Consider the following 72,089-nt stretch of genomic DNA (forward strand, 5'->3'; position numbering starts at 1 on the left):
TATAGGATATTATTTCTACAACCCAATCGAGCAAAAGGTATTCGTTGCTCGAAAGGCTGAGTTCTTGGAAACTAAGTTCCTTATGGAAGGTACTGGTAGAACGGTGGAACTCGAGGAGGATCGAGAACCACATGCCGATACGCGTTTGGTCGATACTAGCAATCAACAAGAGGTTGTTGAGAATGATCAAATGGTTGATCAAAACACACAAAACGTTCGCAAATCTGGTAGAATTAGTAATCCACATGAAAGATAAGGATTTTTCATGTATGGATGCTATGTGGTAGATTCGGATGAACCCACCAGATACCGTGATGCAATGTCACAATCTGATTGTGACAAATGGCTTGAAGCCATGAACTTTGAGATGCAATCCATGCATGACAACCAAGTATGGGATTTGGTTGTACCACCTCTTAATTCCAAACTGGTTGGAAGTAAGTGGGTTTTCAAGAAGAAACCCGATATGCATGGAAACTTGGATACTTATAAAGCTAGACTTGTCGCAAAAGGTTTCACTCAAACTTAAGGGGTTGACTATGATGAAACTTTTTCTCCCGTAGCAATGCTAAAGTCTATTAGGATATTGTTTGCCATAGCCGTACATTATGACAATGAGATATGGCAAATGGATGTCAAAACCGCTTTTCTAAATGGCCATCTTGAGGAAGATGTCTTTATGGTTCAACCCGAAGGTTTTGTCGATCCACAACATCCTAACAAAGTATGCAAGTTAAAGAAATCAATCTATGGATTGAAACAAGCATCTAGAAGTTGGAATTACCTTTTTGATGAAGAAGTTAAGAAATTAGGATTCATCAAGAATGGTGATGAAGCTTATGTGTATAAGAAAGCTAGAGGGATCGTTATCACTTTCTTAGTATTGTATGTTGATGACATACTACTATTTGGAAATGACATTCCAACCATGGAAAGTGTAAAAGCATGGCTTGGAAGTTGTTTTTCCATCATAGATCTTGGTGAAGCAGTCTATATTTTGGGAATAAAGATCTATAGGGATAGATCGAGGCGGTTGATAGGTTTAAACCAAAGTGCATACATTGACAAAATCTTGAAAAGGTTCAAGATGGAGAACTCTAACAGAGGTTTGGTACCTATTCAAAAAGGAACGATATTGAGTGCATCTCAATGTCCAAGCTCAAAGGATGTGCAAGAGAAAATGAATGGAATCCCATACGCATCGACTATTGGATCCATCATGTATGCAATGGTACGAACTAGACCGGATGTGTCATGCGCTTTAAGCATGACAAGTAGATTCCAAGATAATCTGGGAAGTAGCCATTGGATGGCGGTTAAGAGTATATTGAAATACCTTAGAAGGACTAAGGACATGTTTCTAATATATGGTTCGGGTGAGGAGGAACTCGTTGTAAAGGGTTATACGGATGCGAGTTTCCAAACCGATCGAGATGATTCTCGATCAAAATCGGGATATGTTTTCGTTATGAATGGTGGGGCAGTCTCTTGGAATAGCTCGAAACAAGACGTGGTAGCATTGTCCACCAAAGAATCGGAATACATCGCTGCCTCATTGGCAGCTCAAGAAGCTGCGTGGATAAGAAAATTCATTGCCGATCTAGGGTGGTCCGTACCATTAGGACCCTCTAGAAATCTTTTGTGACAATGAGGGTGCGATTGCTCAAATCAAGGAACCTCGTGCTCATCAAAAGATGAGGCAAATTGAGCAGAGGTTCAACTACATAAGGGATGTAGTTGAGAAAGGAAAGATATGTATTCGCAAAGTTCACACCGATCAAAACATTGCGGATCCACTCACAAAGCTCCTTGAAAGGCCAAAGCATGATGGTCACACTTGTGCCTTAGGACTTCGATATTCTAGTGATTGGATATGATCGAATTTTGTATTTGGATATCGGAACAATTGTTATTTTGACTCATTCATATGATTATGGTTTATGATTATCATATGTTCCATTTTAGCATGTTTAAATCCATGAATAAGTTACTTATTCTAAATGTCCGTAGTCATTCATATTTGTGGGAATAAACATGAAGGTAAGACTATTATGAACTTGGATTGGTGGATATTCATAAGATATGAATATAGAGCAAAAGGTTGCTGCCAAGGTTCATAGATATTTATAGGATATAAATATTGGACTGACTTGCTCTCAAATATTACTACATGGAATCTTTGTGATTGATCATAAGTAAAATTGAGAAAAGGCGAATATCATAGTATCCTCCGACCTGAGATACATATTGGGTCTTGATATTCACCAAATATTATACTTTGACTAAGTTCTTCGCTGCTCTGAAACCTGACAGTACATAAGCCTAAGATCAGGTATGGTACTAGGTGATTATGAAAGACGTATGTAGTCAAAAGGGGATTTGTCCCTCTTATTTGTTGAGAGTAAGATGTCTAAGGCCTGGTAAGTTAAATCAACAGAGAATGATCACTCTGTGTCTCTGGATTTGACATGACATCTGTGACAAAAGGATAAATGATAGATTCACCTAAATCATTTCAAGTAAGGGACTTGAAGGGGATGATGTTGTTGAATGGCACTTCGTCATGCTTTTTGGGGGGGTAGTAAACCGTAGTTAGGCGGTATTTGCTACTTGCATCAATCTTCTATGTATCTTGTGCAAGTGGGAGATTGTTGGACTCGGTCTGCCCAAGACACATATTGTAATTGATGTGGCTAGTACGTTATGATCCAAGTCAGGTCATACCCAATAACAAGCAAGACAAACACCAATAATATTTGTTTATATATGATATGATCATAAGTAAATAAATATTGACACTTATGTTATTTGGAAAGTGTTTCTAAATACAATGTACTTGTGAAATGAATAAATCATATGGATGAATTATACTTTGAGAGAGAGTATTCCATAGTGTTATTTAAGATGGTTAAGTAACAATATGTGAATAATGTTACCTAGCATGTTGCCCATATTGTGTTATCTTTATAACACAATGTAACAAGTTTTATAACATATGTATATATACATATTAATGGTAAGTTATAAAAAAATTAATAATAATAACAAAGGAGGAAAGCCCCCCCCCCCTTCTCCTTCTCCTTTATTATTTTATTATTATTTTCAAACTTAGTGGGTGCATGCAAGGGATCTCATTGGGGGACTTGGGTGGTGCATTTTTAATGACCATTTTTCCTCTCTTCTCACACACACAACATATCACAAGTAACAAAATCTCTCTCTTCTCTTTTTCTCTCTTGGAATTTCGGCCAAAGGAAGAAGAAACAAAAGAGGTGATTTTCAAGTATAAATCCTAGCTAATAGAGGTGTATTGTCGGGAGTTTGGGGTATGTAAACTTGAGGGACTACACTTTGAAGTTCTTGCCTTTCAACCATCCTCTACTTCATCCGGGTTTTACTACTTGAAAGGTAGTCTTTACATGCATGAACTTATAGTGACATGCATGTGTTTGATAGTATGTATTTCGTATATGGATCTGGGATTGGGTTTTGCATGTATAAATTTTATACACCTAAAACTAACAAGATTTAAAACATATATCCGCTGCGTTTTTGGTAAAAGTAAGGTGTAATCACTTTGATAATCTTGTTAAAACCCAGCAATAATGATAGATATACATACGATAATAATAAATATTGTTAAGAATTCAAACTAATGAAGCCGGTTCAATAATAAAAAAAGATTAAAGTATATTAAATTAATATGAAAGGTTAAAGAAGGTTACATGTCGGTTCAGTTAACTTAAAAGTTAACCCTGTTAACTTAAGAGATTAACTAACAAACAAATAAAGGGAATTAATATGTGTACATTATTAATAGTTAGTCGAGCTCAGTTGAAGAAAGGCATCACAATTAACTCCGAGCAGAACCGACTACAGGTGAGTTCTAGCCCCTTTTATGTGTTATGTTTTCGAGGCTGTGTGCATACTACGATGTGTTAATTGGTAAGTGTATATTAGATATATGTTTGCTTATGAGTGTGAATGGTATGGATTGATTAACTAGTGTGGACGTAGTTTGTTATATTAGTTATGATTGAAGGAAGTAAAAGGAAGTGTAACGTGGGTATGGTAGTATGGTAAGCTAGAGGGCAACGGGCCCTAATAATAACCGAGGTATGTAGGACACTGGATCCTTATAGTTTCCAAGGTATGTAGGACGCCGGATCTTATAAATCCCGAGGTATGTAGGGTGCCGGACCCTTATAATATCCGAGGTATGTAGAGAGCCGGACCTTTATAGTATCCAAGGTATGTAGACAGTACGAATGTATGAACGTATATATGTATGCATGTATGTATAAATGATAGAGGAATATGTAAGTATTTAATGTGTATCTTCGGACACGTATTAGCAAGTAAGTGAATGTAATATATGTTAATTAACTAGAACTGACTCAGTATAGCTGACTTTTAGTATGCACGCATGCGAATATGATGAGGCAAGTTGCTTGATGGGACACGTGGCAACAAGATGAAGACTGGCGTCGTCACAAAGAGGATTCACATGTTATTTACGTTTAATGTTTAGGACTTATGATATTTCTGTTAAGACAAAATATTATGTTTGAATGGTCGACTTTTATTTCTGCGAAATGTTTTAATTAACATTGATTTTCCGAATTATGTGAATTAGTAAATCCAACCAGCGAGAAAGTAGGGCACCCGGGTCAGGGGCCTTACAGGTTGGTATCAGAGCATAAGTTCGAGATAATGAGAATCCTACATGCTTAGACACGAATAGAGAATGGGACTTAAAGGAAGAGAGAAAGAAGATGCCAGTCAAAGAATGCCATGTGTCACTCAAGCAATCTTAATACGTGAATTCCCCTACGTATAAGGAAAGGATCAGTAAGAAAGTTACACGAATTGTTAGTGATAGAATTGCTTGTTTGTATTCGAAATGTTTGATGTTCTAACTGCTTTAAGTAGAACCACGCACAAGTAGACTCACGAAAGGAAGTGTATAGGACAGAGAAAGTAACGTGAGCAGCTAATCCCAGCTGGCCACTATTATTACTGCAGCCTTACTATCCTTGTACTACATAGTTCCTCACGTGACGATGTTGGTGTTTTTCCTTTAGAATTCCAATGGTTGGTGCTAAGTCTGCTGCTAGACAAGGAGGGCGCAAGGGGCAATGTGGTAGGCCTCGTATCAACCCAATACCCTCCGAAGAGCCGATTATTGAGCCTAGTGAAGGCAGAAGCCTGACTGTATGTGAAGAAGAGTATTAGCTCGATTATGCTATTCAAGCTGCGATTACTCAAGAAGTTGCTGCTGTAATTAAGAATCTTCAATCAGACAAGTCTACTGAAAGCCGTACTAAGACTGTTGAGAAGACTGGGGAGTGTAGGAAGAAGGACACTGAGACTAAGAAGGAGGTGTCAAGCGAGGTTCGTTTTTTGAAGATGAATGAGGGAAAGAGAGGCCAAGGTGGTTTCAACAAAAGAGCCTTCAAAGGTTGTGACCCACCTCAGTTAACTGGTACTAGTGACGCAATCGCTACTCTACAGTGGATAACTACAATGGATAAGGTTATCCACATTAGCGAGTGCCGTCCCGACCAAGCTGTGGGCTTCGCTACTCAATCATTTGGTGATGAAGTTATGTTCTGGTGGGAAACTATTGAACAAAGAAAGACTGCTGCTGAAATTAAGGCTATGAGGTGGGATGATCTGATAGAGTTGGTAATGAAGAAGTTATGTGCTGATGCTGAGGTTGAGAGAGCAGAGATGAGGTTTCTGAACTTGAAAGCGGGAAACATGACACATCGTGAGTACATTATTGAGTTTAACCGTATGTCGATACTTGTGGCCGAGATGGTGAATATCAAAGCAAAGAGAATCAAGTGTTATGTCAGAGGACTTCCACAGAATGTCCACACACTGGTCAAGGCGAATAGACATGCTACTTTTGATTCCGCTGTCGAACTTGCGGAATTGGTTTATGATGACCTGGCGGTGAATGAGGTGGTGGTAGAGGAGAAGAAAGAAAAGAAATGGTTTGCTCACACTAGCGGCTCAGTACTCAGATGTGGAATCCCAAGGATAAGAAACAGAATGTATGGGAGAGAAAATCAAGCAAGACTTGTGGGAAAATTCATGGTGGTGAATGTAAGTGGAGTGCTGGTACTGATGTGTGTCATAAGTGTGGGAAGCCTCATGGAGGAGAGTGCAGGCTTGGGCTAAATGCCTGTTTTAAGTGCGGGAAAGTGGGGCATTATGCTCATGAATGTAACGCAAAACACACCTGTTACAAATGTGGGAAGCCAGGTCATATGGCTCTAGAGTGCACTGAGGATGAAGCTGGAGGTAGTGGGAAGAGAGATGCTGAGAAGAGTAGGCCAAAGACCAGGGCTTACATGCTGACACAGGAGCAGGCCAAACAGATTCCAGTAAATGGTATTTCTGCTTCTGTTTTGTTCGATTCGGGTACTAATAGAAGTTTCGTAGATGTGGCATTCTTTAAGTTAGCTAAAATGACATGTAGTCGTGTGCCTAAAACATTTATGGTAGAAAAGGTTAGTGATACCTCGTTAGGATAATGAGAATGGTTAAGGACGGTTAGATAGAGTTAGAAGGACGCGAGTTTCCTGTTACACTTTATGTAATGACCTTAGGAGGGTTCGATGTGGTTTTGGGAATGGATTGGTTGTCTGAGTTTGAGGCTCAGATAGTGTGTAAGAGTAGGTTAATAATGTTAATGTCCTTGGATGGTGGTACGGTGACGGTTTATGGTGATAAGGAAAGCTCGGCGCTTAACGCCATTTCTATGATAAAAGCCGAGAAAATGTTAAAGCGAGGGTGCAGTGCCTACCTGACGTATGTTGTCGACGCTTCGGCGGAGAGGTATAATTTCAGATAGAGTACGTACCAGGAGCATAGCCCGTCACGAAGAACCTTACCGACTGGTGCCGTATGAGATGAGAGAATTGATGTCCCAACTGCAAGAACTCCTTCACAAAGATTTCATACGACCGAGTGTTTCCCCGTGGGGCGTGCCGGTGTTGTTCGTGAAGAAGAAAGACGGAAGTTTGAGAATGTGTGTTGACTATCACGAGCTAAATAAGCTTACAGTGAAGAATAGATATTCGTTGCCACGGATTGACGACTTGTTCGATCAAATACAAGGTGCTAGCTGCTTGTCGTGGATAGACCTTCGATCGGGCTATCATCAGTTGAAGTGAAAGAGGCAGACATCCCTAAGCGAGCGTTTCGGACGTGGTATGGACACTACAAGTTCCTCATTGTCATTCAGTCTAACGAATGCTCCCACGGCATTCATGGACATGATGAACAGGGTATGTCGGCCAATGTTAGACAAGTCGGTTATCGTTTTTATCGACGATATACTAATTTATACGAAAAGCGAGACTGATCAGCTAAGCATCTGAGAGAAGTATTGGATGTTTTGAAAGATGAGAAACTGTATGCCAAGTTCTCGAAATACACGTTCTGGTTGTACGAAGTGCAGTTTTTAGGTCACATAATCAATCCCGAGGGGATTACGGTGGACCCAGCAAAGATTGAGGCAATCAAGAATTGGAAGATGCTACGAAACCCGACTGAGATACGCAGTTTCTTAGGGTTAGCTAGTTATTATAGGAGATTCATCCAAGGTTTCTCCAAGATAGTAGCACCGTTGATCGGTATGACCCGAAAGACTGTGGTGTTCAATTGGGGTAAGTTCCAGGAAGAGGCGTTTGAGGAATTGAAGAAGAGGCTCACGCAGGCTCCAATCCTTATTCTGCCCGATGGTAACGAGGATTTAGTAGTTTTAGCTGATGCTTCGTATCAAGGGTTAGGTTGCGTGTTAATGCAGCGAGGAAAGGTCATAGGTTATGCGTCTAGGCAATTGAAAGTTCACGAATGTACATACCCGACGCATGACTTAGAGTTAGCAGCTGTAGTACATGCTCTTAAGATCTGGAGACATTACTTGTACGGTACTAAGTGTACTATCTATATGGATCACAAGAGTTTGAAATACTTCTTCGAACATAAGGAGTTGAATATGAGCAAAGAAGATGGCTAGAGTTGATTAAAAACTACGACTGTGAAACCAAGTATTACCCGGGAAAGGCTAATGTAGTTGCTGATGTGTCAAGCCGGAAAAACGAAGAAGTGATAGCGACAATGAAGTGCAAGTTGATTGTCAAGTCAGATCTCTTTATAGAAATCAGCAAGGTTCAGACAGAAGTGCTTGCAGATGTAGGGTTAATGAAGAAAGAGAGGATTTATGGACAACAGACTTAGTTGATAGATAATACGCAGGGTGTAAAGATCAGATTTGATCGGATGTGGATTCCGCGCCATAGGAATCTCAGAAGTCGAATTCTAGACGAGGCTCATAAATCTCGATATTCGATCCATCCAAGATCTAACAAGACGTATTATGACTTGAAAAAAGACTATTGGTGGCCGGGTATGAAGAATGAAGTAGTTGATTATGTCAGTAAGTGCTTGACTTGTTTACAAGTTAAAGCCGAACACCAGAAACCGTATGGGAAGATGCAGCACTTGGAAATACCCGAGTGGAAATGGGAACACATCACAATGGATTTCATAACGAAGCTACCGCGACCATCTGGGTGATTGTGGACTGTTTGACCAAGAGTGCTCACTTTCTGCCTATACGAGAGGCTATCTCATCAAAAACGTTAGTGAATGTGTTCATTAAAGAAGTGGTAACGAAGCATGGAGTGCCTTTGTTGATAGTATCCAACAAAGATAAACGTTTCAATTTCCGATTTTGGAAGAGGTTCCATGAAGCAATGGGAACTAGATTGAACATCAGCACCGCGCAACATCCTCAAACAGATGGGCAGTCTGAGCGGAATATCCAAACCCTTGAGGATATGTTACGTGCATACATGTTAGATTTTGGAGGAAGTTGGGATGATCATCTTCATTTAGCAGAATTCTCTTACAACAACAGCTACCATTCGAGTATTGGTATGCCTCCTTTGGAGATGTTGTATGGTAGATGTTGTAGAACTCCTGTGTGTTGAGGAGAGATTCGTTAGAAAGAGATGGGTAGTTTGGAAGTGGTGCAAGAAACCTCCTCAAGGTTTGATCAAATCATGGCAAGGATGAAAGCTGCCCAAGACCGTCAAAAGTCTTATACCGATAAGTGGCGGTAACTGATTGAGTTTAACGTTGGCGACAACGTGATGCTTAAGGTCTCGCCATGGAAAGGTATTATCCGTTTTAGGAAAAGAGTAAAGTTGAGTCCAAGGTATATTGGACCGTTTAAGATCATAGCTCGTGTAGGAGAAGTGGCGTATAAAATCGATCTACCTGCAGAACTGGAAGGGATTCACTCTACCTTTCATGTTTCTCACCTAAGGAAATGTCTCGTCGACGACAAGTCTCATGTGCCGTTAATGGACATAGAGTAGATGAGCGTTTGAATTACATCAAACAACCAGTTGAGATCGTTGACCGAATGGATAAGCAACTCCGTCACAAGGTCATTCCGTTACTAAAGGTGATTTGGAAACATCGTAAAGGAGCTGATGCTACATGGGAAACGAGGGAAGAAATGCATAAGTTCTACCCATAATTGTTTATGTAATAGATAGGTTTCGAGGACGAAACCTTTTTAAGGGGGAGAGACTTGTAACGCCCTTGTTTCGAAAATAAGTAAATAAAATATTTTGAGTTTATTATAGTTATCGTGTCGTGCGACGTCATTAAATTAATTGAAAATTTTAAGAAAATGGGTAAGGTTAAAAGAGATTAATGGACTTGAGAGTGATTATGGGCCTAAAAGCCTTTGAGCTTGCCTATTTAAACCCCTAAATGTTGAGTCGGATATATACAAAGGAAGATTGGAATTTTCTCAACCTGCTCGAGAAATCGGCTATGGAATATGAGCAAGCCTAGATCATCGAGCATGGTTTACTACCTCGAGCATGGTCTTTCAGCTTATTCTTCTAAGTATTGAAGGCTTCGAGCAAGCTACACTTCTCCGAACAAGAGTGTTCTTTTATCGAGTATGGATGGCCAATCGAGCTAACAGCTTGATCATTCAAGTTTTAGCCAAGTGATCCGAGCACAGGACGTCCGAGACAATGGCGAAGAGCATCGATGCAATAAGAAGATGTCATATGTTGCGAAGTATATACTTTGAGCATGGTTTAGTTTCGAGCAAGCTTCACATCCGAGCATGCTGAAGATTGCTAATAAGTTCAAGACATAATTGAAGACATCAAGAAGAATAGTCTTGCTCGAAGGACAAATTTGAGCAAATCAAGAATTAGTCAAGAAGGATGAAGCATGCTAGAGAAGAATAATTTCTATTAAAAATTATTCAAACTAAAGTATGCTCGAAGTAACTCATCGAGCATACACTTCGTAACAAGTCTGCTCGAGCAAGATAGATATCATGCTCGAAGACTACTACACTTGTATTTTATTTTGTCATTCATTATGTAATGATTAGGGAATTCTATAAGGAATGTCAGGGCTATAAATAGAGTACTAGGTTTCCTTTTAGGAAAAGACACGAGAGAGCGGATAAGAATGGAATACGAGGACAAAAACATTCGAACGAATATTCTCCCTACACGAAACCCTAGACATTCTTTTCACTGTTTCATTGAATGATATATTAAATGCAGTGAATCTTTGTCTTTGATTTTGTTCTTACTGATTATCTATTATTGTTTCGTGTCCGTTGTCTCATACCTTCGTTTCCATCCGTTGAATATTCTGATTCCGCCGGAAAATTCAATAGGCCTTTGGGTTATTAGATCTGTGTGTTCTTGTCAATCTACTCAAGGTTTGCACCAAATTTACGGTCCTAACAAGTGGTATCGGAGCTTTGAAAGCTCGCTGAAGGCCACGGGACTGAAGGTGTGTGATAAAGTTTGAAGCTTTACAAAGTTTCCATCTGTGAAAGGTCAGATCTGAGAAGATGGACGGTCAAGAGGTATCAACAAACAAGATTCCAAGACTATTAGGACAAGAAAACTTCTTCAAATGGAAAGTCCTATTTGAAGCTGCTGTCAACTATATGACCCTGAGCTGTAGAACTCAATCAGTGATGGATAGTACATCCCTTCTCTCGCACCAAACAACAATGCCACCATTGAAAGCAAGATGAAGAAAAGAGACGACAAGGCATTGTCAATGTTAAAACTAGGTCTATCTTATGAGATACTGACCAATGTCAACCATCATATAATCGCAAAGGAGATGTATGATGCTGTTATTGACATGCTTAAGGGTAACACGGAGCTCAGAGACATTAAAAAGGACAGGTTGAAACAACAGTTGGATCAATTCAAGTTCAAATAAGGTGAACGACTAAAGTCAGTGTTGCAGAGCTTCATGATCATTGTGAATGAAATCAGAACAACTGACTTACTGATTTCTGATTTTGAGTTGAATAAGAAACTGCTGTCCTCATTGTCTGGAGAATGGTACACAGCCAGCAAATTTATTAAAGAAAAGGCCAATTTTCCCAACTTCAAGTTGAATGATGTGATAGCTTTTCTAAAGGCTGCTGAGCATGAGATGATAGAAAACAAAATGATAAGAGAAGACAAGCCCAGCTTCCCAATGACAAATGCTCTAGTGGCAACTATGGGAAACCTCACTTTTAAGTCTAATCAACAGCCAATTATGGAGGAACCAACTGAAGCAAGCTCAGTGTGTGGAGGAAGTCAATCAAGATTTAATGTACAAATGATTAAAGATGACACTACTTCAGCAGCCAGTGGACACCCTCCCTACACACAAAACAATTCAAGTCATGGAACAGATTACCAAGCCTTATTTTCTATGCTCACTGATTTCTACCATGCCTTTGTGGCAAAGAATCTGATCAACACAAGTATAGTGCAAGAAGATCTTGAACAGACAGATGTGAATGATCTTGAAGACATGGATATAAAGTGGCAAGTTGCAATGTTGGCAGTCAGAAGCAAAAGACTATACAACAGGACTGGGAGATCATCTTTCTCAGAACCCAATGACCGGATTGGATTTGACAAGTCTAAGGCTATCTATTACAATTGCCAGCAACCAGGGCACTTTGCAAGGGAATGTAATCAACCTAAGAAGTTTGGAAATCAGATGAATCATAACCAGTTCTATCAGAACCAGCATCAGAATTACCAAGGAACTCAACAGAGAAATCAGTTGGTTAATCACAATCCCTACCATAATCAAAATAGACCCCAGCAACATCATGCTCAACCACAACAAAGAAAAAATCAGCCTCAAATTCAAGGCAACCAGAACAGAGTTAATGCCAATGTTGTGAATCAGGCAAGAGATCAAGGAATGTTGCAGTAACAATAGTACCACAAGATGGGGAGTTTGACTTGAGCAACAATGCTGCAGAGATGGAAAAAGCAAATGTTGCTTTTATGGCTAAAGTGAAGGATAAGGTAGAATCTTCAACATCACAGGTACAATCTGAACCCTCTATTTCTGATCTTCTTATTAAAATTGATGAACTCAACAAGGAGATTGGAATATGGAAATCTGAGTGTGGAAGGAAAGAGGTTTTTCTAAATGTCTATGAGACAAGCGAGGCCACATATGAAAATCAGATTAAAAGTTTAGAGGAATATTGTATGCAAGCCTACATGACTCAATCAAGAATGACTGTTGAGATTGAAGGTCTGAAGAAGATGTTCATAGAAGAAATTATCAAAAACTCTGAGTTGCTTATCCAAATTGAATTTCTGAAGAACCTTGTATCTACTGGAAACATAGTTGGATATGTAGATAAAATGACCCCTGAAGAGAAATACAAAAAGGTACCACCACCTTTTTGTGACAAATATCCACTGAAGGTAGACAAAGAGAGCATAAATGAATATTTGCAGCAGTTCAAGAGTGTATTTGAAGACAAACAAGAGTTTGTGAAGCAATATGAAGATGTAATTGTGAACAGTGAAGGAGAATTTGTCATGAAAGAGCATGTCAAGACAGATGAGAAAGAAGAAAAGCAGACTTAACTGAGAAAGAAGAAATGGAGTGAATACTCCAGTGAAGAAAGCAACTGTAGTTGCAGAAGTAACAGATCTTTAGTTGACAAGAAAAGGAATAAGAATACTTCAAAGAAAAAGAAGAACAGTGATCAAATACCAAGGCTGCCAAAAACAACCCCCTAAACTTCAGAAGCATTATGAAAAGATGAGGAGAGAACATAAAGTGTTTGATATTTGTGAAAGACCTCAATCAAAGAACAAGAATGATAGTTCAGAGAGCTACACATATGATCAGCACCCTCCCATTTATCCAGTGTTGTCTAACCATGAATTGTTTGACATTAGGGATGTTAATTATGTACCAATGAGAAGGTATGTAACTGATCAAGCTGCAAGTTTCTCAAGCTCTCCAACCAAACTGAAGAAGATCACTTTTGTCAAGGAAAGGTATCCGTAAATACCTGATATCAGCAAGCCAATCAAGATGGATTTCACCAATTCTTGATGTCCTAAAACCTCTTTAGGTTTTGACTTCCCAAATCCCTATGACAAGATTAAGGACAAGCAACTGCTTGAAGACATGGGAAGATTTGCAAAGGTGTGGTGCAAGAAGTGTGATGCCTATGGACATCACACTGACTCATGTTGGGTGGTAGAAGAGACATTTGAAATTCCTGATATTGTTAGTGGTTTTGACATGAAAGGATATAAGGAAATGTATCAGAAATATATGAATGGAGAAAGGAGTTCTTCTGATGGTGAGGATAATAGATTGACCTTGGAAAAGAGGCTAAAGTTTGTTATGAAAATCCATGATAATGCACAAAAATCAGACAAGCCTGTCAAGGGAAGAAGGTCAAGTGAAAAGGGTAAATCAAAGTTGAGACCTGGAGTATTGAATGGTGATGAGAAATTCCTACTGAAACAAGGCTATGAACCAAGAGGTTATCAATGGAAGACCAAGCAAGAGATGAACAGTTGGAAAGACAATGTGCTTGATAAGATAAAAGAAAGTATCAAGTCACCAGCTGAATATGATTCTGATTCTGATGAATCATGTGAAACTATTTATGAAGATCCAGTTCCAACTCCTGTTGAAGTTCAAATTGACTCTGACTTACAAACTGATCCAGTTTGTAGCTCAGACTGTAACTGATCTTTATATGTTTGTATATGCAGGAACAGTCCTTATATGGAAATGATATATGGTACATGGACAGTGGACGTTGCAGGCATATGACTTGTGATAGGGAAGCACTAATTAATTATGAAAGAAAGTTTGAAGGACCTGTTTCCTTTGGGAGTGATGAAAATGGAGGAAAGATTGTAGGAAGAGGCACTCTAACAAATGTCAAAGTATCTTTTGAGAATGTGCTGCATGTTGAAGGACTACAATATAATTTACTCAGCATCTCTCAAGTGTGTAACAAAGGATACAAGGTTTCCTTCAATGATGAACATTGCCTAATCCTCAAGCCTGAATTTGTCATTCCACCAGAAATGATCATGATGATGGCTCCAAGGAATGGGAACCTCTATGAGCTGAGAATGAAGAATGCAATCTCAAGAGGTGGTTCATGCTTTGTCTCTAAAGCTACTGAAAATGAAACCAGGCTATGGCATAGGAAGTTGTGCCATATCAATCTCAAAAACATGAACAAACTAGTAAAAGGTGAGCATGTTGTGGGACTTCCTACAAGAGAATTCAAACTGGTAGAAAAATGTTCCTCTTGTCTGAAAGGAAAACAACACAAGTCCTCACATAAGAGCAAAATGCTAAATTCAATTGATGAGGTGTTGGAATTACTTCACATGGATCTGTTTGGTCCTGTAAGTGTTCCAAGCATTGGAAAGAAGAGATTCTGTTTGGTTATAACTGATGATTTTTCAAGGTTTACATGGGTCTTCTTCATGGGAACCAAGGATGAAACTCCAGAGCTAATCAAGACTTATGTATTGAAGATGGAGAATCAACTTGAGAAGAGAGTGAAAGTTATTAGAAGTGATAATGGAACAAAGTTCAAGAATGGATTGATGGAATAATTCTACACTTCTAAAGGAATATTTCAATAGTACAGTGCTCCAAGTACTCCTGAGCAGAATGGTGTTGCAGAGAGAAGAAATAAAACACTGATTGAAGCTACAAGAACCATGATAGCTGATGCAAACTTACCAGTGACTTTCTGGACAGAGGCTATCAACACTGCATGTTATGTGCAAAACAGGGTTCTTTTGAACAAAACTCACAACAAGACTCCATATGAGATTATCTTTAAAAGAAAACCTTATGTGAATTTCTTGAAGCCTTTTGGTTGCAAATGTTCACTGCTGAACACAAGAGATTATCTAAACAAGTTTCAATCCAAATCTCTATAATGTTTCTTTGTGGGATACTCAACTCAATTAAAGGCTTATAGAGTATTTTTTTAAACAGCACATGGTGGTTATTGAGACCTCAGACATAATCTTCAATGAAAATCATTTTAACAATGTAGAAAGACCAACGTGGCTGTTTGATCTTGAAAGGATGATTAAATCCTTCAAAATCTATAATAAAGACATGGATGATGGCATGTTCCGAACAAGTGTTGAAGAAAAGGGAAAGCAAAAGCATATTGATATGGACAAGCTGTGGTCATCAGTGGCACATGAAGAAAAAGGATTCACCTTTGAAAGAAACATCCATGGACCAAATGAAATGGAGATCAATGGTCAAGAAGCTGCAGTTGAAGTATCAAATGATGGATCAAGTGACATGGAGAGTGAACTAGTGCAGAGTCAGCAAAGGTCAACCTGAAGAGACAGACATATTTGAAGATAGGTTCCAGTCATTGTTTGATTCTCTTCAAATTGGAACCAACGAAGCATCATCATCTGCAAATACTCTAAACCAAGTGACTACTAAATATGAAGAAGTACCTGAGAATGAAACTGCTGATATACAAATCTTGAATCAGTAGTACCAGCACATCAGATTGTTCAGACTACCTCTACTGAAAGAAATCATCCTGCTGAGAACATTATTGGTGGCCTGCATGAAAGAGTGACAAGAAGTTGTTCTGAAAAGGCAAACATCTGCCACTATGCCTGTTTTCTATCCCAAGTTGAACCAAAGAATATCAACCAAGCTTTAAAAGACAACAGCTGGGTAGAAGCCATGCAGGAGGAGTTGGCCCAATTCAGAGACTTACATGTTTGGGATCTAGTTGATAAACCCAAAAGAAAATATGCAATTGGCACCAAGTGGGTCTTCAGAAACAAAAAGGATGAAAGAGGTTTATTCATCAAGAACAAAGCAAGACTGGTGGCTCTAGGGTGCTTACAAGAAGAGGGAGTAGACTTTGAAGAAGTCTTTGCCCCTGTTGCAAGATTAGAGGCCATCAAAATCTTCCTAGCCTATGCAGAATCCATGAACATTAAAGTCTATCAGTTGGATGTCAAGTCTGCATTCTAAATGGGAAAATTGATGAAGAAGTGTATGTGACACAACCACCTGGATTTGAAGATCCATTCCATCCTATCAAGGTGTACAAGCTAAGCAAAGCATTGTATGGATTACATCAAGCTCCTAGAGCTTGGTATGATGAGCTGTCAAACCACCTGTTAGACAATGGTTTCTTCCGTGGTGCCATTGACAAGATCTTGTTTTACAAGAAATGGAAGAAAGATCTGCTGCTTGTACAAGTGTATGTTGATGACATCATCTTTGGTTCAACAAATGACCAAATGTATAAAGAGTTTGAACAAGTGATGAAGTCAAAATACAAGATGAGTTCTATGGGAGAAATGAACTTCTTCCTTGGACTACAAGTACAGTAGGAAGAAGATTGTATTTTCATCAATCAATCAAAATATGTTCAAGAGATACTCAACAAATTCAAGTGCCAGGATTACAAGATAGTGTCCACACCAATGGACACACATGAGAAGATGGTATCGGATGAAAAGAGGGAGCCAGTGGACCAGCATGAATATAGGGCCAAGATAGGATTATTGATGTATCTGACAGCATCAAGGCCAGATATTATGTTTGTTGTGTGTGTTTATGCAACATTTCAAGCTAATCCCAAGGTCTCCCACATGTTGGCAGTAAAGAGGATTTTCAGATATCTTAAAGGAAAACCAGACGTAGGAATTTGGTACCCAAAGAACCCCTCTTTTGACTTGATGGCCTATACAGACACTGACAATAATGGTTGCAACATGAGCAGGAAGTCAACTTCAGGAGGATGCCAGTTTCTTGGAAACGGGCTAGTGTCTTGGCAATGCAAGAAGCAGACTACAGTGTCCATCTCAACGGCTGAAGCTGAGTACATTGCTGCATCTGCTTGCTATGCACAGGTTCTATGGATCCAAAATCAGCTGCTGGACTATGGTCTGAATTTCTTACTCACTCCTATTTTGATTGATAATACTACTGCTATGTTCATTGTAAAAATCCTGTTCATCACTCTAAGACTAAGCACATTGAAATTAGGCATCACTTATTAGGGACTGTAGTGAAAAAGGCATTATAGAAATGAAAAGGGTAGATACATCTGACAATTTTGCTGACCTGTTCACCAAACCTTTAGATAAAACCAGGTTCCATTTTCTGTTAAAATGCCTTGGTATGATAAATGCTGATGAAATCTGATTAATGATGTGTGCTTAATTGAGATGCTTACTGATTATCTGTATTGCTCACTGAGATTTATTGCATGATTTGTTGCTATATGCTTAACTGACAATTTTGATTAAATGAATCATGCTTGATGAATTATTTGTGTTGAAAGTAACATGTATTTGATGTTCATGTCTCTTGTACTTAAATATGTGAATACTTGACATATTTTGTGTGATTTAAGTATTTCGAGCATGGATCTGTGCTTGATAGTGTGTTTGTTGCTCCTCGAGCACAAACAAATACTACTTAAGTATTTCGAGCACAAGTGACATGTTTCTGCTGTTCGAGCATGGACATATGTACTGGAGAACTTTCTAAGTATTTCTAGCACAAGTCCATTGCTCGAGCACAATGATTAAGTCATGAACTTTCATAAAGTCTTTCGAGCACATGCATTGAAATGATAAAATTCCAAGTTTGCTCAATAGAACTCTTGTGTGCTCGAGTGAAAGAACAATCAAGACTGTATAAGTTTGCTGATTGTGTTAATCTTAAGTGCTGTTTGTGAGTTATGTTTGCTTGACTGACAAAATGTTTTTCAAAATCAAGAACAACATGAATTCTCAAAGAAAATGAATTTTGAAAACATAAATGGTTTTTGACTAAGCAAACAGTTTTCGGTGAACTCATAAGAGAAATGATAAGATTATTCAGTTACAAGCTTTGAAGAAGCTTAAAATGTTTTATATAGAAATAGTATCCAACCTTATGGGAAATGATAGTACATTGTTTAATCTCCTAACAAATTGATTATAGGCTTAAAGGGTCTCTATTCAGTCATTGAAAATTTGTGTGCTATCTTCTCATGAGTGTAATTGCCTATATGATACAAACATAATGATCATGCTAAGCCAGACGTGGTGATACATTTGAAGATTAAGCTATGTTCTCTTACACATCTCTCCAGATGATGGGCAGAAAGGTAATTATCCAGTCATGCACGAGCCTATTGGTGTTGGTCACCCAAAAAGATTACTTTTATGTCTGAGAAGAAATAGAAAGATCAATATATATCTATACTAGCGTATACAAAAAATAAAAAAATAATAAAAAAATAATTGGTTATTACAAATATAATATATTTTTAAATAAATTCATACTTAAAGGGGCTCTAAGGGAACAACAGGGGGTGGGGCTTACAAATAAGTCCTAAACACCCTGAATGTAAGGCATGTAAATCCGGATGGCTTGTAAGTCCAACGTTCAACCTTAAAGTCTGACATTTTATATAAATCTGCTCAAATTCTAAAACGATTTTGACCAAGGCATCAGGGGGTTGATGTCAAATTGGGGTGACTTGGTGAAAGCTAAATAAGCCTTGAGAAGAGATTAGGGACAACCTGAAGTCCAAAGTGTTGACCGTTAAAACCTTATACATTAATTGAACCTAGAGTATATCACAGAAAGCTATGATAATCATGCTAAGTGCCAATACCTATTGTCAACCTGACTTAGATCATAATAAGGCCAACCATGAAGTGTTGTGAAAGTTATTGAACGATATGATCCCATGTTGAGATCTTTCTATAAACTTATTTTGAAGTGACCTATCAACTGAATTTTGATCTCTTATTCACCTTAAACTTATGCTTGGGTCTAAAAATGTCTTGAATGATAAATCCTAGTGAATTAAGCAAAGTTTATGTGTGTACATGTCCAAATTGTTGGACAAATGCCTGTGTGTTTCAAATCTAAGTTCTGAAATGGATGAAGTGTTTTCGAGCATGACACTATGCTTAACACTATTTCTATTACTCATCGAGCACACTGATGTGATGTGTAATTGCATTTAAGTCTTTCGAGCATAAATGTACTTCGAGCACGAAGATATGAAGAACTCTAGTCATTCGAGCACCGGTTCATTCGCTGCTATAGGAAGTTGCATTACGAGCATATGTTTTGTCATGATAGATTTCTAAGTGTTGTCGAGCATGCATATACTCTGCGAGCATAAGTGTTCAGGGGAATATTTGCTTATGTTCGATTAAGAGTGAGTTGATGTTTTTGAATGTGTCTCGAGTATGAATGTTTAACTGATTATTTCTTATCAAGCACAAACGTTGAGGGTTATGATTGAAAATGCTTATGTACTGTTGAGCATGCTACATATTCGAGTAGAGCTAAGCTTGAAGGCATTAAGTGTGTTTCGAGTATGCATGACTGACTGAATTTTTCTTAAGTACCTTCGAGCATGCTACATGTCATGAGCACGCTAGTCTGAATTACATTGAATATAAACACTGTCAAGTATAATCCAATACTCGAGCATGTGTGATTAGTTATTTTTAATTAATAGTTGGCAAAGGTATCGAGCTCGAGTATATTCAAGCAAGCTATCTAGAGTATACTGGTTCTCGAGCAACTCATGAACATCTAAGTACATCGAGCATGACTTCTTATATGTCTTTGAGTATAGTGGGAGACAGTTGTTTATTTGGCTGTATGCTCGAGCAAGGGAGGTACATTTAATTTGAATTAAATGACAACCGTTTTGCACCAGACGACAAATCAAGACAGTACTGACCAAACGTTAGGTATAAAATGGGGACGTAGAAACTTTTTCACCTATTTCATTTCCCTCTCTCGACCTACTAGAAAACCCTCTTGCTCGTGCAACCCCTGCTCACTCAGACTTTCTATTTGTGATCAATACTACTTCGAACAAAGCCATTAGCTCTGTTTCGACCTTGGTAAGATATCGATTATCGTTATTGTAACTCCAAGTTTCGAAATTAGGGTTTCTATTGACTGTTTACTAACTAATTGCTGGATTTGTGCAGGTTCACAAACTACTACGGAACAGGTTACTGAAGACATTATTCTTCTTTAACAACTCACTGCTATCGATTGTGCATTTATGGGTACTGACTATTCTCTTATTTTGCAGATCTGATGGTGATAAAGTTCGAATCTAGGCACAATATGTACTCTCTGTTGGAAGTAAATGACGATAATAGGGAATTGGAGTTAATCATCAATTTCCTAAATAACTCCAACTTGAGGGTAGCATTGACAGAAAGCCTAACCATATACAGGAATCACATCACAGATATCTGGAACTCTGCTACTTATATTGATGACATCAATGGGAAGAGAATTGAAGCCTCTGTCTTAAATCAAGGCATTGAAATCACTGAAGCATCAATCCTAGAGGCACTCCAATTGAACGACAATCATGAAATGATGACTTTGTATTCGGTCCAAGACTGATGAGGATATTTCAGGAAACTATGGGATATCAAGGGTGTACATAAAGGACAGTTTCAGAAGGGAAGCTTTCCCCTAATCTATCATTTCTTGATACATCATGTGATCCAGTCCCTGTCTCCAAGAAGAGGAACCTGGACCTTGTTGAGCAGGGAGCTTGCAACAATTACAGTAGCTATCCTATATCAACAACCATTCAACTTTTCAAGATTCTTTTTAATGGTTTGGTGTCCAATGCTAAAAAGGGGGTCAATCAAAGATTTCTTATGTACCCAAGATTTTTACAAATACTCATCAACAAGTGTTTGCAGAATTTACAATTGACTGGAGAAGTTTTAAGACTGCATGACTCGAACATCTGTCAAAGAATGAAGGATGCACAGAGCAAGTTCAATGAAAATACATATTAGGACGTTCTCCCTTGGTTACTTTTTCCTGCATTGGGAGTAATTGATTTACCTCACACCCCTGGACATAGTGATGATGATGATGATGATGATGATGATGATGATGATGATGATGATGATGAGGGTGAAAATGATGAAGATGAGGGTGAAGATGATGGAGATGTAGGTGGGAATGATGAAGGCCATAATGATGGTAATGATCAGGGAAATGACAATGATGGTGCTAATAATGTGCAAATTGGTGAACAAATTGCACCTGAGGCTGAGAATGCTGAGGTTATGGAGCATGCTGATGAAGTGATTGAACCTGTTGGTCATGAAATTGCTAAGGTTACAGAACCTGCACCAGTTTTTGATAATCAGGTTAATGAACCAGCTCATGATAACATTCACTCTTCTCCTACCACCACAGAACCACACTCAAGTCCTAGACCAATGCACGACATATCCTTTCCAACACCACCAACCTCACCCATTCTTGAAAAAGGTACTTTCTCACCACCCATATCACCAGCTGCTCAATCTCTTCAACATACACATATTTCACCACCAACCTCTCCTATTCATGAACCCATTCAAGATACACCTATCTCTCATTCTATGCCATCACCTAAAACCTCTTCACCATAACCCCTCTCTGAGCCTGATCTTCCACCAACTCAAGGGACACCATCCCCAAGCCCAAATGTGTACACTCTTATCAATGAAAATTCGGAGTTAGAGCTTGAAAATTTAATGCTGAAAGAAAGAAATGCTTTTCTGGAGAAAAAGAACATGGCCATGGAGCAAGCTCTGCAACAAGCCTTAATCTGGATTCAAACCCTAGAGCAGGCTGAGGTTGAGAAGACCTCAGATGCACCAACAGGGGGAGAATATTCCACAACAAGCAGATGCTCTGAAATTCTTAAATGAACTATATAATGAGGCCAGTGAAGATGAAGCTGAGGTGGGGACATCCAATGCTCTTGAAATGATCAATGAAGAATATATAGAAGATGCATTGGATGAGGGGGGAGTCAGACAAGTAAGAAGAAACTCCATAACAGAAGCTAAAAGAAAACAGAAGGGAAAAGGGATTTCATTGACTGATGAAGATCTACATCCTAAATCTGCACAAATATTGCAATCTGGAGATGAAATACTTCAAAGGGATGATGTAGTAGATCCAAACATTGCTGAAGTAGAGTCTGTTCAAACTGTGATCAAAATGATAAATCAAGAGAGTGGGTGATGATTGAAGAAGAGGAAGAGGAAGTTCCTCAAGAAGTACTAGAGGCGCTAATTGCTATAGAAGAAAGGAAGAGGAAGAAGAGAGGATGAAGAAGGTAGCTAATGAGGCCATATGGGCTGCTATGGAGGCACTAAAAGAAAACAATTTGAAAAACAATCTCCAATAGCACAAACAGTAGAAGAGCCCGAGCCTATACAGCCTGAGCCAAAGCCTGAAATGGAAACTGAATTTGGCTGGGAGTCAGAGAAGAACCCAAAAGAGATGAGGGACCAAAAATTCCATGGAATACTTATGTGAAATTCATTGCCCAACTGGTCTTGCTCAGAACTCATTATGACATTCTTCTAAACCCAGATAAGCATGCACCAAAAACTATGGCAGCGGCAAGAAGAGCTCAAGCGGCTGAACGTGAAGAGCACTAGAAGGCTAGCCAGCTGCTATTAACAGATAAACTAGAGCCGAGAATTGATGAAGTAACTGATGAAGAGCCCCATATCAATGAGCCAATAATAGAAGAAATTTTTTATGATGAACCGGCAAGCATAAATGAAGATCCAATAATAACAAAACCAGATCCTGAAGTCAGAGGGTCGTTGAAAAGGAAAGAAACATCTGAATTTGTGATCCCCAAATCAAAAAGACAAAATTTGTAAAGGTTTACAAGAGAAGGGATTCACAACCCAAGGTTGTTGAAGGGCCTCAAATAATTCAAACTGAAGAACCTATGATAGGAGCCCTTCACAACTTGGATGAGCAAATGGAAAGTGATGAAGAAGAAAAAAGAAGAAGAAAGAGCAAAGAAGAATGATGATAAAGAAAAAGAGGATAGAGCCTACCTCCTGAGCCTTAAATATGATATGAAATATCTTCAAAGGACGTCTAAGGAGAAGATCACACAAGAGGCTGAAGGCTGGAGGAAGAGAGAAACTCAAAGAGAATTCTTGTTGAAGGCTGGACACAGACCAGCATATCTGAATCTACAATCATTTGACACGTTCGACCGAATGTACAAAAATGCCCTTGTAGACGATGTTGCAAATTTTGTGGAAAAGGTTAGCAAAGAAAAAGATGAAGGAAAGAAGGTTTATGTAGAGTCCAAGAGGTATAAGGGAAGAACTGAAAAAGATGCCAGAGATGTAGAAGAATATGAGATATTCAAGAGTAAACACAAAGACATCAAGTTTTTGTAATTACATGGCTACAACTACAATTCCTTGATCGACCTATCTCTTGAAGATTTGAAAAAGAAAGTACAAATGGTAAAGGATTCTCACAAGGATCAGAAATACTCTGTAGATTGCATAAGAGAAAAAGAGTTGATAATGAGACTAGAGAAGGAGAAGGAAGATGTAACATCCAACTTTTGTTAAATAATAAATAACAGAAAGTTTTGTTATTAACTGTGTGTCGTTAAATTAGTGTGTGTTAAGTGTTTGGATAATATTTGGAATTGGAATTATGAGTGGGTTATGGGGCCCGCAACCCCCCTATATAAACCCAACCCCTCCACCCTTTCACCATTTCCTTCCTTTCACACACACACTAGAACACACATTTTCTTTCAAGACCCGAATCCGAATTCTGGCTAAAGCAAGGAAGATCTTGGTGTTCAAGTGTCTTCAAACAACAAGAGCACGTCCAGATCTATGTAGTGTTCAGTTCCGAACTAAACCAGAAGAAAAAGGTGAGTTTTGGTTAAAAATTTTAAGTATTACGGTCGAATTCGACATGCAAACTGATAGAACGATAGATCGGGTTGTAAGATGTAAGAAAAACATAAACTTGGTGAGTTATAACCTCACGGGTATAATATATGACAAAAAGGTGATGTTCGAATCTCATAAAACACGGGTATACGAAGTTGGTACAACCCAAAACCCATAAAAAGGGGTAAAATCGGGTCCTAGGGAAGAGTCACAGAGTAATTTGGCTTAAAATGGCAAAAATGAAGAAAAGGAGATATTTTCGCATAAGTCGATTTCGCATCGCATAGCCTTGTGAAGCAAAATTGATATTTCGCATCGCACAGCCATGCGAAGCGAAAAAGTCATCCGAAGCGAAATTCGATGTGAAGCGAAATTCTTCCATGGGAAGCGAAATTCTTCCATGCGAAATTTCATAAAATTCATTTTCTGGTGCATTTTTGTTAAAGGACTGTTAATGAAAATAAAATTTTTCTGAGCTGACCTGGCAGCTCAACCCCAGCCAGGGGCTCTGCCACTTGAACCCTGCTAGGGGCTGCCACCCCTAGACCCCGCTACCAGGGGCACTGCCCCCGGACCCCCATTAGTTGAGGGTTTCCTTAGCATAGATGTAAGAGATACTAGTAATAGATAATTGACACGCGTAATGTATTGTACAGTTAGCCGTGCACAACTAAGGAAGGGCATCACCATTAACGGCGAGAGAAACCGACTCCGGGTGAGTTCTAGCCCCCTTTATCTGTTATGTTTGCGGGGCTGTGTGCATACTCCTATGTGATAGATAATACACTTACTTGATTGACAAGTGTAAGGTATGTGTATGGTTGTGTATGGAATGTATTATTACATAATAATTGTATGAACGAGTATGTATGTATGTACTTATAACTAGAAGACATGTATAGTATGCACGTATAATAAATGTATGGTCATTCGAGACATAAGGGACCAGACCCTCATAATATCTGAGATGATAGGGACCAGACCCTCTTAATATCTGTGATGTTAGGGACCAGACCCTCATAATATCTGTGATGTTAGGGACCAGACCCTTATAATATCTGTGATGTTAGGGACCAGACCCTTATAATATCTGTGATGTTAAGGACCAGATACTTATAATATCTGTGATGTTTAAGATAGAATAGCTTATGGTATACCATAGGGTTTTATGAAAGAAGGTATGTGAGAGCGTAAGCATGTATGTAAAGTATGTATGAAAGAAGTGATAGTAAATAAGGTATGAATACGTATCTCCGGACATGTATGAATATGGTATGAATGTAATTTATGTTATTTGATTAACTAGAACTCACTCAGCGTAGCTGACTTTTAGTATGCACGCAGGCAAATAGGTTGAGTCAGCTAGCTTGAGGAGGTACACATGGCACGAGCTAAAGAGACTGGCATCTATGAAGAAGTGTCATGACTATTTATATGTTAATGTTTATGAAAAGACAATTTGTATGTTAAGACAAAATGAATGTTTTGTAATGTGATGTTTGAAGTTTTAAATTATTCCGCAAAAGTTTTAATTAACTCTGATTTTAGGACTGTGTTTATGAGTAAATCCAACGCCAAAGTAAGGTTACTGGGAATGGGGCCTTACAGAAGATGCAGAAAAGAAAAAGGCAAAAGTCACACAATGGTTCAATGATCCACAAAGAGTACAAACTTTGAAGGATATTGTGATGAATAAGGGAATGAACGAAGAAGGATTTGATAAAATTCCTCATGACCAACTTCTTGAAATCTACCATAGAGAGCAAAGATTATTTCAGGAAACTGAAAAAAAACTGCGGGAAGCTAAGCTGAAACAGCAAGAGGAAGAAAGGGCATACATGATAAGCATACTCTGCAAAAGCGGTGCAAATGTAGGAAGGTTGATGATGCAAACCAATGAAACCATCAAACAATGGTTTAGAGAGTCAGAGAAAGAAAAAGTAAAGAAACATCCACCAGTTAGAACAAGCAGAACTGCAATAAGGTCAGAGATTGTCAGGCCTGAACCAGAAAATTTAAATTTGCCCACACATCTTTACTTTGACAGAAGATCAAAGACCTTAAGAGTGGTGACCGCAGATAATGAAGAAAGTTTGATAATCTTTAGAGATGACCTGAGGAAATTCTCATAAGAACAATTGCAAAAAATGGCTGAACTGAAACTTTATGACAATCAACAGAGAAGTCAGCCTGCAGGTCAACAGAGGAATGATCTCTCAAAATTCTTGAAAGAACAATCAGAAAAGAGATTCCCATTTCTGAAACAAAGAAGTAGAGAAGCCCACAGTGAGGCAGAGAAAGAATGAAGAAGAAAAAGGATAAATGAAGTACATATCTCAGAACTATCCTTTAGGGATTCCAAGAAAAGCAAGACTCATAAGGCAAGCGGCTCTAGTGGCAAAAGGAAAACTTTGAAAGAGTGCTTGGCCATGAGAAAGGAGATAATGGAGCCAAACTCGCAAGTGCAACAAAATGGCAAGATAGTCCATCTCACCTACAACAGAAACAAAGACTCAATATCACCCAGAAATGCATCAGGAGGAACGATTGTAGTGGTTGAGTATGATGAGGATCTACACTTCATACACATCCAAGACTTACAAGATATTATCAATGCAGATTTCCCACTTGATTCTGAAGATGGAGTGGAGTTAGATATGTTTAAACAAAAGGCTGCCTTCGTAAAACTCAAGAAAGAAAAAGCTCCTGAAAGGAGTCTAAGTAGAAGATAGTAGGATGGAGCTAAAGGATGATCAATTTTATTTCTGCTTATCTTTGCTTTGTTTTTTTTTTTTTTGTCATTATGTATTTTACTTTGTATTTTGAACAATGTGTGAATTTAATGTGTAATGCCTAAATGGCAGAATTCCTTTATGTAATGTAATGACATTTGTGCCTAAATCGACTACATTAGAATTTTGATACATGTGTAACTGTTTGCAGGTATGTTATGGTGCATCTGAGCTTGTTCCAATCTAGGGGAGATTGTTGAGTCGGATATATACAAAGGAAGATTGGAATCTTCTCAACCTCCTCAAGAAATCAGCTATGGAATACGAGCAAGCCTAGATCATCGAGCATGGTTTACTACCTCGAGCATGGTCTTTTAGCTTATTCTTCTAAGTGTTGAAGGCTTCGAGCAAGCTACACTTCTCCAAGCAAGAGTGTACTTCTATCGAGTATGGGTTGCCAATCGAGCAAACAGGTTGATCATTCAAGTTTTAGCCAAGTGATCCGAGCACAGGATGTCCGAGCACAATGATGAAGAGCATCGATGCAATAAGAAGATGTCATATGTTGCAAAGTATATACTTCGAGCATGGTTCAGTTCCGAGCAAGGTTCACATCCGAGCATGCTGAATATTGCAAATAAGTTCAAGACAGAATTGAAGACATCAAGAAGAATAGGCTTGCTCGATAGACGAATTCGAGCAAAGCAAGAATTAGTCAAGAAGGATAAAGCATTCTAGAGAAGAATAATTTCTATCAGAAATTATTCTAACTAAAGTATGCTCAAAGTAACTCATCGAACATACACTGCATAACAAGTCTGCTCGAGCAAGATAGATATCATGCTCGAAGACTACTACACTTGTATTTTATTTTGTCATTCATTATGTAATGATTAGGTAATTCTAGAAGGAATGTCAGGGCTATAAATAGAGTACTAGGTTTCCTTTTAGGAAAAGACACGAGAAAGCGGATAAGAACGGAATACGAGGACAAAAACATTTGAACGAATATTCTCTTTTGTCTCCTCGTACATCCACCGCCGCCTACACGAAACCCTAGACATTCCTTTCAATTTTTCATTGAATGATATATTAAATACAGTAAATCTTTGTCTTTGATTTTGTTCTTACTGATTATCTACTATTGTTTCGTGTCCATTGTCTCATACCTTAGTTCCCAGCTGTTGAATATTCTGATTCGGCCAGAATATTCAATAGGCCTTTGGGTTATTAGATCTGTGTGTTCTTGTCAACCTACTCAAGGTTTGCACCAGATTTATAGTCCTGACTCAAGGTTTTGTTTTCTCAGATTGAATGAGACTTAATATAACCCATAAAACAATCCAAAAAAGAAATAAAATAATTAAAAGAAGAAGTGAAGAAATAAGAAGGAAAAAGAGAAGAAATAAAACTAAGGAAGAATGGAGAAATGTAAAGGAAGTAAAATTCCATCCGACATTGGTGGAGGAAAGAAAATGGAAGGCTTCCACCATGGTATAAATAGGATTTCTTATTCTTGTCCCACATCGCTAGATTACAAAACTAGTAAGCTCTTTATAAGGAAGATAGCTCACATGATAATATTCTTGTGTGCCAAATCACATCCAGTAGTCCTACCAGAGGGGGCGAAGCACCCGACGCGCATGCGTATGGGCACGGGCAAAGTGCGATGGACGCAATGTGGCGCTTTGATGGCGCACTTTGCACGCTCGCATCGCCGTGAGCCGCTTAAGGGCCACCTTTGTATTTTTGCTCCTTCACGCGACGCGAAGGAGTATGCAAGATTCTTCGCGCGATGCGAAGTTGAGATGTAGAAGTTATGCAACGGTGGCATGTTACCTGACACGTGTCTTGCCACGTGGCAAAGCTAGGGCTGACTCGACAACCCTACATCAACTTCGCGCGACGCGCTTGCGCGACGTGAAGATGCTCAATTTCAAGTATAAATAGGGAGGAAATCTGGACATCACAACTCGTCCAAAAATTTCATATTTTCTCTCTTATATTTCTTAAGGCTAGTAGTATACCCGAGTAATTGTAACGGTACCTCTCCGATCGAAAGGAACTTATACACGAATCCAAAACTCTACCCTAACAAGGTAAGACATTGTGCCATCGTGTAAAGTTTCATGTCTCGTGATTATCGTTATGATTATGGGTTTATACTAATATACATATACTACCTTGTGTTTAATTTAGGTACAATTGATCAACTGATCAAAGGGAGTGATGAAATTCTTCGAATGGGGAATAGAATCTGGATACCAGTCATTGGAAATTTAAGAGAAAGGATTCTTAAGGAAGCTCATAAATCCAAGTATACAATGCATCCCGAAAAAGATAAAAATGTATCAAGATTTGAAGAAAACCTATTGGTGAATAGGAATGAAAAAGGATGTAGCTAATTATGTTTCAAAATGCATAACTTGTTCGCAAGTTAAAGCTGAACATCAAAAGCCATGAGGATTACTTCAACAATTAGAAATGCCAGAATGGAAATGGGAATTAATAACAATGGATTTTGTTACTAAATTGCCTACAACAAGAAGAGGTAATGACACAATCTGGGTGATTGTGGATAGATTAACAAAGTCATCTCATTTCATACCAATGAAGGAAACTTTCAAAATGGAACAATTAGCTAAGTTATATGTAGACAAAGTTGTCTCATTACATGGAGTTCCATTATCCATTGTATTTGATCGGGATAGCCGTTTTACTTCTCATTTTTGGAAAAGTTTACAAATAGCCATGGGAACACGCTTAAACTTGAGCACAGCATACCATCCACAGATTGACGGTCAAAGTAAAAGGACCATACAAACATTGGAAGACATGCTAAGAGCTTGTATGATAGATTTTGGTGGAAATTGGGATGACCACTTACCACTGATAGAATTTTCCTACAATAACAGTTATCATACAAGTATTAATGCTGCCCATTTGAAGCACTTTATAGACGAAAATGCAGAACACCAGTGTGTTGGGCAGAAATAGGAGGAAAGAAATTATCAGGTCCTGAAATTATACAAGAAACTACTGACAAGATAATTCAAGTCAAGAAAAGATTAAAGACCGCACGAGATCGTCAGAAGAGTTATGCATATCATAGACGCAAACCATTAGAATTCCAAATTGGAGATAAAGTGTTACTAAAGGTATCTCCATGGAAAGGAGTAGTCCGATTCGGTAAGAGGGGAAATTTAAGTCCAAGATTTGGTGGACCATTCCAAATTATTAAACGAGTTGGACCGGTAGCCTATTAGCTAGAGTTACCAGAAGAAATGAGAGGTATACATGATGTATTTAATGTAAGCAACTTAAGGAAATGCTTAGCTGATGAATCATTAAAAGTACCCCTTCAAGATATAAAGGTAAACAAAAAATTGAAATTTGTTGAGAAACCACTACAAATTGAAGATAGAAAAATATAGAATCTCAAGCATAAAAGAATAGTTCTGGTCAAAATGGAATAGGATTCAAGACATGGACCAAAATATACTTGGGAATTGGAATCAGAAATGAAACGGAAGTACCCACACCTATTCCAATAGATCTCGAGGACGAGATTCAAAATAAGGAGGGGAGACTATAAAAAAACCATAATACAATCAAAAAAGGAAATAAAATAATTAAAAGAAGAAGTGAAGAAATAAGAAGGAAAAAGAGAAGAAATAAAACAAAGGAAGAATGGAGAAATGTAAAGGAAGTAAAATTCCATCCCACATTGGTGGAGGAAAGAAAATGGAAGGTTTCCGCCATGGTATAAATAGGATTTCTAATTCTTTTCTCACATCGCTATATTACAAAAGTAGTAAGCTCTTTATAAGGAAGAGAGCTCACATGACAATATTCTTGTGTGCCAAATCACACCCAGTAGTCCTAGCAGAGGGTGCGAAACACCCGACGCGCACGCGCACGGGCTCGGGCGAAGTGCGATAGGCGCAATGAGGCGCTTTGATGGCGCACTTTGCATGGTCGCATCGCCACGAGCCGCTTAAGGGCCGCCTTTGTGTTTTTGCTTCTTCGCGCGACGCGAAGGAGTATGCCAGATTCTTCACGCGATGCGAAGTTGCGACGTAGAAGTTACTCAACGGTGACACGTTACCTGACACGTGTCGTGCCACGTGGCAAAGCTAGGGCTGACTCGACAACCCTACTTCAACTTCGTGCGACGCGAAGATGCTCAATTTCAAGTATAAATAGGGAGGAAATCTGGATATCACAACTCATCCAAAAATATTTCTTAAGGCTAGTATTATACCCGAGTAGTTGTAATGGTACATCTCCAATCGAAAGGAACTTATACACGAATCCAAAAGCTCTACCCTAACAAGGTAAGACATTCTGCCATTGTGTAAAGTTTCATGTCTCGTGATTATCGTTATGATTATGGGTTTATACTAATATAGATATACTACATTGTGTTTAATTTAGGTGCTTAACACCAGAAGGCTTGTTAAATATAAACTTGCAATGTGAGACATTAGAGTTTTTGCACAACTCACATTTGCGTGAGACAATTGATTTTCAATACTGTCATGATGTTTTTCTAAATCCACTAAACTCATGACAGACAGTACAAATATTTCCAAACATATTTTTAAAGGATTTTAAATATATTACAGTGATTAAGTCTCTATAGACTTACGGGATGGTTACTACTGGTATTGTGGGATTTTATATACAAGACTTGTCTACTGGGCTATTACACGTTACTTATTGGACAAGTGTTAGCCAATAAGTAATATGACCACAGCCACAGATACAGTCGAGTGACAAGTACCTTTCGGTAATTTGTAAGCAAGCAGATGTAAAAACATCTTAATGTTGTAACTGTAAAACGTGTCATTTATAAATGAATGTACTCACCAATATTTCTTTCTGATCAAATATTTTTAAACATGTTTCAGGTGACTTGTTAGAGACAAAGGAATGATGCCTTCGGGCTTCCAGCTTAAATAAGTGGCTTGTCACCAGAATAAAGAAAAGTGTTTTGTAAATTAGGGTTTATCCCTATAAAACTTATGTTTGTATCAAAATGTGTTTTTATCCTAGTTTACGAAATAAGAATTATGATGTTATTATAAATCTGATCAATTTTTCCTAACTACGGTTCTGATGAAATATTCCGATGCAAATTATTTTGATAAACACCGATACCGCCACTCAACGTTCATGGCTCCTCTCCCGGGGTATAGAGATTGGGGCTGTGACACTTAAATAATGTTTTGAATATTTTAAATTGGTTGTTTTGTATAACAAATGAGTTTGATTCTGGTATGTCACACGCCTTGCAGTAAAACTCCGTTAGTCGAAATTTAAGGGTGTGACAAAATTTTTATCACGAAGATCTAAAACTCAAAAATAGATTGTTTGTAAATTGAAGATATTTAACTTTGGTCTTACAAGAGTTGCATTTTATGATAGGCCTACTTCAAAATTTTACGCAAGATTGACCTTGTTGCCCCTTTATATGTGGACATTGATCGAGCTTTAAGGTTTATTTATAGTGAGTGAAAGTGTATCATTTACTATTTATTATTTACCTGTAAAGCTTTATTTATGGCTCTTGGCATTTTATATTTATTATGTTTGGTTATAGAGAACGCAATCCGTTGTTGGAGCACATACATTCACTGCAAAGTCGGCAGACGAAGGACTACAACAATCGTGCTTTGTTATTTGGTAACTTTCGTTAAATTTATGTAATGTCAAATTATTTAGTGTCAAATGAAATATCAAATTTGAATAGCATTTTCCAGGTTGAATACAAGCATAGCACCATGTTTTTGCATTGGAATATGTGCGATCTAGACAACCTGGAGTGCTATTGGCAACATCTCAATGGAGTGTTAGTCCATCACAGGATTTTATCAAAAGGCAGTTTCTTTTACACGCATTGGTTTTAATTGTATACACTATTTCTATTAAAGAAAACATAGATGTATATTAATTGATTTTAGATTATTTTTTTTCGGCTTAAACGGGCAAAAAAGGATGGTCATATTACACACAAGAAGAACATGTCAAAGGAGTTTAAAGTTCTCAATTTGTTATAGCAAGTAAAGTAGCAAACTTTTTTAGTAAAAAATGTAGTGTTTTGAAACCCGGACCGGCCGGTCAGACCGGTTGGACCGGGACCCGCTAAGCTCACCGGTCCGGTCGGTAGTAGTTAGCCCGTTTTCTTAAAACCCGGCCGGTTTTGACAGGTCACGGTCGGACTAGACCTGGTGAACCGCCGGGTTAACCCGTAAAAGGCATTTTTTTTAATTGTTTTTTCTGTTTTTCTTCAAAAAAAAAATAATCAACATCCATCTAGAATCTAACCCTAGTCTTAATAGCCGCCTACCATCGGCCATAGCTTCCGGCTGACCAAGGTTCTGCTTTGATAGTGGCATGTACCGCACGTATTTTTTGTATCTTGACCTAGTTAGACTGGGTATATAGAGGAAAATACGATTTATAAGAACTTGATCAATTGATTGGAAATAAATTCTGGCAATCGATGGTGGCTGGCTATGGTTGCAAATTGTTGTAAGCTTGCTACTATGCATCTAATGTAAAGAAAGAGGATTTAGGGCATGTTTGGTAGGAGGTAATGGAATAGATGAGGAAATGGAATGGACATGGTAATGGCATGGACAAAGGAATGAAATGGATCATTATCATTCCATTGTCATGTTTGGTTACCATGTAGGAATGTAATGATTAATCATTTTATTTTTATTATTAATGTTTTATTAGTAATATAATAATAAAATAAATAATAATATGAATATTCATAATAACTAATTTTCAGGACCCTCGTGCTGCAACAAGATCATTAAACCGAATAAAAATAATCGTAGCAATGTTGAATCACGTATGTACGTTATGAAATGTTAACTCGTCAAATTTAAAATAATAGTATTGATAGTGTAGTAATAGTTCAAATATAATAATAGTTATATTATAATATACAAAACAATAATGATAATTATATAATTACTAGCATTTTGACCCGCCGCGTTGCGGCAGGGTGTAAAACCGTATCCGAGAAACTAATGATGTCCAAACATTACCAAGAAGTTGGTCGTTGATAACCTTCATTTATAACACTCGAGACTTCATATACAAAAAAAAACAAAAAAACAAAACAAAACCACCTTATATGCTTCATCACCATCAACGACAAATCTTATCATCTGCCGCCACGCCTGTGATTCCACCTCTACCATCACACAACCACCCCACCATAGTCGCCACCACTTTTTTTCTGTTTCTCTCTCATGTCTCTCTCTCAATGTCTCTATCTTCTCAACACACTGCAGCACCACCAATTGAAAATTTTAGCTTACTTCTTTTGTAAGGGCAGAATAATACTTGAGACCTCATTTGACATTATCTAACCTTCAAAGCTTACCAATCTGACAGATCATTATCTTTTAAAAAATGATTTTACAATTGTGAAAGATCCTACTTGAAGTGGTGATTAGTTCAGAAAGTAAAAGGTAAGGGAATTCAATTATGTACTACAGAAACGAAATGAAATTACCTTTACAAATGAAGCCACAACAAGCCCTTGTATAAGTACATATTGCTGCAACTGTTAACAAATCAAGTGGCCATTTATTATTACAAAAAAATTACAAAGAAACTTAAGCCAATGTGAATCGTCTGATAAGAAAACTTATAACATGTACATATTGTTGCAACTATTAACAGCAAGTCAAATAATTATTTAGTGCAATCCAAAGTATAGGAGCAAAACTTCATACCTGCCGAGGTTGCATTACACAGGAACATATCCAGCATTTTACAACATGATTTAGTAATAAAACCAAGATATTAGTTAAAAATTGGGACAATAAGAAAAAAAACTTACCTCTCCACAAAAGCAGTCCACAAACATCAATCAGTATCACATGGCGAATTAGTTTTAGGTGTAGGAAAAGTGTTGGTGATATAATAAATTATAAAAGCAGCTGCAGGGTAATTAGATTCATAAAATCCTCTCTCAACTATAATATGAAAAAAATATACTAATTATCTTCTCCTTAGACTTGACCTACTGTATTTCCAAAAATTCTAACAGACTAATCTTTAACAGACATTGTAACATATATAAACACATTAATAAATAACATAATAGATTACTATAAATAAATATTTCTTCATCTTACATCAATGCCCGAAACACAATGAACACTGTGGAGTCTCAAACGCCTGCATATGATAAAACCAAAAACAACCCTTAATAGCATTTATGTGTAAACTACACATTCTTATGCTGAGAATATAATTAATGATACATAAGCCGGTAGAAATTACCTAAAATTTTGACTTCGTTTAGAAAACCATCAAACAAAGTGACTGAAATCATCTCTGCGTAGCATCAAGGCAAATGTTAAAATGTCAAATTAATAGGATACAATTGAATATGAAACAAAGTAAAAAAAATTGAACTAAAAAAGGTTGCATACTTCTGTAAATGTCTTTCCCGGTAAATTTGCTACCATTTGTGGGTAACTCATCTTGATGTATACAACGTTTTCCATGTCATATCAAAATTTTCACATATGTAAAGCCATATGTTATAAGTCAGTTCAAATTAGATAGTTAAAGTTTCAAACAAACACTATTTAAAACTAATCTTTTCCTTTTTATTGACGGGTTCTATATAAGTATCTAAAAACCTGCTATCATCAGAGCTAGAAGATGGCCTTCCACAAACCTAACTTGCGGTTAAAGAGACATAGAACAGCTTATCAATATTATCAATTTAATCAAGAGCTGCAAACCTAACTTACGGTTGAAATTGGCTTACCATTCTGATGAGATGGAACAATACATGAGACGAAGAACACCTACAGATTGATTTAGGGTTCTGTAAGACGGGAAACACAATAAAGCAAACAATTTCAAATTCAAGTAAAACCCTACCAATATCTTAATCGCCATCTTAAATCGTCAGCCGATGATGCGTTTAAGATCAAAAAGTTGACTGAGGGATCTTTGGCATGCGACAACATTTAAAGATGATTTAGCTTTCTTGAATGTGCCGGATTGATTCAATATCTGGCGATGAAGATGAATGTGCCAAAGGTGGAGAATGGGTCGTGTAGTATGATGGTGGAAATAATAAACACGTGTACTGAAACGAGGATAGATTATGATGGGGGTAGACACGCATTATGATACAAGTTTAGTTCATGTACAATTCATTACGCAGAAGAAGAAAGTTTACAATTGTAATATATATAATAATATAATAAAATAATAATCATAATATAATTATAATTACAATATAATAAAAAAATATATAATAATTATAATAGTAATAGCAATTGTTGACTCTTTTGACTTTTTCATTCCTTGAAGGAATGCAAAAAGAAAAACACCGATACTCAAAAGAATGAAAATCCTAAAAATGGAAAGAGCTTCATTCCTTATGAAATGATCTATTTCATTCATGCATGGTAACCAAACACGTTTTTTTCATTCCTTTGAAATGACCCATTACATCCCTCCTTCCATGTCATCGTATCAAACACTATCCTAGGGTAATAGACATTTTCACATAGTCAAGTAGGCCTTTTGAAAAAAGCCCAAAGAACATTTTGTCATGTTTGTGGTTCACATAACGTTACTTTGGTGTTTAGAAGTTAACATAAAAGTTGATAGTTGCCATTTTCCAGCTTACTATTAAATGGACCATTTCATTTTTAAAAATCTAGCATATGCCGTTCAATACTAAATTATATAACATAAAATCTTAACTTCAATTTACTTTTCAACCTATATAAAATAAAATTATATATATATATATGGTAAGGTTAAAATGAAAACTCACTTGAATTGTGAAAACCCGGGAAAATCCTATGTAACATCATTTTTTTTTTGTTACATGTAATATATGTTGTAACATTTAATACAAAACATCGAAACATAAAAAAATGTTTTGCTATTTTTTAACATTTTTTTACTAATTTTTATATATGTTTTCAGGAGAGAGAAAAAGTTATATTTATATTTACATTTTTTATTCACTTTAATTGTGGACCACAAGATTTAAACATTAATTAAAAACATGTGGTTGAGAATGAGTTTCTAGAATTTACACAACTCAAGTGGGTTTTCATTTTATACTTAGCCTATATATATATAGGAGAAGGATATTTTGAGAACCATAGTGAATTTTAAGAACTTAAGAACTCAATTCTAGGTCACACATTTAATTAATTGGATTAAAATATGTGGTTGAGATTAAATCTGACAAAAAAGTCAAAGTATGAGAGAGAATAAAGATGTAAGTGGTTACACTAACTTTTACGTCCGTTACACATGTGTAAAAAGTCGACTCGGTGCGTAAAAAATTCTGTAATTTTTTTACATGTATGTAACCTACACATATTACGTGTGTGTAAAAAAATTTCGAAAAAAAAATCGTTACAATGAGTTCTTTCGAGTTCTTAAAACTCAAAGAGGTTCTCATTTGAAATCTCACCTATATATATATATATATATATATAGAAGGGATATTTTGAGAACCTTATTTAGTTTTAAGAACTTTAAGAACCACATTCTAACCACACATTTCATTTCAATTTTGGTATTTTGTGGTTGTAATTAAACCACTATAAAAAATATAAGGAAAGAGAGAGAAACAACATTATTAAATTAGGAATCGGTATTTAGGTAAAATACCATCACCCCAAATCATATCAAATCAAAGTAATCATGTTCTTTTTGAATTTCAAATAAGAAAAATAAAACAATGTTTAATCTTGATAAATTAAAATCAATTTTACATACTTTTATAAAAATCCGATTTAAAAGAAAACACACTTTTTACGATTATAATGTGTAAAGTTCATATTAATAATGCCTGATTACGTATATGTAATACTATAAATTGAACTCGAAGTGCATTATCATATCAAATAAACAAATGTAATTCTTTGAACAAAAATTCTAAAACAAATTATTAAAATTGAAAAAATTTTGAAAGCAGATTAGTTCTTTCTTGAAATGAATCAAGATCGCCGTCTTCAAACAAAAAAAAAATTCCAACACCTATGAACACAAATCAACATTCAAAATTATTTTTTAAGTGTAACCATATCTTCATTTCCAAATTCCAACACCAATGATCAACATCTTCATTTCCAAGATATTTTAAGTGTAATCAAATTTTTTATTTAATAAAAAATAAAACCAAATTTATAAATGAAAAAAATAATATTAAAATAAATTACCTAAAAACTCTTAACAAACAAAAAATACCTAAAAACTCTTTCATTATCATTTCAAATCAGCACCTTATTCGCTAGCACTTCTTTTTCTTTTTGAAACCGTTTCGGAAAAGATTCTAGACTATATTACATACCAAAGTTACACAAAATACATAAATGACCCAAATTACATAAATTACAGAAATTGCCCTAAGTACAAATATTATCCAAATTATTACACAATAAACAACTTAAGTAAATTACCCAAATTACATCTACATCAATTACACATATTTCCCAAATTATATTAATTACCCGAACACGGAATACACAAAATTATTAATTACATATAAAATACAACACAAATTACTCAAATTACCCAAATTACACAAATTTTACAACTTACATACATTACACAAATACATAAATTAAATTTAATACAAACTATGCAAGTTACATTGAGTACACATATTACATAAATTACCAATTACATATGCTACACACAAAAAAACACATATTTTAAACTATAAATTAGTCAAATTACACAAATTAAAAAAACTGTTATATTTAATTTATTTATTGTTTTTAAGAAAATGAACGTATATCAGCTAGTAGCAAATTCGTAATATATTTTTTTAAAGAAAAAAAGTGGTATTTGATATTTGATTTAAACGATTGAATGAAAAAAAATGTGGTATTATAAATATACTTATAATCAGAGGTGCAAAAGGAACAAAAAAATTAGTAACATTAAGTTATTTAAACTTTCACCAACTTTTTTCTAAATATGAAGCACATGAGAAATTAATTAATTTTTTTTTCGTGCAATCAAACATTAAAGGGATAAATTAAATTTTGGCACTCAATTAGTTTTTAAAAAGAAATACAAAAAACGTGAAACAAAAAAAATGATATAGCATCAAACAATTAACTAACAAATTTAAAATATTAAATAAATATAGTTATATTATAGATGCAGAATTTAATAAAGAGAGAGATAATCTAAAATTAAAAATTAAGAGATATAATTATAGATGAGAAATAGAGTGTGAGAATAATGTTAAAAAGACCATAGTGTCCTTTTTTATTTTAATGTGTGAATGATGTGGGTAAATCTAGTCCACATAATTAGTTCTTAAGACTCGAAATGGTTCTTATTTGAAATCTCCCCTATATATATATATATAGACGTCATTCGGGTTAATGACCGGTCTGGCCTCCCGGGCTAGTCCGACATGTGACCCGGATGTCCAATTCGGGTCTAAAAACAATGCAAAAGTGTAATTTTGACTTAAAAAGTCTAAAGACATATATGTTGGTTATGATATATTTTGTTATGAATTATTAGGTGATGACACATGAAAGAACAATAAAGCAAATGTCTTGATCGCTTTCAAGGCCAAAATCATGGCGTCTATAGTTGCAAGGTATCTCTGAGGCTGCTTGAAAATGACAAACATTTCTCTTTTCAGACATGAGACCCGCCGCAAAGCGCGGGTCGGTTTACTAGTTTAGAACAATTGCGAGTCAAGAAAATATTAAGCAATCAACAAAGTAGAAAATCGTTCATCATCAAATTAGCACAAATCCAAGAAACCCAAAGCGACTTAGGCACAACATTATTACATTACTAGCAACGCCAACCGAATAAAAAGAAAACTTAGGTCTAGTGGTAAAAAATAAAGATAAAAGATCTTAGCCAAATTAATAAACTTTTCCACAATAAATTAAGAGTTATATTATGGTCTAGTGGTTTTGTAAATTGTAACTATAACACCCCAACCCAGAAAGAGCTAATGTGTCATAATGTACAGAGACGGAAGACATATTTCTACTAGATAGTGATCTTTATACACATTCTAAGTTTATTTCACTCTTCCATCCCGCCCAAAGTAACCTGTGAACCTGAATAACGAAATGAGCCGAATGCCCAGTACGGATCAAAAGGCTCAATGTTATGACAGGTATAAATAGATGAACTTACAGCATAACATAAAATGATATGATGCAAAGTAAAGCAAGTCAATCAAATACATTGTATCGTGTGGATGCTACCCAAAGCCGAAACTTATAACATACCGATAGGGCTACATAGCACAGCAGAACTATGCACCCAATAGTGCGATGGAGGTGTTGGCATACACTCAACCATCCACCAACATACCATACGTTTCCATATAACCTAGGATCGATTCATACGCCTCCTAATAACTATCGGCCACACCTGCCCTTAAGAGACACCGTGATTTAGGCTCACCGTCACGGCCGGTGCCACGCCATTGATGCCATAATGCCGTGCTTGTGGTCACCACCACAAGTAGGAACATGCTCAGGTAACATAATACAATAAAAACGATACTGCAACAACATATCTTAAACACACTGTCAAAGCAGAAAAGCAAGTACATAATCATATCTTAATATCAGAACACGTGATAATGAGTATAACATAGTCATAATTCTATCGCATGCTATCAAGGCCAACTTCAATATCGGCAACAATATATATAATCTAAATATGAATGAACGAAACATTAATATATCATTGACCAATGTGTAACAGATTGGAAAACAAAGCGTAACATGAAACTCGCACATCTTGGTTGACGGTACTTTGATAATATAGCCGAGTGTTTATATATAGGATGTACCGCAGCATATCCACCACACCCAGATACATTATCAAAGTTCCGTTTCCCATGATGCTCGAAATTCATATTACTTCCCTAGAAAACATAGGTTTCAAAGATTATGTTGTAGTGAACAAAATAATCGTAAGAAACATGAAACGTATGGAAAGCCAAAAACTTTAAGAGTTCCATGTGTTATTAGTCAATACAATCAAAACAGATAATAAAGGAAGGGATAAGTATCCATACCTTAAGCCGCTAATCACGAAATTAAGATAACAGATTACGCCTATACGAAAACATTAAGTCCTAAGACGTAAACAGATCGCCGATTAATGCAGATATGGGCAAGTCGGAACTTCCCGATGTCGTGTGACCTCGTCTACCGAAACTCCAGAGGTGAAGCGGAGGTGGCTATATAGAGACAAAGTTGGTGAACATGGGTGTTGGATTCATGCCTCGAGTCGATGTGGGTGGCCGTGGGAGTGACTTTTCCGCCGAAACATAAAGTGGAACATTAAACGAGAGGGATATGTGTTTAGGTATGTGAGGTTCAAGCTTAATTAGCTTGACTTTTATAACTAAGGTTGTTGATGTCATGAGACAAGGATGAACCATGTCTCGGTTTTTAAAACGATGTCAAAAATATCTTTTGAAATCATTGAAACTCATCTGTCCATTTGCTTGCGTACATATATGGATAAGGATGTATGTAATTATTGTTATCTGTAAGTCTGTAACTCTTGGTCAAAGGTAAATAATATTGTAATGTCCAATCAAATTATTTTGGCTGCATTATTATTGTTACTTTTATTAGGTGTTTCTTTTGATTTGGTATGTAGGTTAGTTTTGTTTATATATTTTTATTTTATTTTATTAAAATTATAAATTGATATTATTAGTTAAAGTGATTGGTTTAGTTACTATTATTTAACATATATATATATATGTACTACGTAAGTCATGAATATACATATATAATACTATTATTATTCGTTAACTATATATATGCATGCATATGTATAATATATTTTTTTCGGTTATTTCAACATTACTCTGTTAAAAGAAATTTCGTCCTCGAAATTTGTAGATCAGAAGACGAGTGATCATATATTTATGTAAACAGAAATTTTCTAGTGGAGTGAGCTCATTACGGCATTCAAAATTTTCTAGTGGGCCATGCTTGGTTTATTGAAAGTAAACTAAAAGAAAAATATATGCTTGCATTCTTTCTATTGCTTTAAGCATTTCATCATTTGTCTTAGCATCTAGATATCTCTTCCATTTTAAATTTAGTAAAGATTAATTTTGGTGAAGAAAGGAAAAGCAAGAGAAGAGTATTTGATGGTGGTTTTAGAGCACACGATAAATGAGAGGAGAAGATAACTATCTGGTGCAGTAGTGAAGGAAATAGTGTAAAAAACAATTTCTCTGTATCGTTATTGTTTCCTAATAAAAAAATTATGATAGAGCAAGTGGAGTGTTTTATTGTTATTTTGACTTATGAGGGGGACGCTGTGTCTAAAAGGATACACTGGAGTTTGAAAGGAGTTGTTTGTTCGTGAAACGGTTGTCATGTATTATTAATTTATTAATATTTGTTATATATGTATATATATTTATTTATATTTTTATAATAATATATTTCCTTTTATAGTTATTTCAACTATTATGTTTCAACAGGAATTTCGCAATCGGAATTTGCAGGTTTAGGCATGAACAAGAAATGATGACACATAAATAAACGATTGAAAAATTATATCTTTACTCTTATAAATCAAGCTTCGGCTATTTCAGTTATTACCTTATTCAAAGAAATTTCCTCCTCGAAATTTGCAGGACAGAATACGGATTATACCAGAGATACCGAAAACGAGGTTTCGAAACAATGGCACAGGATAAGGTTCACCATTACTTGGACGAAAATTTCTAGGACTCAATCGGAACTAATCTACGCATAGGACTCCTAAAAGCGCACATTTGTACTCATAATTCACAATTATGTTCTAGACCATAATTGCCAATTACGTTACAATCATGCCCTAGTGGTCCTCCCACAAAGCCTTAACGGACGAACGCATTTGAACATTCAGAAGGACACTAATATGCATAATAGGAACCTCAAAAGCACGTATTTGTAACAGTAACTCACAATTATGTTCCGGACCATAATTATCAATTACCTTACAACTACGTCCTAACAGTTCTCCCACAATGCATCTTAATGATAGGCCTAATTATACAGAAGTTTGACTGTGGATTCTATCTCACAACGTAGTAGTAGTCTTGGTTGTTTTCCAAAAAATGTATCAAAACAATTACGAACAACATTAAGGCTATCGATACTTATATCTCCTAATAAGATATTGTTAGCCAAAACTACAAATCTAGCACAACCTTACAAGATTAACTGGTGAATTCTATGCCTAGGATTAATCCTAAAAGACGTATGAGGTCAGATTTCCTAGTAGGCAATCAGGGTTCGAAGATGACGTGTTAGAAACAGCAATCACAAGTATTATGGTACCTAGTCGAGCAAATCCAACTTGAGGATGAAGTCCAAAGCGTATGTATGCCTCGGAAAACAAAATGGGTGTCTTATATCTACCGAAAATTGACTTGCGAGGTATAAATCAAATTATTCTCCATAAGTATCAAAATAATATCATTTATTTTAATTAAGAAAGTAGTCATGTGTACGCATATATTCATAGTCTCATTTTGAAACATCATTGATTAAAAAAAATGATAATTAGGTCCTCCTAAATTCTTAATAACTAACAATGCTTCATTTTTTTTAAAGTACACCCATATACATCTTATGTAATAATAATGCGACTCTTCATAAAATCTAAATTTCAAGTTTTAATTGAAACATACTTTTAGATTTAAAACTCTATAAAGGGTTTTGAATATTTCACAAAATGTTTAGTTAAAGAAAACGTATATAAAAAATTTCTTTTATAAAAACAATATGAAGCACTAAAAGAAATCGACAATTAACGAGGTTGGTCGGGTATGGTCTCCTATATCTTTAGATCAACGGTACTGTTTATAATTAAAATACATTATGGAATATTCATTCTAATTTACAAAGTCTTATTTGACAAAAGTTTGTATTTTAGAGAGAGAATTAAACTGGCATTCTTAAAAAGGAATAAAAAAATTATAAAGTGACGCCTGAAAATTTATGTTCTTGTAATGAATACTTATAAATTTTAAAAGTAAAATCTACATTATTATTCGAAATGGTAACAATATTTGACTCAAAAATACCTTAGTCAATTATGACGATGAACGATGACTTATCAAAGGTATGTATTTCACTAAATGTATTTCACTAACTAAAGGATATACATCTCGTATTAAACTAGTTTTCAGTTTGCTACATTATGAAAGCATTACAATACACGACGTAAAAACGGTTAAGCTGTACGAAGGTAAAACGATTATGATACAGGGTGCGTCAAAATAGTAATGATATACGTTAATTAAAAATAGTATCGATTATCAGTTAATTGAAACATTATTTGTAACGGTATGCCAAATTAGTATCCCATAAGACAAAACAAATACAAAAGTAAAATAATTGCGGTTAAAACGTTATAAAACATGTATGTTTAAATGGTAGTAAAACGGTTATGGTTGTGGTAAACGGTATTAGTATCAACCTAGGAAGGAAATTTAATGAAAATAATCATTTAAAGGTATTTATATTTACATAACGAACGTTTAATAAAAACAATAATAAGAAATCTAGTTATAAAAAAAATTTATTATAATGAAAAATATTGGGCGTGACTTTACGGTTGTAGAATGAATACTTAAGAATATAAACCGATGTATTTTTATTTACTTTTTTTCATTTTTTTATTATTATTTTTTTTTGAAACAATACCAAAATGCTACCCTTATCTGGTTGAGCGTGTTTTGAGCTGGTGAGCAAAGGGTACTAACTTATTTCAATCCTTATCTGGTTGAGCGTGTTTTGAGCTGGTGAGCAAAGGGTACTAACTTATTTCAATGATGTGTTTTATCAAATTAAGAATTAGTTTTACTTTCGAAATAATTTAGTTAAAACCTTAAAACGTCGTTTCAATGCGTACACAAAGGTGGTTGCAGAACGAAGGTTGTCAAATTTTTACCTACGGGAGTGAGGTCCAGTAACATGGCGTGGTTATATGGAATCAATGATAAAAGAGACAGCTTATAAATAGGGAAACATGGTTAGGAATAACGGAGATGGATAAGAAAAGACAACTTCCTAAATCCTAAGCTATTAAGATTACCTAAGTCCTAATCTACATATTCCTCACAAGCCTAATTACTATATTAATGTTTTCTACAGGAAAGAGCCTTTACTCTGATACCATAACTGTAACACCCCAACCCAGAAAGAGCTGACGTGTCACAATGTACGAAGGTATACAGAGACAGAAGACATAATTCCACTAGATAGTGATCTTTATACGCATCTTAAGTTTATTTCACTCTCTCCATCCCGCCCAAAGTAACCTGTGAACCTGTATGAGGGAAAAATTACGGAATGAGCTGAATGCACAATACGGATCAAAAGGCTCAATGTTATGACAGGTATAAATAGATGAACTTACAGCATAACATGAAATGATACGATGCAAAGTAAAGCAAGTCAATCAAATACATCGTATCGTATGGATGCTACCCAAAGCCGAAACATATAACATACCAATAGGCTACATAGCACTACAGAACTATGCACCCAATAGTGCGATGGAGGTGTTGGCGTACACTCAACCATCCACCAACATACCATACATGTCCATATAACCTATGATCGATTCATACGCCTCCTAATAGCTATGGGTCACACCTGCTGTAACACCCCGACCAAAGGCGGATTATACATCGGGGCGCCACATATTGTTTCATTACTCGTGACACTATTGGGTGTCAATATTTAATAAATACATTCATTCGCGCACGCGCAAAGTAAACAAGAGATAACATAAATCATCATAAATCAATATATTATAAATCATAATATTCGAACAGCAATAACTTGTCTTAATACATTTTAATCTAGGTCCAAAATAAAGAAAACTTCCTACGTGTCCTCGAACTCCAAAACAGCTACTGCAAACCTGAACATGTGTTAAAATAAAACGTCAAACACTTGTGTGTTGGTGAGAAATCAAGTTTATTACAATACATAGATAACAATAAATCTGCGCGCAACACGTGTATGTCTGGTGTTTAACAAGGGTGTAATCAGATTGTGATCAAGCCTAAATAGATCATAGCTCATAGTTCAATCCGTGCTCCCAATTGAGCACAAAAACGAGAAAACATCTGTGCAAGTGTAAACAAAGAAAACCGTAAACGATAGGTCTCCCGTGTTCATCTAATGGATCCATGAAAACTTCGGAATAGGCCGAACAAAGCGGTTAATGATACACACATACAAATAAACAGCCAAGTAAACGTCCTCAACACATGGGATACTGCGCGACTAAAGTTCATAAACAAGTTTAAGACTCTAAGTTTGTATGAACACATGAACATCCCAAAACATTAAAAATAAAAAGGGATTAGGTACGAGATTACTCACTTGATAAACGATGCGGTGTAAGATAAAGCAAGAACCAACTTTAACAAGCACAGGTTAACCTATAATTAAAGATTATTGTTTTTAATGATTTGTTTTAAGTCTTGATTACAAGTTAGCATAATTAATAAGTAAACTATTATATATAACATGTTACCGGAAAAGCAGGACAGAACAGGGAGGAAGACGGAGGCAAAGAGAGAGGAGACGGCAAAGGGAGAACAACGGCAAGGAGCAAGAGAGAACAGGAGAGATTAAGTGTTTTGTGTGTGATGTGTTAGGAAAAAATAAGATTATTATTTATAGAGAAACCCTAGGGAACACAATCCCTAGAAAAGGGGAAAAGATCTCCAAAAAGCAAAAGATTTCAAAAGCAAAAGATATCAAAAGATATGGCAGCTGCAGGAAACAAGGAAAAGCTGACAGGGAACAGTAAACAGGCATGGGCGGGTCAGATAAAGGTACTGGTCAGGCATGGAAAAAGCAGATCTCAAAAGATAATGTCAGTCACTTTTTCTGCCAACCAATGGGGTTGGTGGGCATGCTGCGCCGAAAGCAACTTTTCAGACATAAGATAGGTCAGGTCAACAACTCAGAAGATAAGACATCACAAAAGCAAACGGCTGGATTAAACAGAAGAAAACTCAAAGGGTTTAGCGCGAGAAAGCTAAGGCACGCCGCGGGAAGAATCACATTTCTTAGCGCGCCGCGGGAGGAACTAAAATTCCTAGCGCGCCGCGGGAAGAACTATAATTCTTCGCGCGTCGAGGGATGAACTACGATTCTTAGCGCGCTGCGAGAAGAACTACAAATCCTTAGCGCGTCGCGGGAAGAACTACCGTTCTTCGCGCGCTGCGAGAAGAATTACAATTCTTAGCGCGCTGCGAGAAGAGTTCGTCTCGCGTATCGCTGGAACAGATGGTCTTCACGCAGGCTTCCTTGAAAGGAGTCTGGCGCGTGGAGCTGCGCAGACAACCTTAGGCGGTAAGGAACAAAGGACAAGCAAAGAGTTAGAAGAAAAAGAGGGAAACAAGGCTTAAGGGCGGGACGGCGACAAGAGGGAAAAGAAGGCGGAAAGAGAGAAGGAGAGGGACGGGACGGCAGAAAGAAAGAGAGAGAAAGAGGCGGGAAGGAAAATTTGGCTTCAATTCCTGGCGTCAATTCCCTGCGGGTGCTAGGTATGTGAAGGGTTTTGCCTTTACACTGTACCCGCACCCGTCTTATAGTTACTTGGTTGCCGAGGAATATTTGGCTTCAATTCCCTGCGGGTGCTAGGTATGTGAAGGGTTTTGCCTTTACACTGTACCCGCCTCCTTCTTACGGTTACTTGTTCGCCAAAATTTACTTGGCTTCAATTCCCTGCGGGTGCTAGGTATGTGAAGGGTTTTGCCTTTACACTGTACCCGCATCCGTCTTACGGTTACTTGTTTGCCAAGGTTTTACTTGGCTTCAATTCCCTGCGGGTGCTAGGTATGTGAAGGGTTTTGCCTTTACACTGTACCCGCATCCGTCTTACGGTTACTTGTTTGCCAAGGTTTTACTTGGCTTCAATTCCCTGCGGGTGCTAGGTACTTGAAGGGTTTTGCCTTTACACTGTACCCGCATCCGTCTTACGGTTACTTGTTTGCCAAGGTAAGGGGTATTTTCCCGCTTACTTTTTAATATTTTCAAATTTTGAATTTTGAAATTTGAAAGGTTGGTGGAAAGATAGGAACAGTCCAAACCTCTGAAACGTCGTGCGACGGTCTCTTCTGACTGTGTCAGGACGTGCAAGAAGTTATGGTGACGTGACAGTACATGGTCATTCCAGACGCTTTTCAAGCGCGTGGGCGCGATTATTCGGGTGCGTTGCAGCGAAATTAATGGTACGCGTCCTGTCAACAGCTGTTGCCAGCTTGCTTTTTGCCACGTGTCATAGTTTCATTGCACCTTCGATTTCTCTCTCCTCCGCATTAAATTCACCGCATTAATTGCGATTACTATATAAAGGGGGAGAGGGTTCTTTGTAATCCACACTTTCACCCTTCTCTTCTTCTTCTTAGCGATTTCCGGCAAATACTCCCCTTTTCAGGCAAGCATTTTCCCGAAATCGTTTTCTTCTTCCTCTGCAATATGTCTTCCCATGATGCTGAAGCTCTAGCCGACGATAGGAGTACTGCTGGCGAGTGCCAGTGTGCTCTACCTGTCGATCAGTACCAGTACGTCGTCAGGAAATTCATGCTTGAGTCTCTTGAGCCTGAGTTTCCTTAACCCCACCAGACTGTGTACGATGCCCCCAGTGGCAAGATCGGGGTATATGCTGCATTCTTTGTTTATGGGAACCTTAGGTTCCCATTGACAAAGTTTGTGTACCGTGTCCTGGAGAGGCACGGTGTGCACGTAACCGAGTTGCATCCGATGGCGATTGCCAAGATCCGGCACTTCGAGTGGGTGTGCCGGATTCTGGGTATTGAGCCCTATGTGGACCGCCTGATGACCTTCTATACTTGGAGGTGCATCCAGGGGTGGTACACCCTGACAACCCGTATTAAGGGTTTGAAGATCTGCGTGACCGAGCGCAGTCTCCGATCGTGGAAGTGGGAGTTCTTCTACGTTTCTGCCCGCGCCATCCCCATTGCCATGAAGTTTAAGAAGGGGCAAGCGCTTCCGAGCCTTCATGCTTCCAGCTACCAGGAGGCGGAATGGTTCGCGAAGATATCCCGGGTCTAATCTCCGGTTTACCGGTTTGCGGAGTCCGGGATGGTGATGCTGGGGATGAGCCGGGTATGGAAGGATGCGTCCCGGTTTCCCATCATTCTCGAATACGGTTTGAACTCTATTCCTTATGGTATGTCTTGTCTTTCATGCTGATATGAGTTTGTCTTCTAACTGTTTCTTTTCTTTTCAGAGGGGAACGATTTGGAGTCGCTCCTGTACCCGCGGGAAGCAGACGGTCCCGTGCGGGTGGGCACTCGTGCTCTAGACGAGAATGAGTTGCCCATCCTGGAGCAAACGGCGGATCGGTTTGTGGAGGTCTATTCGCTGGGCCACGAGATCCTGAGCCAACGGCGGCCAGGTAAGGCGATACTCTATCCTCAACCCCTCACTGCTGTACCCGCTGCTGGAATCCCTGACATCCTATCTTCTTCTGAGGAATCCGCAGATGGTCCTCCGCTGGTGCGGAAGAGGAAGGCTTCCGGTGGGAAAGGGAAGGAGAAGGTGGCCTCCACAGCTGATCCGGTGCTCCTATCTGACACCGAGTCAGATAGTGAAGAGGTGGCGGGGAACCCCGGTGGTGAGAAGACCACTGTTCCGGAGGCTACGACTGTTACCTCCGGAGAACCATTGACGACGACGGTGACCGGCACCAAGAGACCGGCTCCATCGGGCTCGTCCCCGCCCGTCCGTACGTTCAGGCTCAAGAAAACCCGTAAGTACAAACATCCTTGTTTTTGTAGATTATCATACTTCATAAATTTATTGTTAACACTTATCTTCTTGTGCAGGCGTGGATGTTGACGCATTCCAGGGTGGAGCGCAGAGGAGTACCTCTCCGCCGATGACGGTAGGCTCGGTCAGCCTACCTGAGGCGACGACCCAGGCGCCTGCGCCTGCTTCCGCTGGATCAGTTGCTCAGTCCCTTGAGCCGACTGTTCCAGCCGAGATGACGTCACCGCCGGTGGTAAGTGCGATTTTTACAGCATCTTTCACCGAGCCGGCGGTTACGATTGCTGCGGATTCTGCGGCAGCGACTGCGGCGGCTACCACCATGCCCCCGCCACCGGCACCGACGGCCGGCCCATCAGGTACGCATGGGAGTACTCGCCACTCTTTGCCACCTTCCCATCTGCCTGACCTTTTGGATGGGTTTCCTTTGGGTTCAGGTGATGGGTTCGGCGGCTATCGGCCTGTTATAGACCCTACATGTGCGTAGGGTTCCTTTGCCCTTTTTCACTTATATTTTTTACCATCTTTTCCTAACTGCTTTTTTGTTTTTTGCAGTGTCGGATTCCAATGAAGTGTATGTTCCGCGATGGAACATACGCCGAGGAACAACCCTTCGTACCCCTGTGGAGTGCGTGGAATGGGCTCGCCACGCTGCTCCCCATGGTGCGTTGGGGGAAGCCATGGCTAGCTAGCAGGAGGGTAGGCTAACCAATGAGCTTCGGGTTCTCCATACCCGGATGCAGCCGCGCGTCGAGCTGCTTTGTCGTGAAAACGACAAGTTAAAAGCAGCTCGCGCCAAGGAAGTATCTCAAGCGCGGGCTCTTCGGGAGGAGAACCAAAAGTTGGCCGCAGCTGCTGCGGAGAAGGAGAAGGCCTTCAAGGCCATCGAGGTTGAGGTTCAAGCGCGACTCGAGGCCCGCTCCAAGGCTGCCCAAGCTGTTAACGAACAGCTTCGTCTGGCTAAGGAGACTGCGAGGAACGCAACCGAGAGGGCCACCAAGGCTGAAGCCGTTGCTGAGCCTTTACGCGTGGAGAACGAGGAGCTCAAGGCCAAATTGGAGGGTCTCCAACGTGCTCATTATGCCTTGGCGATGGAGGATGCCAAGAAGCTTCAAGAGATCCTGGACCAGAGGGGCGTGCTTGATCACACCGAGCGGAAGCTTAAGGGCGTTGAAGAGGCTGCTGCAAAGGAAGTGCTACTTGCCAACCTTAACAAAAGCGAAGCCGAACGCGCCCGCACCCAAGCTCAAGCCGCCCTCCAAGAAGCTCTGGTTGCCAAGGAATGGCTTCTTCGAGAGGCGTTGCCTCAGGTATGTTTAGCTTTACGTCTTCACGCTTTCCTTTGTACATAGAAAAGGTGTTTGACACTTGTATATTTTCTTTGTAGGTTGTGCATCGGGTCTTCTCAGAGACTACTTACGATGAAGCCATAAGCGCAGCCCTCAACGCTTCTCACGAGGATGGGGAACGGGCCGGCTTCCTGCTTGGTCTAGGGTTCGTTGAGAAAGGCTTCCCGCCTTCCAACTTCCCTTTGTACAATGTTGATACTGAAGCCATATACGACCAAGCAGTAAATCAATACGCCGCCTTCCCGCATCCAGTGGTGGAGAAGGTGAACCAAGTAGCTGCTGCTGATGATGGGTTAGCTATCCTTAAAGCCTTCCTCGAACCGCCCCGCTCTACTGATGGGGCTGGTCCAAGTGGAAGTGGCCTTGAAGCCTGATCCTGAAGATCCCTTCCCACTGCTAGGATAGTCTTGTACAGATGTATTTATTTTCTTTTCGTAGGCGGGTAGTTACCCGGCCATTCTTGTAATAATTCGTTTGTGAAATACAAATCTTTTTGCGTATAAGATTGTTATTTCCTTCTTTGGGTTTCTTGCTTTATAAACTTATGACTTGCATACTTAGTTTAAATTAGCAATTTTCCAAGTGTTTAGAATAAGTTAACCTGTTGAACGTGGTTGATAGGTGTGAAGTTTTGCTTCCTCTTTCGTGATTGTGCGGGTAGAACCGTCACTTGCACTTAGTAGGATGGCGAAACTTTACCCTTATCTGACCTGCGTGTAGGTCTTCCTCATCCTTTGAGGATAAGTTAACCTTTGAACGTGGTTGATAATAGGTGTGAAGTTTTGCTTCCTCTTTCGTGATTGTGCGGGTAGAACCGTCACTTGCACTTAGTAGGATGGCGAAACTTTACCCTTATCTGACCTGCGTGTAGGTTTTCCTCATCTTTTGAGGATAAGTTAACCTTTGAACGTGGTTGATAATAGGTGTGAAGTTTTGCTTCCTCTTTCGTGATTGTGCGGGTAGAACCGTCACTTGCACTTAGTAGGATGGCAAAACTTTACCCTTATCTGACCTGCGTGTAGGTTTTCCTCATCCTTTTAAGAATTTTTTTTTTTTTTTTTTTTTTGAACCGTTCGACGCGCGGTTGTCAATAGGTTAGTGTTCAGTTTCCTTTCATGATTCATGCGGATAGACCGGCACTTTCATTTAATGGGATAATTGAACTCTTCCCCTTTAACTGACCTGCGTGAAGGTTTTTTCCTGTTATTGGGTTTGTGCGGGTAGGACCGCCTTCCCACGCAACGACTTCACGTAATGTGAATGCCGTTACCAGTGTTGCGTAGTTTAACCGTTCGACGCGCGGTTGTTGATAGGTTATTGTTCAGTTTCCTCATTATGATTCGTGCGGATAGACCGGCACTTTCATTTTTGGGTGCTGAACCTTTCCCCTTCAACTGACCTGCGTGAAGGTTTTTTCACATTATTGGGTTTGTGCGGGTAGAACCGCCTTCCCACGCAACGACTTCACATAATGTGAATATCGTCATATTAGTGTTCAGAAAAGTAAAATCATCAGCTTCGATGTTCTAAAGAGAATCATTTCCATTAGAAGTGGTTCTTGGCCTTTTCTTTACAAATTGGAATTGATTTACATGCAAACTGTGTAAATGAGCTCCCTTCCATGTTGTTGGGATGGGAGTGCCATCGAGCCGATACGCACCTGGTTCGGGATCTCGTTCTTTACGCAGCATGTAGTCTCGACATTGAAGCTGGAATTTTTATTCGTGTTTTCCCCAGCTGGGGTTCTACACGCACCCGCCTGCTCAGCCTTTATTGCGCCACGAGGTGCGCGAGCGTCCCATCTCTGACAAATGCTTCAACCATGTCTTTTACGTCTATGCATTCTTCAGTGTTGTGGCCTTTTGTCTTGTGAAAGTCACAGTATTTGCTCCGATCAGCATCGTGACGATGTCGGATTATTGGAGGCTTTCGCCACGGGAGCTCCTCAGTGGCGAATATCTCAGTGACGCTTTTGGTGAGTGGCGTCCATCTGGAGTTCCGGTGCGGCTGTACATTATCCCTTCCGCCCAATCGATGTTGCAAGCCGGATGAGGTGTCAAAGTTTACCCTTGACTGCCAAATGCCTAGCTTCCGCTTTTTATTTAGTCGGGCGGTGAGGACATTGTCTTCTCTCGTCTTCTGAGTGTAGAGGTTTGTGCTCTGTGGGAGATCTCTACCCAGTTGTTTCTCCGTTTCCGCATAGCGTTTTGCTGCTGTCATGATGGCATCCCATGTGGATGGCATGCCATCTTTACCCGTTAGGGTGCGGATGAGCTCTGGGTCATGCGCGCCCTGGATGAAGGCAGCGCGAACAAGATCTTCGCTGATATTGCCCAAACTTAGCTTCTTTGAGTTGAAGCGAGTGATGAAGTTTGGCAGAGATTCATCTTCTTCTCGTATGCATTTGAGGATTGTCCATTGCTCCTCGGTATTCTTCCGTTGCTGGCTGAAGTGTTGGCTAAACTTCTGCTGGAAGTCTGCCCAGTCGTAGATGTGGTTGACCGGTAGACGATCAAACCAAGCTCTAGCAGCCCCAACAAGCGTCATTTGGAACATGTAGCACCACGTGGGTTCCGTCCAATTGCTGACGGTTGCCCCCGCTATGAACCTGTTCAAATGATCGTCTGGATCAGATATACCGTCATATGTGCCTATGTTAGGCATTTGTTTGGCACTCTTTGGGGCGATTGCTTCCGCAATGTCCCTTGCAAACTTGGACGTTCCTGCATTTGCAATGTTTGGTCTGAACGTTTTGGAGAAGTCTCGTGGACTTCCACCTGTGCTTTTTGGTTTGAAGGCTTTTCCAAAATGCCTTTTCGGTTGGGATTCCATTTCCTTACGCTTCCCTTTTGCCCTATGGCGAGGGTTCGCGTCGGAGTCGGATTCCTCCGAGTCATCCTCCCAGTATTCGAATTCGTCGGCCTGTTGTACGGAACGCAAGCGTTCGTTCAACTCGGCCTGGAATTCCTTTTGTCGTGCCTCCGCCCATGCCTTGACTTCATCGAGAGTTTGGCGGGGGAGTCTTCGTTTCTCAACCTGGGTATCCGTGGATCCCAGTAGGCGATCATTTACTGCACTTGCCCCAGCATGAGTAACTGGGTTAGTGTTCGTAAAATTTACTTCACTTGCCCCGGCTTGGGTAACCGAGGTAGTGTTTGTAAAAACTGTGTTACCGGTATTCCCCCCAGTAGCTGGGGTTGTGGTTACCGGAATTTCTCTAACCATCTTTGTAGAAGTTTGAAAAAACTGGAGAAAAATGTAGTTCTAGCTTTATGCACGGATGCCGCCAATGAAGAAACACTAACCGGACCCCGGGCAGATTACGAGTAACCTGGGGGTTAGATAGATGTTTCCCACGAGGGGTTAGACCCTTGGAAGATGGTTCTTCTGATAACCTGCAAAACAGACACCGTGAGCTCGTCACTGAGAAGGGGGGGGGGGTTCCTCCTTGTGACCACCCTCCGGCGTGAGAATCAGATGAGATTGCTCTTTAAATATAAAAGTATATTAAGAGATTGCTAGAGCAGATATCAGGTATAATATGATGATAATGTGATAAGATATGATAAGATGAGATGGTCATACCATTTGTGGTATTTATAGCCGAAGGTAGGTTTCCAAGGAGGTATGGCCGGCTGCAACAGTGTTCCTGTTCCACCAACAGTAGCCTACGCACGTGCCCTGCTGGTAGTTGGTGGGTAGGTAGCGGCTGATAGCGACCAGGCCTGCTGTATACTATTCCTTTTCCACCAACTGCCAGCTACGCACGTGGTATGACAAGAGTTGGTGAGTAGGCAGCGGCTAATAGTGACATACAGTGTAGGAGCATGCTGCTCGCCATACTGTTGTCTATAAGCTGTCGTATCTTTAGTCAGATCTTTTTCCCATACCTCGTCAGGTACAGTACAGAAGATCTTCCCGTATCGTACGGACTGGCTTATTTGGGCGGGAGTATTCCCCCTCCCGCCCTTGTGCGGGATTGTTCCCGGCTTCGCTCATTCCTTCAGGTGACACTGAACGATTGAGAGCTAAGTGCCTTGTGCGTGTAGCCTTGCTGCGCGGGTGGCCTCTCCCTAATGGCTTGTATCCGAGGCTGCGGGGACAGGCGGAGTCCTTCACCATTGGGAGGCATTTCCTGCGGGACCAGCTTGCGTACTGCGCGTAAGGACGTCACGTCTCTGAGCATGGTTTGTCCTGCGGATCCAGTTGGTTTCTGCGCAGACGTCCCTGTTTAAGGTGAGTCTTGCGGGTCCAACTGGGCTCTGCTGGGACCTACCTCTTCAGTTACATAGGGTTTTCACGGGTTTTCACAACTCAAATGGGTTTTCATTTTAACCTTACCCTAGTTACTATTATATATATATACACACACACTACGTAAGTCATAAATATACATATTCTTATTGTTATTTGTTAACTATATATATGCATGAATATGTATAATATATCAGTTATTTCAGTAATCATCAAATGAAAGGATTAAAAGTGATTATCGATAGCAATGGAGGTGAAACAATGGTGGAGCAGCGACGATGACACATGGTAAATCACCGGGGCTGCACCGAAGATTAATTCGATTGAGAATGCCAGGGTAGTTCATGACGGCATAGTGGAGGTCATGGTGCCCGACGCCGGAATGGAAAGGATAGATGTCGGAGGTCACGAAGGCTTGAATGGAGGCGTCGTTCTCTATTCTCTGAATGGAATGAATAGGGTTTTAGGTATTGTAAATTGATAAGGGTAAAATGGTAATTGCATGACACAAGAGGAAATATGTAATTAAGGTTTTAACATTGGAGAAATATGTAATTAAGAGGCTTAATGAGGGGATGTATGTAAAATCCCTTTTAGATGAGAATACTATGTTTTCTGAAACACAAGATGGAGAAAGTGATGGTCAGTTCATTCATGACATAAAATGAGGTTCACAAGGAATTTGAGTATATGACTACTCTGCATAACTAGATTGCAAGCCGACTCAATTCAAATATTTAAACTTAAAATTGTATGCAAAGAATTAATTTCTATTTGAATTTTAGTATGTGTCGATGGATCTCAGATGATTTATATGCAATTTGAATTTTGTATGAAGTTTTGTATTTTTAATGCATTACAGACCTATAAACACCATCACGTGTTTGGTGGTTAAAAAAGGGCTTATTTAGATTGTTTGATAGAAGGCCCGCTCAAAACGGGTTCATCGGATCCCACAAGTTCGGGTTCATATCTGGGTTCATGGTGGAAATATAAAGGCTAAGATATTAAAGAAGATGAAATATAGTGAGTTTGGGGATATGATTTTTTAGCGAAGAAGATGAGATGTGTATACATGTACATATCATAAATTATAAATAATTTTAAAAAGTATTTTTCTTTTTTAAAAAACTTGAAACGGTCGAAAAGAAAATGGTCCCACCATTCGACTATTGCAGCCTCCTTTGTCCTGCGCCAACATGTTATTGTCGCCTCCTTTACCACTAGAGCTTTAACGCCTAGCGCGGTGCTCCAGGTGCTAATGAGAGGCCACAACAAATGGTCTAACACTATATTCTTTTCTTTTTTTCACAACGATGATTTTCTTGTGTACTCTCTAATTTGAATAGCCCCTCTGACATTTTTTTAAACGACGATTTTATTGTTCTTCAAAGTTATTTTATTTGCTTTTTATTTCAATGATTTTGGCCATTGAAATTCTAGGACTCATTACTATTATTAAGTTATTAGATTTTAGTATTAATTAATAAATTCTTTCTTGCATTTAGGGGCTTGGTTTGGTTAATGGCAATAACCGAAACCTGAACATTAAAAAAAAAGGAAACAATGACAGTTCGGTTATCGGTTAATCCCTTATTAGTGGTTAATTTGGTTAATTGACCGCTAGACCCAAACTTTTGACATGGACTAAAATCAAAACCAAAAACATTATAAACAATTTGGTTATATACATTAAATCTAAAATATGCATGGAGACTCATGAACTCAAAGTTTAAGTTTTAACAGGTGAAGAGCTACTTGTCAAAGCCACTATAAAATAAAATAATTGTAACATAAAGTCACTGTTTCAAAGCGAGTTTATAGTCAAATGGAATATCAAATATTAAGAGTACAATGGTCAAAGAAAGTTGGATAAATATCATTTTGATGTATTGGAACACTATAACATGATACTGTTAGAAGAACATGATTGTTACGGATAAAAGTGTTGGTTAATTGGTTCGGTTATTAAAAAATGGTACGAAGGGCAGATTCAGGCTACACTCAATCAGGGATGAGGAATCAAAGGTTAGTTTGGATTCTTGATTTAAGAAGAATAATTTTTATTTAGTTTAAAATAATCATATGCATAAACAGAGTGTTTGTGTGCTGCTCTAGCTTGATTTTCTGTTGTTTTAAGCTTAGTTCTGTGTTGGATTATTTTCGCTTAAGTTGATATATATAAAAGGATAATATATGAATAGCCATTTCAAGTATATGAATGTTATTCATATCTTTTTAAGTAACTTGTTAATTGACTAAATATTGTCAACAATTAGGAAAGCTTTGTTACGTCTACCCTTCTAATAATGGCAATTTAGTCAATGATAAACTAACTTACTCTGGTTTGTTGAAACAAATGAGTTGATCTAGAGGTCTTCTTTTTTATTTCACAGTTCACACCAAAAACTCTAAACTTGACAGGCTTGTTTAAAGTTTTTTGGCTTGTTTATTTTGCTGGAATTGCCACAAAAAAAAAAAAAAAAAATGGAAGAAGAATTAAATACTTGTTATTATGTTCAATTTTTTTTAATATCTGTATGGTTTTAGTGAAAATTTTTGAATACTTGGGTGGTCACTTTATTGTTAAAATGATGTAAACGAGCTTGATGTCTTAAGTACTATTTGTGTACAGTTCAAGTTGTGCAAGGTTCGTTCGGTCCAATTTGGCTCAAAGGGAATTCCATACATCAACACATATGACGGTCGAACCATTCGCTACCCGGATCCACTCATCAAAGCTAATGACACCATCAAACTCGACTTGGAGTCAAACAAGATTGTTGACTTCATCAAGTTTGATGTTGGGAATGTTGTCATGGTGACTGGTGGACGTAACACTGGGCGCGTTGGAATTCTTAAAAACAGGGAAAAACATAAGGGCAGCTTTGAGACTGTTCACATTCAAGATGCCACTGGGCATGAGTTTGCTACTCGTTTGGGAAATGTGTTTACTATTGGGAAAGGTTCGAAGCCTTGGGTATCGCTCCCGAAGGGGAAGGGCATCAAGTTGAGTATTATCGAGGAGGCTAGGAAAAGGCAGGCTGCACAAGCTGCCACTGCATAGGTTGCTTAATTTTGTAATTCTTTGTGTTGGACCTGTTATGTTTTAATTTTGGACTTGAGTTTTAAGGGTAGTTTGGAGACCTTTTGATTTATGGTTTTTTAAAAGTTGACAACTTTATAAATGTGTGAGATCAAACAGATATGCGAGTTCATTTTTTTTATAGGTAGAACTCATAAATTTTTCTAATAGTTGTTGCCACTAATCATGGATCTACTTTCGTATTCTTTTTAACATAATAATCATGGATGGGTGAAGAGTTGTGCCAATGAATGAACACAGTTTGCCTTAGATGTTGAAAGCTAATGGTTTTTGACGTTGCTAATTGTCATACATAATAATGGCACTAAAAGAAAGTTTTGACAACATGCATATAGAGTTCGCACTCTTCCAATTTAAGTCTTTTTGTAGCAGTCTTCAGATAGACATTGATGCAATCGATACAAAAGCCATGCAAATTGACCATTGTCCCATTGTACTCTGAAATACTTCCTTTGTTTATAATCGCCGTAAGGCCTGTGGCTTCCTTTGTTTGTCAGAAACCATATTGATATTAGTACTACCAGCATTTTTAACCTTTTGATTACCCAACTGTTCCATTAATGCCCACGTATTTTCGTCTGGATCAAAATATACCTGACCAACCAAGGAAAACCGTGAAGAACTGAGCAAACACAAGTATTGATGTATTATCTATAGATACCATTGACGTGTCATGCGGACTGCATTGTCCGTATGACCAGTATGAAAGGGAGAACATGGTCATTCGGGCCGTATCAGATACGAAAAAGGTTGTATGAGGGACGAATCATGACATGTATGATGCTTTTGACAGGCAAAATCATACGGCCAGTGACCATTTTTCGTCCTATCATATGATGTAACAGGGTATACTGTTTAGAGTTGATTTAACATTATACGGGGCGCGTAATACACTATTGGATAATATAATAAGAAAAAGAATGAAAAATGGATTTTGGTCTTTATACAATGCAAACACTTGGCCAACTTTTTTTGTATAACATGCTCACCTCAGAAACGGTACCTCCTGGTTCCCAATTACCGGTTGATAGACCCACATGGTTGTGCACTTTAGTGAACTTGAGAGAATAAATATGACAGCTATGCTATAGAAGAGAGAAATATGACATGTACGTATGTTACATTTGCCTGAGACATGGCTTCAACAACTCTTTTGTAGCTTGTTTATCTGTGTCCTGAAAAAGGATATTAAAAACAATAAAGCATATGGTATTATTAACTGCATGAAAAATGGTGAAATAAAATCTCTTTAAAATAGATATATGAATTGCCTTAAGTTCTTTTTCAGTGGGTAGATCAGACATAAACTGCCAGATTGAACAGCTTTCCAATAACTTCGCGTTCACCATCATTGAGATAACAACAAAAATCCAAAAGCCCTATGGCTATTCGAACACATGGTCGCCGCCGGAAAATGTTTGATCATCAACAATCACCCACCACAAAAGACAACTGCCACCACCACCACCTAGAGTTCCTATCAGAGCCCGGCAATGATAGAAGAGCGACAATCGCCTACCATGACGGACAAATGCTACAGCCACTCCACCGCCACATACAATTCCGATTGGATCTGATTATCTGAAAAGAAAGTAAAATTAAACTTATGTCGCGAAAATGCAAATAATCAAGTTGCCTACACATTACCTTTTTTCTTTTTACAAAGTTGAATCCGGTTAAGCAGCGGACCTTTGCTTCTGTAACCGACAGCCAGCTGTTAGATTACCAAAAATCGAGTATTCTGTAACAACGGTGAAGAAACCCTAAACCAAGACAACGAAATTTGGGGGTTTTGCCCCTGAATCACGACTTTATATATATTTATTTTTTAAAATAAAAATCTACACAGGTTACTAACAGGTTAATAGGTCTTTAACCTGTTAGGACACGAATTTAAACATGTCTTAAACAGGTCGACCTGTTTAAGACACGAAACCTATTAAGCTCAAACCCAAACCTGTTAAAACCCGTACTGTGTTGTGTTAACAGGTCCGTGTCATAAATTGACAGCCCTACGAATAATAACGATCATATATTTATTTTGGAACAAAACATGCATTTCTCATAACAACATTACGCATAATCCACCAAACATATATAAGTATTTAGCATAAACTATAACTAGGGTATTATATTTCCTTAATAGTAAAATCAATAAAAATATTTAATGTCGAAACCTTTTAATGTAATAACGTAAATAAACATATATGAACGAGCAAGGTCTCTGTTCATATTTATTCGTTTAACTAAACGAACAAAGTTTTTTGTTCATGTTTGTTTCTTTATTAAATGAATGAACATAAACTAACTTCACGTCAAACACTTCATGAAACAATTCACTAAATGTTTGTTTTGTTTGCAGCCCTAATACTTAAATAACAACCTTTTGAGTTATAGTTATAGTATATTTATATTTTTAATATCATAATTTAATACAGTACATTTAGGGCTTTAAAAGGAAGTTTTACTTTAAACGTATGCTTAAGCCGCTAGACTGACCACTGTGGGCTTCAAGGGGGCGATTTGGGGGAGGGGGTGGTCACAATGAAGGGGTGACGTGGGGAGGAAATTGGTGGGCCATCCATTTCAAAATTTGGCATACAACTTTTCCTGCCTCAACAACTCCAAAATGGTTCGTAAGTGCTGATCGTGGTCCTCTTTGGTTTTCGAATATATCAAAATGTCATCAATAAACACGATTACGAATTTGTCGAGGTACGGTTTACAAACTCGATTCATAAGATCCATGAAAACTGCAGGAGCATTAGTCAGTCCGAACGGCATAACTAAGAATTCGTAGTGACCATAACGAGTTCGAACGCCGTTTTAGACACATCTTCCTCTTGAATCTTAACTTGATGGTAACCGGATCGAAGGTCAATTTTCGAGAAATAGTTTGCCCCTTGAAGTTGGTCAAATAAGTCATCTATTTGTGGAAGACGGTATCGGTTTTTTATGGTAACTTTGTTTAATTCCCGGTAGTCAATAAACATTCTAAAACTTCCATCTTTCTTCTTTACGAACAATACCGGCGCTCCCCAAGGAGAATAACTGGGACGTATAAAACCCTTATCTAACAACTCTTGTAACTGGTTGGATAATTCTTGCATTTCAGAAGGTGCCAATCGGTAAGGTGCCTTAGCAATAGAGGCTGATCCTGGGATTAAGTCAATACGGAATTCAACCTGTCGGTTCAGTGGTAATCCAGGTAGATCATCGGGAAACACATCGGGGTATTCACGTACAACGGAGATATCTTCTATGCGTTTCTCATCAGGGTTCTTTATAGTCACGTTTGCCAAAAATGCCATACAACCTTGACGTAAACATTTCAACACTTTAAGATGAGACACGAGAGGTAAAATCGAACCAGACTTCTCTCCCTGTACCATAATCATTTCACCTTCCGGTAAGGGAATTTTAACCGTCTTGTCGTTACACACAATCTCCACCTTATACTTGGTTAACCAGTCCATGCCAACAATAACATTAAAACTTCCTAACTCTACCGGGAGTAGGTCAATAAGGGATGGGTGGTCATTTAGAATAATGGAACAGTTTTGGATTATTTGGTTGACAGTTATAGAGTTACCGTTAGCGAGTTCTATAGTATAGGGATTTGTTAGTTCACTAACTGGCATATTTCCTAGGGATACAAAGCTAGTGGAAACGAAACTTCTATCGGCACCCGTGTCAAATAATACAGAAGCATATTGACCAGAAACAACAAATGTACATGTTACTACGTTCGGGTCTTGTCGTGCTTCTCCTGACCCGATAACGAACGCGCGTCCTCTAGGCGCCCCAGAAGTCGATGCTTGATTCCGACCAGTGACTGCTCCTTGATTCAGCTTGGGGCAGTCCTTTCTAAAATGCTCCGTGCTACCTCATTCATAGCAAGCACGGTGGGTTGCTGGTGCTGTGATTTGTTGGATAGGTTGTTGACGAATCGGTTGCAGTCTAGGTGGTTGCGGACGGCGGGGTTGAGTTGCTTGGGTTGGTCGGTTGACAATTCCCATACTGATTCTACAACTAGGGCCATTATGCCCCGTTCTCCCACACTTCTGACAAATTAACGGTCTGCACTCACCCACGTGATGAAAACTACATTTATCAGATTTTGGCCATGGTCCCTTGTACCTGTCTCGTTTCACCTTAGAACTGCTCATGACATAATTTTGTATTGTCGGGCGTGCACGCTTATATGCTGGCCTTCCTTGTGATCCTGATCCATAATTGGTTCGCTTCATACCCGATGATTCCCCGGCCATTCTCAACACTCCGCTTCTTACCAAGTCAAAAGTCACAATGCCGGCTTGAGTCACAGCATTCTCGAACGATGTGTGACCCACGGAGTTTACCAAACTCCTCACTTCTGGGGCTAAACCCCAAATATAACGTTCAATTCGTTTGTCTTCGGGAGTTACTAACCAGGGTACTAGACGAGCCAGTTAATTGAAGCGGCTGGTATACCTCAGGTGATCCGCTCCTTTCATTTCCAGACTCCAGAGTACTTGTTCTAACCTTTGTATTTCGTTCTTTAGACAGAAATGATCAAGCATTAATGTTTTGAGTTCCGCCCATGTCATGCGGTTAACCGTATCTTGCCCTTTTATCTGAACTGTAGTGTTCCACCACATCAAAGCGTGATCCGTAAAAGTAGAGGCAACATACTTGACAATACTCTCGGGTGGACAATTACTAATATTGAGAACAGATTCCGTCTTCTCTATCCATTTAATCAGCCCGTTTGGCCCTTCGATGCCTTTGAATTCGATCGGTTTACAGGCCATGAAGTTTTTAATTGAATATTCTCTTTGAGGGGGATTAGGGTTGTTATTGTTATTGTTTGGGTTCGGTGGAGGATTATTGTTGTTGACATTATTTGCATCAGGTGGGGGATTATTTGTATTGGGAGGGGCTTTTGTATTAGGTGGGGGATTATTATTTATAACTGTTTCATTGTTGGTTGGGGGAGCATTATTGATTTGTTGCTGGTTTGTTTGTATATTGGCATTAACACCAGCAGTTACTTGTGTTAAAATAAGTGGTATTGCTGCCTGCATTTGCCGAGCAATCATCTCGGCTATTTCTGCTTCAGTTATTGGGATTGCTTTCTTTGGGGCCATTCTATAATGATAAACAAATATAAGCCAATTAATACTAATTCCAGTATACGGCACATTGTAATCATAATCACAATAAATGTTGCATAGTGAGTCAAATAACACACTGGTATTTCACAAACTGCCCTGTATATTGATAACAAAAGGTACATAGACTTAGCCTGATAAAGGCCAGTGCTTGCCTGTATATATCAAAATCTGTCACTAAGTGTGACTGTTAGACTTAACCCTGTAAGGGTCAGTGCTTGTAATAATGTACAAAATTGTGCCCCATGTTAACATAACATACTACTATATACATACATGGAGTATCAAAAGATCACGTACACATATCTGTAACATCCTGCATCTATCCGTACAAACGATAGACTAACCACAAACATAAAAACAACAACACCGTAATCATCTAGTAACAGTTCCACAGACGAACTGTCACCCTATCCAAACACCAACGGTGGTAGGCGTCGGACTGCTGGAAGTTCAGTACTATTTGCTGTAACGTCAATAAGCACTGGGTCACGTCCCTCCTTTCCTGGTTATTGTTAGCTATGGCTATCGAGTGGTCTATCACACGGTTAGTTAAGACAGCCATCCAAGAGTTGTTTCCTGCGTTTGGGAGGTCAGGGCGAATGGTAGGTATTCTCAACGAACGGGATGATGAAGTATCTGCCCTAGGAAGTGAAGGTCCTCCCCGATAGTGGGGAGATCTAAATGGAATTGAGGTAGGGTCAATCGGGGTTACCCAAATATAGGCAGTCTGTTAGACTCGCGTAGTAGCTGAAGTCGTCGGCGACAGGTGAATAGGTGGAGTGGGTGATCTGGCTACTCTAGCAGGTGAACGATACTGACTGTTAACTTCGTTTTGATCTCTGCGTGGTGACCTGGGTGGATAACTATCGCATCTGTAGCCGGACAGATCAGGCACATTTCTGGGTAGCTCTCTAGAAATAACTTCTTCTTCCACCTCTTCCTCATCCTCCTCCGGTTCCTCTTCTGGGTCCTCCTCCTCTGGATCCTCCTCTGATTCCTCCTCTGGATCCTCCTCTAGATCCTCCTCCTTAGCCGAGATTACCGGTTCTTCTTCCGGTACGTAGTCGTTATTTCTTGACATGAATCTGCACAAAGGTTAATTATAAGAGTAATATGGCCTTAGTTCGATAGCAAACACGTTTAATATAAGCTAATTTATTAGTAATATGGCCTTAGTTCGATAGCAAACAAGTTAAACGAAAACATGCTCGTTTAACTACCCGTTATAGATTTAAACGCGAAAGATAGTTACAAACCAAGAATTGTATCATCCGTTAAGCCGAAAAAGACATACCAAACACTTATTTAAATGTTTTAAGCGATCCGTGAAAATATTTTCGATTTTTACAAACGTATACTATGTTTTTATGAATTTAAACAAAACTAGCCGAAAAACGATCGTTTTCGCACTGTTTAACGCACCCGATAAGTTTTTCGCACCAAAAACTGAACCCACACTAAATTTGGACTGGGCTTTTCGTGTTTGGGCTTGAAAAATCAGGAACTTGGGTCAAAATGGGCCCAAAATGGGCCCATGATCTTTCCGGCCGCAAAAAGGGGAAACCCCCCTCCTAAGGTTTCCTTTAAATATTTATTAAGTGTAAGATATTTTAGCCTCACTTTTATACAAAAAAAATCTGGACTCCAGCCTGATCTTCATAAAACCCAGCAAGAACAAGGTAAAAAACTTCATCTTTAGCTATATTTTAACTCGTTTAAGCTCGTTTAATCGCTTGTAAACATAGTTTGATTACTAAAAACCATTCCTAACCATGCAAAAACCCTAAAAATAGTCCATAAACATGTTTTGATCCTACAAATGGTAAGTAACATGATTTGATAAAATTTTTGGCCATAAACACGGATTAAAGGGTTGAAACGACATTTTTACGGTTCAAAAGTTTGTTTTTGTGCGCTAGCCGAAACCCTAAGTCAAGGGCTGTTATGTTGATGAAAAATTACTTGGTTTGTGATATAGGACTTGTATCTAGCTTACATAGGAGCACAAGAGCTTGAAAAGCTGATTAGAAAGGCGGAAACGAACCAAAACCGCTAAGGTAATGCCGAAACACTTGTTTACGGGCTGTTTAGGTTAACGTTGTGATGTGCATATTGTTAGGTCTTGAAATTTTTCAGGGACATCAGGGACCATATCATTGAGACCCTGTTCAAATTTGGTAATTTTTCGACCATCCAAGAATATTTGGCGAATTTATTACCGAATTGGGATGTTTATTTGGGAAAAATATTTAAAATGCTTGAAAAATTATTTGGAGAACTCATATTTGATGTATTTTTGATCACATATAAATTTTGGGATTATTTGGAGAAGTCTAAGGGTGTTTTGTGCATATGCGTTCGTATGAATTTTTATAGCCGAATTTGAGCCGAAAAGAATATTGAAAAAGCTTATTTCATTCTGGAATTGATACAAATTGTTTTGGGATATAATTTTAGTATTCAGGAATTTTTGTGGAATTTTTGGAAATTGTTTGGGATAAACGGACGATTTTCAGGCTAAATATAGCAGTAAAAATGAATTTTTAAAAATTAATAAACAAGTAAATAATTCCAGAAATATTATTATAAAATCTACATATTTTATTCGATTAGTGACTAAATTTTCATAATTTAATGATTAACGGTTAATTAATTATGCTAATTTGAAGATTAAACAAATTCAATTTTAATAAAAACCGGCAAGTTTGTGATTAACAAACCTGCGGGAATATCAAAACACCAAGAGTGATCAAAAATCATATTTTTGGATTAATTAAGTAAAAATGAACCTTTTTATGAGCAACCTGGACAATCTTGATAGATTGTGCGTGTTTCTTCTCAAATCAAACTGAGTAAACGGAAACGGGTCCCGTAGCTAATCTGGGACCCCAATGTATGATCTTTCTTCATAATTTAATCATTTTATTAACCAACACATTTACCCAAGCTTATTTCCCCATAACTATTTTCTGAACGCATAAACGAACAACTTGATCCGGCTGGGAAAACGGAAACTAAGCCAAGTTCGGTTTTAAGTATTAGACATTGATTAGCATCACAACCTAAGCCTATTGCCACTTTCTGGGCGTTTTAGCTAGACCCAGATTAGTTATACAGCCCAGTTTAGTATTGAGATTATAATAATATTAAAATATTAATATTATATTGATTATAGGAACTAGTGATAGCAAACCGAACAAACCGCGAGCTGACATAGTGCTCAGTAACTACTAAACTGTGAGTTTCATGACTCCACTTCTGAACTGTTTTATGAACTTTTGGGGTGAAAAGCATGTTTGATTACATATACATACCTGAAACATATATTGATGTGAATTATCTAAGTGCTAACACACGAACGTCCCCACTAACACAGTGATTAACTTCGAGCCGGTGGCTTGTGAATAGTACTATTGGTTTGACAAACCCAAACGGAGCCGGCATGTGTTGCTGAGACTTTACCCTGTTTGCACATGACCTTAATTACACAAACACGCTATGTAGTGTTAGACATAGCTACTTGGGGCATATTATGGGCGGAAAGGGGAGCCACAATGGTTGATTGAGCGTGGGAAATGAATGCACGCAGCACATACAGTCAAGGCTTCACTGTAGCTTAGCATAATTGCATCATTTACATACATATATACTTATATCATAATTACAAGTGTTAACTTGTGAATATTCAAAACTGTTTTCTTGATACTCGTGATACTCACCAACTCTAGTAGTTGACCCGTTTTAAACTGCTTTTCAAGTGTACCTAAATCGGAAAGATTTGGTGATCTGTTACTTGCCCAAGGTGTGTGGTTGATGCTATGTGAATAGAAGCAAGGGTGTTAGTAGTAAGATCGTATAGTTAACGAACTAGTTTTGTTTGTATCACCTAGAATGTAAAACAATGATAGAACAATGAAATGTAATATATTGTAAATTAGTTTGTAATGTTTCTTTATAAACAATGTGTTGATACCAAAGGTGTCTGTTACATTCCCGTTTTACGCTTCCGCATTGTGCTAGTCGGGGTGTGACAGAAGTTAGTATCAGAGCCATTGGTTATAAAGGATTAGGTTATCCCTTAGGTTACCTAAAATATAACCGTAGGCTCGATTAAATCTGGGAAAATTTTGAAATAATAATTTAATATTATTTACTGATGGATGCTGGGATGAACTTGTAGGGCAAGTGAGCTATTGTGGTCCGGAACATAATAACAGACTTGCTTATACGAGGGAATTCAGGGAAAAGTCGCGGGATGTGCAGATAGGTAAAAATGGCAACATATGTGTATAAAAAGTAATACTGAGTACGTATATATATATGTAAAACACATACGTGCTTATCTGAAACAAGGTTACGTACGATACTGTCGATAACGACAAATCTTGTTATGAATATTATATTCACTATTAATTCTAATTGTAGCTAAAATTAAAATTTTAATAAAACTAATATTATATTTTAATATAATTCATAGTGAATTTGGCTTAATTGATTAACTTTCCTTACAATAGTTAACCCTAGCAATAAATATTATCCTTATAACTAACTATTGTGCATAGGTATGGCTAGAAATAACGACTACGTACCGGAGGAAGAACCGGTAATATCTGTTGAGGAGGAGGATCCAGAGGAGGATCCAGAGGAGGACCCAGAGGAGGATCCAGAGGAGGACCCAGAAGAAGATCCGCAGGAAGATCCGGAGGAGGATGAGGAGGAGGTTGAAGAAGAAATAATTGGCAGAGAGCTACCTAGTAATGTGCCAGACCTGTCCGGCTACAGATGTGATAGTTACCCACCCAGGTCACAACGCAGAGGCCAAGACGAAGTTACCAGTCAGTACCATTCACCTGCTAGAGTAACCAGATCACCTACTCCACCTATTCATCTGTCCCCGATGACTTCAGCTACTGCACGAGTCCGACAGACTGCTCGTATTCGGGTAACCCCGATTAACCCTACCTTGATTCCATTAAGATCTACTCACTATCGGGGAGGACCTTCACGTCCTATGACAGATACTTCATCTTCCCGTTCGTTGAGTATACCTACCTCTCGCCCTGACCTCCCAAACATAGGAAACAACTCTTGGATGGCTGTCCTAACCGACCGTGTGATAGACCACTCGATAGCTATAGCTAACATTAACCAGGGGAGGAGAGACGTGACCCAGTACCTATTGACATTGTAGCAGATAGTACTGAACTTGCAGCAGTCAGATGCCTACCACCGTTGGTGTTTGGATAGGGTGACAGTCCGACTGTGGAGCTGAACTGGGTGATTATTGTGTTGTTGTTTTTATGTTTATGGTTAGTCCATCGTTTGTATGGATAGATGTAGGATGTTACGGACCAGTATATGTGATCTTTTGACACTCCATGTATGTATATAGTAGTAGTATGTTATGCTGACATGGAGTATGATTTTATGTATTATTACAAGCACTGACCCTTACAGGGTTAAGTCTAGCAGTCACTTAGTTACAGATTTTGATATATACAGGCAAGCACTGGCCTTTATCAAGCTAAGTCTATGTACCTTTTGTTATCAATGCATAGAACAGTTTGTGAAATACCAGTGTGTTGTTTTATTTACTTGTACAACATTTATTGTAATTATTGTTATAATGTGCCATACACTGGAATTAGTATTAATTGGCTTATATTTGTTTATCATTATAGAATGGCCCCAAAGAAAGCAAATCCTATGACTAAGGCAGAAATAGCCGAGATGATTGCTCGGCAAATGCAGGCAGTAACCCCACTTATTGTAACACAGGTGATTGTCGGTGTAAACGCAAATATGCAAACAAACCAACAACCAATCAATAATGTACCCCCAACAACACTGAAACTGTCACAAATAATATTCCCCCACCTAATAAAAACGCCCCTCCCAATGCAAATAATCCCCCACCCAATACAAATAATGACAACAACAATAATCCTCCACCAAATCCAAAAAATAACAACCCTAATCCCCCTCGAAGAGAATATTCGATTAAAAACTTTATGGCCTGTAAACCAATTGATTTCAAGGGCACTGAAGGGCCAAACGGGTTAATCAAATGGATCGAAAAGACTGAATCTGTCCTCAATATCAGCAATTATCCACCCGAAAGCATTGTGAAGTATGTCGCCTCTACGTTTACGAATCATGCATTGATGTGGTGGTATACCACGGTGCAGATAAAAGGTCAAGATACAATTAATCGCGTGACATGGGCTGAACTTAAAACATTGATGCTAGAACATTTTTTGCCCAAAGAACGAAATACAGAGGTTAGAACATGAACTCTGAGTCTAGAGATTAAAGGAGCGGATCATCTGGGGTATACCAACCGCTTCAATGAACTGGCTCGCCTAGTACCATGGTTAGTGACTCCTGAAGACAAACGAATTCAATGTTATATTTGGGGTTTAGCCCCAGAAGTGAGGAGTTTGGTGAACTTTGTTGGTCATACATCGTTTGAGAATGCCGTGACTCAAGCCGGCATTGTAACTTTTGACTTGGTAAGAAGTGGAGTGTTGAGAATGGCCGGGGAATCATCTGGTATGAAGCGAACCAATTATGGATCAGGATCACAAGGAAGGCCAGCAAATAAATGTGCACGCCCGACAATAAACCATTATGTCATGAGCAGTCATGAGGTGAAACAAGACAGGTACAAGGGACCATGGCCAAAATGTGATAATTGTAGTTTTCATCACGTGGGTGAGTGTAGACCGTTAGTTTGTCAGAAGTGTGGGAGAACGGGGCATAATGGCCCTAGTTGTAGAGTCAATATGGAAATTGTCAACCGACCAACCCAAGCAACTCAACCTCGCCGTCCGCAACCACCTAGACCACAACCGATTCGTCAACAACCCATCCAACAAATCACAGCCGCAACAACCCGCCATGGTTGCTATGAATGTGGTAGCACGAAGCATTTTAGAAAGGACTGCCCCAAGCTGAATCAAGGAGCAGTCACCGGTCGGAACCAAGCATCGACTTCTGATCGCGCTTATGTTTGGGGAGAAGATCAAGAAGCGGCCTTTCAATTGCTGAAACAGAAACTATGTCAAGCCCCGATACTGAGTCTTCCAGAGGGAACTGATGATCTAGTAGTCTATTGTGACGCTTCCCGAAAAGGTTTAGGATGCGTACTTATGCAAAGAAACAAAGTCATAGCATACGTTTCTCGACAATTAAAGGTGCACGAGAAGAATTACACCACCCATGACTTGGAACTGGGCGCGGTTATTTTTGCACTTAAGATCTGGAGGCACTATTTGTATGGCACCAAATGTACAGTATACACCGACCACAAGAGCTTGCAGCACATTTTCGACCAGAAAGAATTGAACATGAGGCAGAGGAGATGGGTTGAACTGTTGAACGATTATACTGAGATTCGATACCATCCGGGAAACGCTAATATAGTAGCAGATGCCTTAAGTAGAAAAGACAGAATCAAACCACTACGGGTCCGAGTACTTGGAATGATTGTCCAAACCAGCCTCACCGAACAAATCTGTATTGCTCAAAACGAAGCCCTAAAAGGAGATCACTTGGAAAGTGAAGACTTATATGGGACCGAACAAAACTTTGAAGAAAGAACCGATGAAATTTTATACTACAAAAACCGAGTTTGGATTCCCACTCTCAACAATTTGTGGGACTTGATCATGGACGAAGCCCACAAGTCCAAATATTCCATTCACCCAGGGACATATAAGATGTACAAGGACTTGAAGGAGTATTATTGGTGGCCCGGTATGAAGAAGGATATAGCCACGTATGTCGGTAAATGTTTAACTTGTGCGAGGGTTAAGGCCGAATATCAGAAACCTTCGGAAATGTTGCACCAACCGGAAATACCGCACTGGAAATGGGAACAAATTACCATGGATTTTGTAACACACCTCCCTAAAACTTCCCGAGGAAACGATGCAATACGGGTGATAGTTGACCGACTAACCAAATCTGCATACTTCTTTCCAATTCGTACCACTTACACAACCGAAAAACTTGCTCACATTTACATAAATGAAATCGTATCCCGACACGGCGTACCCGTTTCAATCATCTCTGATCGTGATAGCCATTTCACCTCTCGTTTCTGGCAAGCCGTACAAGAAGCTTTGGGAACCCGAATTGACCTAAGCACCGCCTACCATCCCCAGACTGACGGTCAATCCGAGCGAACCATTCAAACCTTAGAAGTTTTGCATCGCACTTGTGTATTAGACTTCGTTGTGAACTGGGATCAACATCTTCCACTGGTCGAATTTTCGTATAATAATAGCTATCATAGTAGCATTCAAGCGGCACCATACGAAGCGTTGTACAGTCGGAAATGTAGATCACCCCTGTGCTGGACTGAAGTCGAAGATACCCTAATTACTCGATCTGACTTGATTCAAGAAACCACCGACAAAATCCGTAAAATTACTAATAAATTAAAAGTCGCCCGAGATCGAC

General features: G+C 38.5%; 1 pseudogene; it reads left to right on the forward strand.

Annotated features, from left to right (window-relative positions):
- The first annotated feature begins 26,611 nt into the window (after nucleotides 1-26,611).
- On the forward strand, nucleotides 26,612-58,428 carry LOC143599787 (small ribosomal subunit protein eS4 pseudogene; annotated as a pseudogene).
- The last annotated feature ends 13,661 nt before the right edge of the window (nucleotides 58,429-72,089 follow it).

The sequence above is a fragment of the Bidens hawaiensis genome, unplaced genomic scaffold, assembly GCF_021521415.1.
Source record: "Bidens hawaiensis isolate Kalapana, Puna unplaced genomic scaffold, B.hawaiensis_p1.1 tig00052798_1, whole genome shotgun sequence".
Classification (NCBI taxonomy): domain Eukaryota; kingdom Viridiplantae; phylum Streptophyta; class Magnoliopsida; order Asterales; family Asteraceae; genus Bidens; species Bidens hawaiensis.